The sequence below is a fragment of the Humulus lupulus genome, chromosome 2, assembly GCF_963169125.1.
Source record: "Humulus lupulus chromosome 2, drHumLupu1.1, whole genome shotgun sequence".
NCBI lineage: Eukaryota > Viridiplantae > Streptophyta > Magnoliopsida > Rosales > Cannabaceae > Humulus > Humulus lupulus.
This window is the reverse complement of record NC_084794.1, coordinates 227360861-227432949: the sequence shown is the minus strand read 5'-3', so window position 1 is coordinate 227432949 and position 72089 is coordinate 227360861. Positions and strand designations below refer to the sequence as shown.

At 40.4% G+C, this 72089-nt stretch overlaps 1 protein-coding gene and 2 non-coding genes across 3 annotated transcripts; 2 read left to right on the top strand and 1 right to left on the bottom strand.

The window, feature by feature from the left end:
• The first annotated feature begins 21046 nt into the window (after positions 1 to 21046).
• Positions 21047 to 21153, top strand: LOC133820514 (small nucleolar RNA R71). Its single transcript, XR_009886922.1, has one exon. It is a non-coding gene; the product is annotated as a small nucleolar RNA R71 (small nucleolar RNA).
• A 10386-nt stretch (positions 21154 to 31539) lies between these two features.
• LOC133815230 (uncharacterized) lies at positions 31540 to 32736 on the bottom strand. Its single transcript, XM_062248086.1, has one exon. The coding sequence runs from the start codon at positions 32734 to 32736 to the stop codon at positions 31540 to 31542; it is 1197 nt and encodes a 398-aa protein (XP_062104070.1).
• Positions 32737 to 33253: 517 nt separating this feature from the next.
• LOC133820263 (small nucleolar RNA R71) lies at positions 33254 to 33360 on the top strand. Its single transcript, XR_009886687.1, has one exon. It is a non-coding gene; the product is annotated as a small nucleolar RNA R71 (small nucleolar RNA).
• Positions 33361 to 72089: the final 38729 nt, after the last annotated feature.

Sequence of the window (72089 nt, the reverse complement as noted above, 5' to 3'; positions counted from 1 at the left end):
ATCCCCTCCTTACAGAAATTTCGTCCTCGGAATTTACCTGAACAGCTTGGGATACTGACTCTGCATATCTGACTCCAGCTCCCAGGTCATTTCCTCAACCTTGCTGTTCCTCCACAACACCTTAACCAAAGGTATCGTCTTATTCCTGAGGACCTTCTCTTTTCTGTCCAGAATCTGGACTGGCTGCTCCTCAAAGGAGAGATCTGGCTCAAGCTCCAGATCCTCATAACTCAATATATGACTCACATCAGATACATACCTCCGAAGAGCTGAAACATGAAATACATTATGCACGGCTGAAAACGCCGGAGGCAAGGCCAATTTGTAAGCCACCTGACCAACCCTCTCCAGGATCTCAAATGGACCTACAAATCTAGGGCTCAGCTTGCCTTTCTTCCTAAACCTTCTTACCCCTTTCCATGGCGAGACTCTAAGGAAGACATAGTTTCCCACTTGGAACTCTACGTTCCTACGTTTGGGATCTGCATAGCTCTTCTGTCTACTTTGAGAAGCGAACATCCGAGCTCTAATCTTCTCCATGGCCTCACTGGTCCTCTGAACTGCCTCAGGACCTAAGTATCTCCTTTCACCTGTCTCATCCCAATGAATGGGAGATCTGCACTTCCTACCATATAGCATCTCATAAGGTGCAACTCTGATGGTAGATTGATAACTATTGTTGTAGGAGAATTCTATCAAAGGTAGATACTTACTCCAAGATCCACCAAAGTTCAGCACACATGCCCGCAACATGTCTTCCAATATTTGGATTGTCCTCTCATATTTCCCATCTGTCTGAGGATGATAAGCGATACTGAACTTCAGTTGTGTACCCATGGCCTTCTGCAAACTCCCCCAGAACTTGGAAGTAAAAGTAGGGTCCCGATCTGACACGATCGACCTAGGTGCTCCATGGAGGCGCACGATTTCTCTCACATAGAGATTTGCATACTGGTCAACTGTATATGTAGTCCTCACTGGTAGAAAGTGAGCTGACTTTGTGTAGCGATCCACTATCTCCCAAATAGAATCATGCTGACCAACAGTCCTGGGTAAGCCCACCACGAAATCCATCATGATGTCTTCCCACTTCCACTCTGGGATATCCAGAGGCTGCAATAACCCTGCCGGCCTCTGATGCTCAGCCTTGACCTGCTGACATGTCAAGCACTTAGCCACATACTCTACTACATCTCTCTTCATCCCCGGCCACCAATACAATGATCTCACATCCTGATACATCTTCGTGGTGCCTGGATGCAAAGAGTAAGGTGTAGTATGAGATTCATCCAGAATCTCTCGCCTCAAAGCAGTGTCTAGCAGAACACATATCCACCCCTTGTATCTTAACAAGCCTATCTCAGACACTGTATAATCTCTAGATGCTCCAGCCAGAACATCCTCTCTGATCTTGATCAGTTGTTGATCACTCAGCTGACCCTCCTTAATTCTCTCCAACAGCGTAGACTGTAGCGTAATATTAGCCAACTGGCCCACCAGCAACTCTATACCAGCTCTAGTCATATCATCTGCTAACTCCCTGGCTATCAGCCTCATACCATGAATCTGTCTCGAACCCTTTTGGCTTAAAGCATCAGCTACCACATTGGCTTTTCCTAGATGATACAAAATCTCACAGTCATAATCTTTTACTAACTCTAGCCAACGCCTTTGCCTCATATTCAAGTATTTCTGGGTGAAGAAGCACTTCAGGCTCTTGTGGTCTGTATAGATCTCACACTTTTATCCATAAAGATAATGTCTCCATATCTTAAAAGAAAAAACCACAGCCACCAAATCTAAATCATGAGTGGGATATCTCTTTCCATACTTCTTCAGCTGACGAGAAGCATAAGCAATTACCATTTCTGACTGCATCAGCACACAGTCCAAACCCTGATGAATGGCATCACAATAAATCACAAACTTTTCCTAATCTGTCGGAAGACTCAGAATCGGAGCTGTAATCAATCTCTGCTTCAGTTCCTGGAAGTTGTTCTCACATTTATCTGACCACACAAATTTTTTACTCTTGCGTGTGTCAGTTCAGTCAATGCAGTAGCAATCTTTGAGAACCCTTCCACAAAACGCCTATAATACCTGCTAATCCAAGGAAACTTCTAACTTCAGAAGCATTCGTTGGCCTTGGACAATCTCTGACCGCTTCAATCTTCGCTGGATCTACCTTAATCCCCTCCTTACTGACAATGTGTCCAAGAAAGGATACCTGAGATAACCAAAACTCACATTTCTTGAACTTAGCAAACAATCTGTGTTCCCTCAGTCTCTGCAGAACCAACCTCAAATGCTGCTCATGCTCTGACTCAAACTGAGAATATACTAGAATATCATCGATGAAGACGATCACAAACTGGTCCAGATAATCCTTGAACACTCTGTTCATCAGATCCATAACAGCAGCAGGGGCATTAGTCAATCCAAATGACATGACTAAAAACTCATAATGCCCATACCTGGTACGAAAAGCAGTCTTTGGTATATCTCCTTCCTTGACCCTCAACTGATGATAACCAGAACAAAGGTCAATCTTTGAGAATACCTTCTTACCTTACAACTGATCAAACAGATCATCTATCCTTGGCAAAGGATACTTGTTCTTAATTTTCAGCTTATTCAGTTCTCTGTAATCAATACACATCCTCAGAGAACTGTCCTTCTTCTTTACAAACAGAACTGGCGCACCCCAAGGTGAGAAGCTAGGTCTGATAAAACTCAAATCTAACAGTTCTTGCAACTGTACTTTTAACTCTTTTAACTCAGCTGGGGCCATTCTGTAAGGCGCTCTAGACACTGGCTCCGTCCCTGGTGCCAGTTCTATAACGAACTCAATTTCTCTGTGCGGTGACAACCCTGGCAAATCTTCTGGAAACACATCCAGGAATTCACAAACAAGTCTGGTATCTTCTGGTCTCACTGGCATGACCTGAGTGGTATCAACCACACTGGCTAAGAATCCAATGCAACCCCTTTGCAATAGATCCCTAGCCCTCAATATAGAAATCATAGGAATGCGAGGTCCATGCACAGTACTAACAAACACAAAAGGATCCTCACCTTTAGGCTCAAAGGTGACCATCTTCCTCCTGCAATCAATGGTTGCCCCATACTTTACCAACCAATCCATAGCCAATATCATATCGAAGTCAGTCTTAACCAACTCTATCAAATCCACTGATAACTTTCTGCCCTCTACTGTCACTGGCAAAGATCTGACCCATCTCCTGGATACCACTAACTCTCCAGTGGGTAGCAAAGTTCCAAACCCCACAGCATAGAAATCACAAGGTCTACACAGTCTATCAATAATACTACTAGCAACAAAAGAATGTGTAGCACCAGAATCAATCAGTACATTATAAGGGGTTACAGCACTAAGAAGCTGACCTGTAACAACTGAGGGAGACGCCTCAACTTCTTCTTGAGTCAACGCGAACACTCGAGCTGGGGCCGAGTTGTCCGCTTTCCTGGGTTCTTCTTTTCTTGCTTGAGGGCAATCTTTCTTAAAATGACCCATTGCTCATCACAAGTAGTAGGCCTTTGCCCTACACACACCCAAATGACGCCTCTTGCATCTAAGGCATTTAGGACGAGTCTTCTAGGCTTCACTACCCCTAGACAACCCATTACAATACCACGGGGCCGCCTGTCAGGACCTGGAACTGGGAAGGTGTCAGGAACCTTCCTCTTCTGCTCACTAGGGCCTACACCCCTACCAGAACCCACAAATGGAGGAACTGTCCTCCTAAAATCCTTTCTGGCTACACTGTCACGCCAGATCTTGTTCTCTGCACTCTCAGCTATGAGTGCCTTCTCAACCACTTGGGCATAGGTAATGACCCCAGCCACAGTGGTGATAAATACATCACAGGCTAATCTAGGCTGTAGCCCTTGTAAGAATCTCTCTCTCCTGGTCCCATCAGTGGGCACCAGCTCCATGGAAAACTTTGCCAAATGATCAAATTTCAAGGCATACTCAGTGACTGACAAACTTCCCTGAAGTAGCCTAATAAACTCCTCGGCCTTCGCCGCCCTGATGGCATCATTATAATATTTCTCATTAAACAGAGTTTGAAACTCCTCCCAACTCAGGGCATTTACATTCTTGGTCTGGGTAATCACTTCCCACCAAATCCGGGCATCCTCCCGAAACATATAAGTGGCACAGGCCACCCTCTCATTACCAGTTACCCTCATAAAGTCAAGGATAGTGGTAATCATACTCATCCACTGCTCTTCCTTGGCAGGATCTGCACTGCCCTCAAATACTGGAGGTTGTTGCTTCCTGGACCTTTCATATAGAGGTTCCCATTTATTTCCAACCTCAGGCAGTTGTTCTGCCGCTAGCACCGATACAGGAGGTGCCTCTGATACACTGGCCACTGCAGGCACTTGCTGCTGTCTCAGGAGACAAAGCTCTTCTCCATGTCTCAACACTGTTTCCTGCAAATCACTGATTATCTGCTGCAAGTTTATAGGAGCTGGCTGTGGAATATGTGACTGGTCATTTTCTTGACCCTGACTGTTATTATTCTGGCCTTGATCACTTTGGCCAGCTGAAGTATCTGTCTACCTTGGATTCATTCTTATCTACTATACCTTGCTGAAACATTGATCAATACGGCCAGTTAGGTAGTAATAACTAAACCTCTTGCCACCTTACGGTCTAAGAACAAGCAGACAATAATCATATTCCACAGTCATAAAATTATACAAGCAAATACATGTTTATAGCATTTAGCACTTAGCATGTATCACATAATAATTCATAAACAACCATACTAATAAGTGTGTTCTAGCAATCTTAGTATTAATTAGCACACATTTCCTGAGGATATAATATTCCAGGGCACAATTTTAACATGGTGTCTCATGCATACAGGTAAAGCATATATACTATATTTAAGCAGATATACATATAACTACATAAACAGTTACCAAATCATGAGTCGATCTTGACTTTAGTGATGTGTGTACATGCCCAGCCAGTCTACAGGAACCTTAACCTTGGCACTCTCTGATACCAAGTTGTAACGCCCTGGTTACCCCAGAATAGTTACGGTGAATGGTGAACAAGAAATTTGACTCACCCTGGTTAAAAACGTGCTTCTAAGTGTTATTAACAGGCTAAGGTGGAAAACCAACAAAAACGAAAGGATATATTTTATTATATACATAAAACTGTTCATGGGCCCATAAAAACCTTTACAAGTTGTTTACAACTCAAAATGGTCATTACTGTTTCAAATTTACAAACCCGCCGACCTAAGCGGCAAAAATAGGGTAAACCCCCTAGTTCCTCTGAGAACTCCTTGACCTTGGTGGTCAAGCAGCCGCATATGTACACATCACCACCTAAGCTCTCCACTCAAGTCTGGGTGAGCTTTTCTTTTCCTTTACATGCACCACATAGCACCCATGAGCCAAGGCCCAGCAAGAAAACACAGTATTGCATATAAACATTATCAATTGATTATCATTATAATCACACAAAGCTTATAGCTCTTTAAATAGATGAGTGAATATCACTTGAGGTTCTGGTAAACCATAATGAGTGACTGACAAACAAGCCACTAATTTAAACAGATGAGTGACTGCTGGGTAAGTCACTAGCTTAAACAGATGAGTGACTGCTAGGTAAGTCACTAGCTTAAACAAATGAGAGACTGATGGGTAAGTCTCTAACTCAACAAATGAGTGACTGATGGGTAAGTCACACAGGCGCTTATAGTATTCATCGAACTTGAGGTCGGTCCGGCATTAACGCTCTTCTGAGTCATTTAATGCAGATGTCGATTAGATCTAATCTTTATTGGCTTGCGTTGAACACACTAAGGTCGTCCTGACTTATAAGTTAGCACTGTGTGACCAGTGCCTAGTACCCCTGCCGAACTTGACTAATAAGTCCCAGCTTCACAGTTGATACTGACACCTTTGCCAAATCTGACTAATTAGTCAGTACCATGCACAAGTGAGCAAGATTTGCTAAGCTTTCAATAATCAATTCATGTCCACATTTACACAATCAACATGCCTCAAGAATAACCATGCATGTCACATATGGGGTGCAGTTTTCTTACCTCAGATTCGAGCTAGAATGAATAAAAAAATGACCCTTGAGAACGATCAACTTTTAGTCCTTTAGCGGTCACCTAGTCATAACCAAATACAGGACATCATTAATAAAAAAAAAATTGATCAGCATAGGTTTCCAAACCAATATCTAGCCTCCGGGATATCAATCCAAACTAATCCATGTAGTAGGAACAATCCTGAGGCCTAAAACTATGTTCCCGGAGTCAAAACACACAAACGGGCTCAAACCTGCCCAAGGGCTACGGCCCTGGCACCTTGTGCCGCGGCCCCCAGCCATTCTTGAAGGAAGGGTCGTGGTGCCCAGCAAGCACAAATCCTCCCACCTGCTTCTTCGAGCTAGGGTCGCGGCACCCCAAGAACAGGGTCGCGGCCCCCAACCCAGAACCTGCCCAAACTCATTTTCCAACATCCCAAAGCCTCCAAAATCATGCCTAAACATTGCCAAATCATCAAATCAAAGTTCCCAAGCTTCCCAATGGTCCAAAACCATCAAAACCCAAGGCTCAATCGAACCAAAAACTCAACGATTCACAAAATTCAATTCAAAGCTTAGAAACTCTAAAAACTCAAAACTTAAACTTAGATTACCTTCGATTGGGTTGTTTTCCGTCAAATCCTTCAGTCAAGAAGCTTCTAATCTTTCCTAGGATCGCTATGCCTCAATCCTCGCTTGATTCTGACTCCTAGAACTCGAGATATCTTCGAAAATACTTCGAACGGTAAAATGAGCTAACGAAGGAGAGAGTAAATGTTTTCTAACGTACGTTCTATCTGACAAGCTACTTCAAGCTTAAGTAACCTCAGATAAAACCTAGTGCTCGGGGTCCCAAAAACACTCCCGGGGGTATTATAGTCAAAACTTCCAGAATTTCCTCCTGATCTCAAATACTCCCAATTTATCATCAAATAAACATTCTTATTACCCAATAATTGACCCCGTTATGACAAAACCGCTAATCCATTATATAGGACTGTCTCATGCCGAATAGCTCGAATATATCTCCATAAGAATGGGATCTCATTCACAAATCACAATAGGCACCCAAATACACAAATATACCCTTAACGGGCCAAATTATCAAAACACCCTAATATTCAAATGTGGACCCACATGCATGCATATAACATCATATTATAATATAATTCACATAAACTTGCATATATTCATTTAATGGCATAATTAAACAGTTATGGCCCTCCCGACCTACTAATCTAGCCATTAAACCGCATTAGGGATTTCAGGGCATTACATTTATACTATCACACGCTCAATCATTTGAGCTAACCATTCTTAAGCTTCATGGATTAAGGGGTATAAAATGGTGCAATTCATCCTTAGTTTATTTTTGTTCGATAAGGATGAAGGGAAACAAATGAAGGAAATAACTATGGATTGATAATCCTTCGAGCCCATAGAAAATAATTTCTCGATACATGAATAGATTGATGACAAAAAATGAGAATCTTTTTTAAAATAATTAAAATGACTAGATTTTTTAATAATGTTATTTATTTTATATTATAAAAAAAACCATTTTCTTTCCTTCTAATTATACCAAACAACTCTAAGAAAATATCAAATCTATCATCTTCTACTGCCTTTCCTTACCTTATACTCAATATATTCTTATCTCTTTCCTTTCTTCTTACCAAACAAAGCGTAACTCTTGAAAGTGAGTAAGATATAAAACTTTGTGAGAATATTAGCGAGTTGATTGTGATTGGACACATGAAGAGTCTTGATACTTTCTTGGCTAATTTTTTCTCTAACAAGATGGCAATCAATTTCGATGTGTATAGTACACTCATGGAAGACTAGATTGGAGGAGATACGCAAGGTTGTTTGACTTGATGGTCATAGTATATAAGGGTTGATTTTGTTTGAGGAAAACTAAGTTCCTTCATTAAAGAGATAAGCCCAACAATCTCAGTGGTTACATTTGCCATGGAATGACATTTATCTTCAGCTAAAGAATGAGAAATGATTTGTTGCTTCTTGGACTTCTATGAGATGATGAAATTGTTGAGAAAGACACAGAAGCAAGTTATAGATCTTCTTGTATCTAGGCATGTTCCCCAGTCAAAAATTTGGAAAGTATAATCAGTAAACCAAGTTGGAGAGTCACTCGAAAACTAAGCATTGATATTGGAATAAAGTAGACCATGGCTAGAGGTTTTTATGATGAAGTTTTGGTATTATTTTCTTTTTAAAAAAATGAATTGGTAATTAAATGCAACCATTATCAAAGATTTGATATTAATTGTAACACCCTAATTTAACTAGGACATGTTCTTTGAATAAATATTTCAAATGCTATAGAAAGTAAACTTTATAAATAATTCGAATTCCATTTTCTAAAAAGATAATGCTAAAACATGAAATTTAATAAAATATGTCCCAGCATAAATATCATAAAATGTGCTATGGTGTTTTTAGGAACATCGTCGTCCATGCAGTCCTCTCACAGAGTACATACACCTTCTTGGAAGGGTCCCCACTCGCCATGCCATCACATAATCAATTCTTGCTTGTGGAGATGAAAAAAAGGGGTGAGCTAAAGCCCAATGAGGAGAATCAAACCAAATAATCAACATATAAGCAAACCTTACAAGCAAACCTTATACTCATCATAACATAGAATCATCATATAGAAAACCTATGTCCGCACTACATATGTAAATTGGAGAGATACTATGAGGAAGCACTTATGGTCCTCTCTTGGACCACTATGGTCAAAATTGTAGCTACCTTTGTCCACCTTTTACCTTCCCAAGTACATGCCTCAAAACATTTAGCATACAACATGCATTCCATCAACATTAGCATTCAAGCAAACATGTTGAAAGAAAATTTGGGGCCTTGGAAGGTATGTAGAAAAGTATGGTAGGTTGTGGTTTACTGATGAACTAAACCTACGCTATATATGTGTTGTGACTAGGGGTTTCCGCAAGGCTTGGGGGGAAAGGATTGTGTTCAGGGTCACCTTGCTTTATTATTCAGGACTCGAGTTAAGAAAATGACACCTGTGTTGAGAATAGGGTTCGAGCCCTGGTTATTGAACGTGGTTATAACCATACTTATAATGTTTGTTTAAACATGAACGAACGTATTATGCATAGTTGTGTTATGTGTGAAATGCATATTTGTTTGTATCTGGTTGGAAAGCTCGACTTATAAGTCGTGGTTGGCATTAGCATGCGGAATGCAGGCTGTTATGGCTGGGAGCCAATATTGGAGTGTGATATGCGCTTGTACGACTCTATAGCCGCTTGAAAGAAAGGAGTGCGGTATACGCTCGTGTGGCTCTATGACCACATTGACAGATTGAATGCCTTCTTGAGTGTTGGTTATAACTACTAAGGATGCTATTCATGAATTATAACGTGTTGACTACCTAATGCTATAAATGATTTATAACATTGTGATTATCTGTTTTGTTGATTTTGAGTTTTCTTGTTGAGTCTTGGCTCACAGGTGCTACGTGGTGCAGATAAGGGCAAGGAGAAGTTAGACCAGCCAAGAGTTGGAGAGCTTTAGGGGCAATGTGTACGTATGCGGCCTGCTCGATCACCATGGTCGAGACTTCTTTTGAGGATCTAGGACCGTAGTTCATTTTGTTGCTTAGACAGCTATTTTGTGTTCTATTTACCCTGTACATGTTTATAAACTCTTTTCTAGGATTCCATGTAAATAGTGAACTCTTTTAATGAAAAGTAATACTCTTTTGGCCAAAAAAATTAGTACCTAACTTATTTATTAACTTTTATTACATGTTTAAGTCTAAATTACTCGCTTATTGAGTTTAGCACCATTTTAAACACATAGTGTAATAGTCCTGCATTATTAGGGCATTACAACTCTGGATAGATCTAAGAAGAAAAATAGTGTGCTCGACTAGATAGTTTCTTGACCGCGCAGATAAATTTATTAAGCTAGAAGAGGCAATTAGGAAGGCATGCCAAACTGTAGTAGGAACGAGCATTACCACGATCAATGATCAAGGTACTAGTTCTAACCACAACCAGGTTGGTAATGTTGGTGTAATAAGAACAATCAGAGTGGTAAATGTAACAACAACTTGAACAGCCGCACAAATAACGATAATGGAAAAAGAGCTAAAACCAATGATAAGCCTCCCAAATATGTGCCTTTATTTACCACTTACTCTACTCTTCTTGGGTCACGAGCAAATGTATTTCAAGCCACATAAGTTGAAGTCCCATTTATAGGAAACTGACACCCATCCGAAGGACACCAGCAGAAGAGACATGACCAAATTTTATAGATTCCATATTGATTATGGTCATGATACTAATGAGTGTAACCAGCTGAAAGACTAGATTGAGTTTCTGAGTTGGCTAAATCAACAAGCAATGAAAAGATAAGTTCATCGACAAAATGAAAAGCAGCCACCTGCTAATAATAATCCAGATGCACCAGCTCAGTTGTTGTTGCCTGCCCCCATAGCAGGATGGCTGGATACAATCTGTGGGGGACCACATCTGGAAGATGAAAGTAGGAATGCCCTCGAAAAATATGCCCAAACACTCCTCTACGATCCAAGTAATGATGTATTGGCCACCGAGGAGTGAACTCCCAAAATTTCTCACTATGAGTGTGAACCTATTACCTTCACTAAGGAAGACGCCAATCATGTAAAGTTCCCACATAATGATCCATTGGTCATAGAAGAACAAATTTCCAACATGATAGTCGCACGAACAATGATCGACAATGGTTCTTCTATGAACATATTGTTCAAGTCAACCCTTGAAAGAATGAAACTCTCTATCTAAGATCTCAAGCCTTACACTCAAAACCTTTATGGGTTTACAGACAAAGAAATGTCCCCAGTAGGAGTAAACAAGCTTGCAATCACTGTTGGAAGTGCACCAACAAATAGCATAGTTATGGCAACATTTGTTGTGGTGGACCTTTCATCCGCATTCAATGCCTTGCTTGGAAGACAAATTCTTGTTCACTTCTGAGCAATAACTTTGACATTTCATCTCACAATGAAGTTTCTAACCAATGTTGTCATAGGTTGTGTTAAAGGAAATAATGTAAACACTCACCGAGATGCCACTCAACAAGAGTTACATTCATCCCACCCTCTCTTATTGTGCAACAATAAAAGTATAATATAGAAAGACCAAGGTGCTCAAGGTTATGGTGAAATGATGTGTATATAGCTATGCTAAATTGTGGCAAAGAAAGAAAATGATCAATTAAGCTCAAAGGGGTGACTAGGGATAAAAAGTATAAGGTCGATATGCTCCTCTTCGAGAGAGTGCATGCTGATCTAATTATACCCAGAGCAGGCATCCATAAAAGTAAGGATTTCATTGCTGCAGTTGCATCAACCAGTTGGTCAATTCTAGGTAACGGAAAACAATCTTTCAGCCAGGCCTTGTTTAGATCTGTGAAGTCAACACAAGTTCTCCATTTTTTGTTGGGTTTTGGTACCAGGATTGGGTTTGTGACCCATTTAGGGAAAAGGCTTCTCGTATGAACCCATTTTCCTTTAATCTCTCAAATTCTTCCTTTAAGGCCTTCAATTTTTCTTTATCGAGCAACCTTCTCTTTGCTAGACTTGTTTGAAGTTGTCTTTATCAATGTTAAGAGCATGGTTGATTATAGTAGGGCTAATTCCTATCATATGTTCGTGCGACCAAGCAAACACATTTTGGTTATGTTTTAAAAAAATTATTAGTTCATTTGTGACTTCTCCTGCTAAGTTTTTCCCAATTTTGACTGTCTTGGTCGGTTCATCTTCATCGAGCAGGGCTTCCTCAAGATCTTCAACTGGTCCTACCCCAGTGTCATAATCCCCAAAGCGAGGATCAAAATCCATTTCCTTGCTTTGGGGAGTGCCCTATTTGGAGGTTTCATTATCATTGGTGGTAGCGTGCTCGGGGCCTGCCACATTATTGACCTCCATTGTAAAAGCTTGCTCGTTTATTGTGGGACTAGCAAAGATCATGCTGGTTGTAACTGGACCCTTTTTGGAAGTGATTATGGAAGAATTGTACCACTCTCTGGCCTCTCTCTGATTTCCTTTAACACGTCATATTCCAACATTGGTTGGGAAATTCACAGTGAGATGGAAAATGGAGGTTATTGCCCGCAAATCAATGAGTATGAGCCTACCAAGCAATGCATTGAATGCGGACGGAAGAACGACCACTACAAATGTAGCAATTACTGTACAATTTGTTGGTGCATTTCCAACAGTGACTACCAGCTTAATTACTCCTGCTGGAGACATTCCCCCTCCAGTGAAACCATAGAGGGTATGTGTGCAAGGTTCAAGATCTTGAACAGAAAGCTTCATTCTCTTTAAGGTTGATTTGAACAGTATATTAATCAAATAGCCATGGTCAACAATTCTTCAAGCAACTATCATATTAGCAATTTGTGCTTCAATGACCAGTGGATCATTATGCGGGAACTTAACATGATTGTCGTCTTCCTTAGTGAATGTAATAGTTTTACATTCATAGCAAGGCATTTTGGGAGTACGCTCCTCGACAGCCAATAAATCTTCACTAGGCTCATGACGTAGTGTTCGGGCATATCTCTCTAGGGCCTTTCTACTGTCACCAGCTAAAAGTTGTCCTCCACAAATCATGTCTAATCACCTTGCTACTGGGGCAGGTAGCAATGGTTGGGCTGGTGCATCAAGAGTACAGTAGGTGGTTGTTGGTCGAATGGTCAACAAAAATATCTCCTCATCGCTTGATGGTTTTGACGAATAAGAAACTCAATCTCGTCTTTGAGTTGATGACACTCATTAGTGTCATGTCCATAATTGTTATGAAATCTATAGAAATTATTGGTATTCTATTGACTAATATCCTTTCGGATAGGTGTTGGTTTTGTATTCAGAAATTTATCCTCTATGGCTTGAAAAACATCTGCTTGTGACTCTAATAGTGTTAAATAAGTAGTGAAATGTGGCACATATTCTTGGGGCTTATCATTAGTCTTTGCCCTTTTGTTGTTGTCATTATTGGTGCCACTGTTGCATGATTTTTTCTCTTCCCACTACTCTGGTTGTTCTTATTTCCATTACCATTGTTTGTCTGGTTTTGGTTGGAGTTGAACCTTGATTTTTTTTATGTGCATTGCTGGTTCCCACCTGGTTGGCTTGGTCGGCCTTTCGAATAGCCTATTCTAATTTAATAAACTCATCTGCACGGACAAGGAATTCCCTGGTTGAGAAGACAGTCTTTCTCCTCAAATCAAACCATAATGGCCCTTTAACTTTTATTCCAGCCATACTGGCCATTAGCTTGCCATCACTGCTAACTATTTTGGAACAAGAAAATTCTTGCATAAATCATTGCACGTAATCTTTGAAAGGCCCATTAGGTTCTTGTTTTATATCTACAAGGTCATTGAGTTCAGCAGGAAAAGTTTGAGCAGCAAAGAACTGTCAGTAAAAGAGTCTCAAAAATGCACCACATGAATTAATGGTACCAGGTTCCAACTTAAAAAACCATTGTTGGGTAGCGTAAGCCAGGGTAGTAGGAAAGATCCTGCATTAGACATCACACCTAATGCCCTGAAGATTTGTTTGTATCTCGAAGTTTTTACATAAGAAATTCGATCTTCTTTTCCTGTATACATCTTCCAAGTTGGCATTTTGAACTTAGAAGGAATTGTTAAGGAATTTAGTCGATCAGAGAAGGAAAAATTTTTCCTTCTCTCTAGATCAATGTCAGTTGGTGTCAGGGATGTTAGTCCCCGAACCATCTAAGTCAAACCATCTAGTTGTGCCTGAATGGTTGGAGCACCCATGGGGGTAGCTATTTGTACAACAATTGGGATTTCTACAGCCTCATTGCACGGTGCAGGATGGACTACTGGTGCAACAATTTCTACATCATTTGACCCATTACCTTCCCTGAGCTTGTTGAGGACATTGCGCAGATGACATCCCCTATTTCCAAGTCTATTAAAGACATTATTTCCTCTAGGTTGCCCCCAATATTTTGGCCACCTGCTTAAGGGGCAACAAACTGCTCTTGCATTTGCCCCATGACGTATTTCAACTGTCCGATGTCGGGGTTAAGATCTTCTCCCAAATCCACATGGGGCTCATCGTGACCAAGTACTCCCCGCGGAGGCAGATTCCCAATCAAAGGAACTTGATGGCCAGGATGCAAATGAGGGAATTGACTACTCGAAGGGCGGTCATGTGGTCTAGTGGTTTGGTTTCCCCCTTGGGGTTCCTGGCTCTGGCTTCTGGTGGCTATAGCCATTGGTTTTCGAATTGTCAAGGAAATATACTCTTGTTCAGCTCTCAATGAAAGCACCAAAATGTTAATCGTTGATTTGGTCAACAACATTGAGTCTGTTGGGGTTTTATGCCCTAATTAAAACTCAATTTCTTTGTAATCTCATTTATTATCAATAAAAGGATAGAAATCATATTTTGACTTGGTCAATCACTTTGCTCACATGTTTTATGTAGTGTCTTGGATTTTTACTTATCTAGATAATAGCCTGTAGTATGTTAGTTTCCATGGATTTTGGTTTAAGCCGAGATTTAGTTGGAAACTCATAGCAACAATTATGGATTTTATAAGTTTAACCTATAGTTTAGAAATATTAATTATAACATAAGGTTTGATTAATATTGCTGGTCCTAGAAATATTATTTATTATAACCTAAGGTTTAGATAGAATTAATAAGAACATGGCACTTGTCACAAGCATGTTTATTAAGGATTTAAGTATTTTTTTTATGAATAGTATAATTAAAAGAAAGATCTAGAAGCTCTAGAACCTTCCAACAGCTATTAGGATCACATTTTTACTCAGTCAAAGCTGTATAATCAATTCAAAATATGCTGAAAGAGTGCAAATATGTGTTTGATATATCAATGTATGCCGATATATCACAGCTATAGGGGTCGATATATCACCTACGGGAGATATAGGAAATACATTGACTTCGCACAAACGAAAGCACGAAGGCTTAGGGTATAGCTCCAAGCAATATATGGGAGACATTTTTTAAACTTGAGGATTTAAATTTAAAAACAGTCTTAACCACTTGGACTTGCTCTTGAACGATTTTGACCGAGTTCTGGGCATCTGTTGAACAAAAATTCAAATCTTTTTCATTTTATATTTATTTATTTATTCATTTTAAAAGGGGTTAGTTTCACTCCTTGAACTCTATAAATAGGACCTAGTACTCAACCATTTCACTCATCATTCAAGCATCAAAGTCTCCAAGCAACTAAGGTTACTATGGAGAGAAACACTTGGGTTTTGGGTTAAAAGCTTTTCCAAACACTTGGGTAGTAAGATAGAGTGTTATTTCAATATCGAGGTGTAGATCAAAGTCATTGTTCATCCAAGGTATTCTTATCCTTAAGTTCAGTTCTTCATGGCTCTTTAGTTTTCTTCCATTTTCTTTCAGATCCTAACTTATTGTTATGATTCTTGGTTAGGTGTTTAAGTTCTTTGAAACTTAAGGTTTTTCGGTAAGTTTCTATCTTGATGGTTTCGTTCTCTTTTTCAGCTCCATTTCATTAGAAAACTTATGATTTTTACTGTTGGTTTTAGGAGTGTCCAATCCCGTTCTTGTCTCCATATCCCAGTTTTTGGTAAGGAAAATATGTTAGATTATATGTGTTTATATGTTTATGTTTATGTTATGATATATTTTATGCTATGACATGATATGTGATATGATATACGTTTTGCAGTCACTTGGGCATATGACTTTCTTAGATAGTAAGCCCCAAGAATTTTTATCATTTTCGTGGTTTAGAGTTATGATTTACCCTACCTCGATTAGTAGACAGAGGACCTAGATGGGTTATCATATACTATAGTTGTGATCTAACCTACCTTGATTAGTAGACTACCTAGATGGTTTTATCACCATACCATGTTAATAAGTTAATGGCCATTAATATTGTAGTCCTATATTATATATGTTTTTATAGTCATATGTTTTATAGTATATGCTGTATGATATAGTCTTATGTTTTATGATTTATGATATATATTTTTTTAGTAGATTTTCCTTGCTGGGCATTAGGCTCATTCCTTTCTTTTTAGATGATGTAGGAAAATGAGCATGGAAGGTGGGAAGGATTCATGGGAGCTTGGCATGTGTGTTGAGGAAGAATGGAATGAATAGACGGTTGGAAGATCGAGGATAATGTTGTTTTTAAGCCTTTTGATTTATATTTTTATGTGTTTCCGCACTTAGTTTTTTTAATAATTTATTAAAGTTATGTTTTTATGTTTTATGTACTAAACAATGGGTACCCATAACGTATTTTGTATGTCGTACAATATTTTGGGTTTTAAATAAAGTTATGTTATTTCTTATGTATGTATCCCAAACTAGTAGTATGTATAGTAGTTTTTAATGGTCCGAGGTCTAGAATTATTCGGGGCATTACATTTTCTTTTCATGATTATTTGTTTAATATAAACTTCTATTAAATCCTGAGCATATAGCTAATCGTATTTATAGTGACATAATCACAGTGGAATATAAATATGATTATATGTTCAAAATAAGTTAGTCCTAAGATTAGTCAGTGCACAGGATTTACACTGACTTGCCAATCTACGATATGATCTACTTACACATCGCAGTGTTATGCTCTTTCCAGAACACTAGTAAAGTAGATAAGATCGGATGTATTGTTACATCGGACTGGACCAATATTGATAGTAGATAGGATAAGTAAACATACTGGTATTATCTATTCTAGTCATATTATATACTTGACCATAGGTCAATTCAATCTCAATTCTGAGTGGTTAGTGTTCTAACTGATTGTATTATTTGAGTTCTTTGACTTGTTCATTACCAGCTTATCCTACGGATTAACCCATACTTACATCTTGGGAACTCGGTAGTATAATTGAGTGGGAGTATTGATCATAGATATGAACATCTATAGCTTCTGATGAAGAAGTGAAACAATGGTTTCTTTTTATTTTGGTTCAAGGTGCTAAATGATAGAGATCTCATCTTAGTAATTAATATTAGTTTACTGAAATATCATTTACAAGGAATTAAGTGTTTTAAGGATAAAATAAAATAAGGGGTAAAATGGTATTTTAGTCCAATCTCATTGTAGACCGTCTATAGAGGATTGAGTGACAATAATGGTTGTAAAAATGGATAATTAATAACATGTCTATATATGTTATAGAGCGTTCTATGAATTCAAGAGTGCAATTCTAAGTCTTTAGTGGAGTCACGAGGAATTAATAAGTTAGTAAATATATTTGTTAGAATTATGATAACTTATTGGAGCTTGATTCCATAGGCCCATAGTCCCCACTGTACCTTGGATAAAATCATCTAGAAATTCTCAGTTAATTGATTTAATTATCAGTTAGAATTATCAAAGTTGACTAGGTCAATTTTGGATAGTTTCATAGAGTTATGAAATTTAGAGAAAAAAAGAGAAATTATGGCAGATTTATTAATTAAGATAAATTGGTATCTAAATTAATAAATATGTTTAAATTATAAATATTTAATTTGATAAAGGATTTGAATAATTATTTAATTAATTAATCAATAGAAAATAATACAAGCATTGATTTTAAGTCCAAGGAGCTTATAATTAAATGAGAAATTTCACAGGCTTAAAGCCCGTGATAATTTCAACTTAAGGCTGATATTATATATTATTTTATTGATTTTTTTAATTAAATTAAATGGCCTTATTGAGTCTAGAAAAGGAGTGCTAAGTGAGACATGATAGAGACAAGTTTCTGAGGATATCAGAAGATCTAGTAGGTTTTAGATTCTCTCTACAAACATAAGTCTTTTTCTAAGCCTCATTATTATTTTATCTTCTTCTCTCTATATCTATCTCAAATATTAAGAATTGCCCACCCTAGTCTAGGTGATTCTAAGGGTACTTTGGAAGGTTGTGAAGAAATTTGAAGAACGGTTCTGTTTCTTGGTGATACTCTGCGACAGAAAGGATACAAGGGTTAGAGAAACTGAAGGAATGACTCAATCATTTTGCTGCACAATAATGTAAGTGTTCTTATCATTATCTCTATATGAATTCAATTTTAGAAACATGTTCTAGGTTTTCTTATATTAATTTATTTTATATAAGATCTACATGAAAATAAATAAGATCCTGAATAAATTTTCCCAACAGAGTCAAGTTAAACGACAGTAATAAATAATGAAGAGCTGAACTTAGATAAACTACACAATATTTTTATAGTGGTTCGACCCCAAAAGTTGGTAATGACCTACGTCCACTAAAACTTTGATCAATTACAAAGAACTCAGACTTAAGATCAGAAGAACAAGATTAATTACCTAATTTGATTCTTTTTGTTTGACACTTATTTTTAGCTTATTTGAAACTTTGTTATTTTCCTTCCCTATGATACACCATGAGCATATGAAAAGTAATTGGGGGATGGTTTGTGATGAGGTTTATACTTAGAAATTTGTGTCAATAGAAGAAGAAAAATTAAGAGAAACAAAAAGTATATTGAATATGAACTACACTCCAATTGAAAATACAAAGAAATAAGTTTGGGGGAGTGTAGTATCATTAGAAGAAGAAAAAAAATCAGTTTATGAATTCTCTCTCAAAGTAAGAAGATTTGGGAAATTATGAATTGTTTATGGGGTTTGCAAGTTGATACAAGAATGGTTTGTTTAGTTTCTGTGCTTATGGTATATTTGAGCCTAAATTACTATTTCATCTACCTTTACCTAAGCCATTCAATTTTAAGCCGTGTAAGTCCTATTGATTTCTGAGCATGTGTTGTCGACAATAATGGAGATTAGCAAGTATAGCAAGCTTATGGGATAACGAGTGATTGATTAGCTGTAGTGAAAAATTTTGGTGAGCATGAACTTGGTGATTACATTTTATTTATTAATCATGATTAGGAGAGCTTTTATTTTTTTTGTTAGGCTTAGGTGAATTGGAAAAATGTTCTTACTGAAATTTTGGATTATTGGTTGACATTCTTGAAGATTATATAAGTGTGTTATTCATAATATCTTGAGGCTTGAGTTATTGTTGTCGGCTTGATTCAGATGTGTTGGTTATTTAGGTTTTTAGTTGAGTCTAATTATTGTTGTGTTCTTTACTCGAGGCGAGTAAATGGTAAGTTTGGGGGAATTTATTAGGTATATTTTAGTATGATTTTATAGTGTTTTAGGGTTTGTTTTTAATCTTTACGGTGGTTTGGTGCATAATTATGCTTGTGTTGGTGTGTATTTTCAGGACTTAGCAATTAATCAAGGGATGGAGTGGATGTGGTGTGAAGTGTGCTAAATTGATGATGATTTTGGTGGGTTTTGCATATAATTTGATAATTGGTTGTTCTTTGATGCCTAGAGATACCACAACAGTAAAAATGGCGCTCAAAATGTGAGTAAAAAATATTGGACAATAGGGTTGCAGCGCTTGTAAGTAAAGTCGTGACACATGCAAATTCAGAGAGGCTGCTTTATCCTGGAAACGGAAGGGCTGCAACTTCTCCAATTTCAAAGTAGATTCGATCCACTAATTGCAAAGTTATTGTGGTTAGCCTTGCTTCTCCAATACCCAACTTCTTGAAAATCGACATAGGCATCAAATTGATACTAGCCCCCAAGTCACAAAGTGCTCTACCAACATCTTTACCACCAATAGAACAAGGAATTGTAAAGTTTCCCGGGTCTTTCAATTTAGGAGGAATTTTATTCTTCCATATAGCACTACAACCTTCAGTCAAAGCCACCATTTCAAATTCTCAAAGTCTCCTCTTCTTGATTAAAATATCCTTCAAAAACTTCACATAGTTGGGCATTTGTTCCAAAGCTTCCACCAACGGTACATTGATGTGAAGCTGTTTCACAACATCTAAAAATCTTCGGAATTGACCATCTTGTCGCTGCTTTTGAAATCGCTGAGGAAATGGTGGAGGTGGCTTTCTCATAGGCTTCTCTGTTGCATTTTGATGAGAAATTGCTGCAGCAATTGCTTCAAGATCAACATTTGATATTTTTGAACTCACAACTCTGTCTTCCTTTTCCACACTACTTTTGATTGAAGTGGGCTCGCTGTTGCTCTTAGGATTATCCTCAGTCAACCCCAGAATTTTACCACTCCTCAAGGTAACCACCTTGCAATGCTCCTTACCATCTCTCCTTGGATTCTTGGTATCACTAGACAAGGTGCCTTGAGGTCTAGTCCTTAGCTCATTAGCTAGCTGCCCCACTTGAATCTCTAGGTTCGTCAAGGATGATGCTTGGCTCTGAATCACAACGTCATTCTTGGCCATATATTCTTTCATTAAACTCTCCAACGAGCTTGATTGAGACACTTAAGGAGGAGGTGGTTGAGCTCTTGGGGGTTTTTGAGAAAACCCTAGTGGATATGTAGGCTTGTTTTGCATTGGTGCCTCCACCTGAACTAGCTCCTTGACCCCCCCCCCCCCCCAATGAGAAATTAGGAAGTTGCCTCCACCCCAGATTATAAGAGTTCAAATATGGGTTATTACGGTTGGCATTTTGATTCCCCACATAACAAACCGAAGCGAGATTCAAAGGACAACCCACAAATGTGTGCCCATCTCCACAATAAACACAAGATACATCAGCAACTTGTCCCATAGCAGTTGGTTGTACCATTTCCCCCAAACTCATGTTCTTGAGAAGGTTAGTCATTGAAGAAACTTGAGCAGTCAAAGCTATCAATGCATCCACTTCAAGTATACTAGCTACTTTTCGACTTGTTGAGGCTCTAGCATTGGACCATTGGTAATTTTTGCTAGCAATCATTTCCAAAAATCTCATAGGCTTCATTGTAGGACTTAGAGAGAATAGCCCCATTAGCTAAAGCATCCTAAACTATGCAAGTGGAAGAATTGAGCCCATTATAGAATGTTTCCATTTGTATACAATGCAGAATCCCATGGTGTGGGCACTTTCTCAATAAATCCTTAAATCCCTCCCAAGCTTCACAAAAGGATTCATCTTCCAGCTGCTAAAAAGACATGATTTCATTGCAGAACTTAGCATTTTTGGTAGGAGGTACTTCATCAAGAATTTTTCAGCCAACTCATTCCATGTAGTCATCGAGTCGGGAGGAAGTGTGTTGAGCCAAGCTCTAGCTCGATCCCTCAAAGAGAAAGGGAACAACTTCAACCTTAGGGCCTCGTCACTCACTCCTTGTAGATTGAAAGAATCTCTTACCTCCAAAAATGAACAAAGATGAAGATGAGGATCCTCAGTAGGCAGCCCACTAAATTGACCCATTGTTTGCAGCATTTGGAACATTATGGCTTTTAACTCTAATTGGGGTGCTTGAATTTCAGGCCTAATAATGCCTGGATTGAACTCATTTAACATGGGGGTAGCATACTCCCTTATGGCTCTCTCTATCATCAGCCATAGCAATCGCGTTAGCGACATTATTAGCACCCTCAACTCCTTCAACCTCTTTAGCCATATTAAGGCGATTTTGAGCCCGTTGTTCCCTTAGTCTTCTTCTAACTGTTCATTCAAACGCAGGATCAATAGAAGCTAGTTTAATGTCTTCTTGGTCGTTCATACAGTAGATCACATGAGAAAACACAAGAGCAATCAAACAAGGTCAGCTCAACAAAGAAAAAAAAAATTGCAAGTAATTGATATTACACAAATTTCTAATTCCAATCCCCAGCAACAGAGCCAAAAACTTGTTGTGATAAATTTCAATTGATTTAAATACGCAAGTGCAGACAATCACACAAGTAATACAGTGATAAGTAGATCGTCTCCACAGGGATTGCAAAATAAAAAAAATAGGCAAAATAATTACTAAACAACTTAAAAGTATTAACAATCAAATGGGTTGTTTATATGCTAAATGAAATATTAAATAGATGGAAATACTTAAATTAAAACTGAACTAAACAAAGAAATTTGAAAGAAATATATGGATTGTAAAATGGACTTGAATTATTGATTCCCCCTATGTTAGTTATCCTGAACAGATTGCGGAAGCAATATTTTAGCAAAACTCCCAGGTTAACAAAAATTCACTAAATATTCATAAAACTTTCCCAAATTTTACAATGCCAAATCAAATTTAAGAATACAAATTCAAGGTTCAATTCTCAAAAGTTACACAAGGAAAATAACACATCCCTATGTTACTTACTAACATAATCTGACCTAGAATATGACTTATGTCATCCAAGTTCTCTCCATTATATTTAATCCATCCAGCATCAAACATAATTAAACAACCTTGCCATTGTTGGCCAAACAACAACAAGAAATTACAATAAGCACACTTGAATGAACAAGAGAGATTTCACTAAAATAAGGCACAAGAAATTACTACACTATAACATACAGTTCATCAACAATTCAAGCCACACAAAAATTAGTTCATGGCTGAGTTAAAGAGCATTAACCAAAATTCAATGCAGCCCATAAATATTCAGAGCATAAATCAAAGTAGAAAATATAAAATAAAGTTTAGAAATAGGAGAAAAGAACAAATCCAAATGATGCTTGAGCTCCTGTATGCGTCCCCCTCCTTTTCTTGTGTGATTTCTAGTTTTTCTTCCTTTCTTTCTTGTGTTTTTCTTTCTGGAAAATGGCAGACTCCCTCAATATGCAGCTTATGCTTCTCATTGTACCTCTAGGTTTCCCAATTTGGCCATACTAGTACAATATTGCCCCCCCCCCCCCTTTTGGTATATACGCGGGTCTCCTCTTTCTCTCCTTTGACATTTACTTCCAATTTTTGACTCATGCTTTTTGTACTTGCCACCTTAGCAACTATTCCAGCTCACCCACTGAATTTCCAAGTACGCTTAGGTGTCCAAAAACAACCTGATCAAAATGCTTCATCAAAATCTACTTTGCTTCTGCAAACCTGCTAATTCAGCAATCAAAATTTAACTTAGATAGTTTCACATGTTAGGTCATTCCTTGTACAAAAATTTATTCGTGAAACTATTGTCTTGAACCCATTAGCTATTAAACACTACAAAAATAACTAAACTTAACTAAGATCATAAAAACACAAAAGTTAGTTACAAAAGCTAATAATAAACTATCATCACCAAAAAAAATTCACATTTATAAGTTCAAAAGCACATGAAATAACTCTTTATTCAAGATTTATCACACCCCCAAAACTTAAGACATTACTCGTCCTCGAGTGGTGAAACTAAAATGATAACAAAAAGACACAAAGTAAACAACAAAAGAACAAGGAAACAACAAAAATAAGACACAACAAAAGAGGATAAACTTTGCTTTGATGCAATGGTAAAAAGGGGAAGGCTCTCGGGAATTTTATTTTTGAATAAGATAAGATGAGTTTCAAACTTACACAAGCTTTAAACCAAATTCTTCAAGCATTAATGTTGCTGTCAAAATATGATTCAAGTGTTTCACCCTTTAGTGCTTGTATAACTTTTCCTAAACATCTTCAATCACCAAAAATCAAGCTAGACCTTGGTCCTAAAGCTTAAATAATGCATCCATAAGTTACTTAGTGATTCCCTCTCCACTAATGTAGACAAACACCACACCAAAGATCAATAGGACTTTATCAAGCTTGTAATGATAGGCTATGGTGACAGTAGGATAAGAGAGATTAATTTTGGCTCAAATCACCCTAAGCACGTCAATCTTTCTAGGACCTAAATCAACGCACACATTAATTTCCCCAAAGAACACCCCACAACAAAATATAACTCTTGCCACTAGCCTTTATTACTAACATACAAAGACAAAAACTAAAACAAACTTTTCTTTTATTTGAAGAGTTACACCCCTAAACTTATTTACATACTTATTTTTTTTTGTTTTCTGGTTTTTTTTTTTTTTTACTTTGATGCAAGGGAATGCACTCTTTAATTTTTACTTTTGAATTTTCTATATATATACATATATATTTAGAATGAAAATAAACAGCTAGATGGCAAGAGAACAAGAAAAATGAGAATACACTCTCCCCCCCCCCCCCCCAAACTTAAAATCAACATTGTCCCCAATGGTGAAAACAAGTAAAAGAAGAAAATGAAAAATCTCACCCCAAATGCCTCTCGCACTCCTCTCAACCCCCCCAAATTGCGACAATAAATCAATCCTATCAAGATCAAGGTGCTAAAGGGGTATGGTGAAGGGAAGTTATTATATCTAGCTAGGTTAATGAGCGGCTTCTCACAAGAAACTAGCTTTTTCTAGTGTCTCAAAAATGTTTAATCAAGCTATGCACACACTAAAAAGAAAAACGCTCTCATCAATCAATTGCTAGCAACATTCACACCCAAAGAATTTAGTTTAAAACTTAAGTAAGAAAGATATTCAATGTCAACTTAGATTTATTATATTTTTGTAGTTTTGCAAAGTCGTCATCGATCCCTCTAGTTAAACACTAACAAAAATAAAAAGTGTCCACAAAAGATCAACCAAACAACAAGACGAGGACACTAAACACAGTAGGAAAAAACATAACAAAAACTAGACAATAGACTAATAAAAGAAAACAATAAGACAAACCCAACAGAAATGAAGTACAGAATATTAAGTACAGAACAAAAGCTTGGTTAAAGATACTCCCCGCGCCTATTCCTCAGAATTGGTATCCAAAGGAATAGGGTCGTCTTGAACAACTGGAGCTGCCCACTTCTCCAAAATGGAGCTGGGGAATGTAGGAAAGGTAGCAGTTGGCCTAGTGAAGTTCCACTTAAGGGACTTGATTAATGCCACACCCGCTGGTTGGCATATTTCTACTAGGCTTGCTACTGAATTTCAAGAGATACCATCCGCCCAAGAATTTCTCGCTGCTGAGTAAGAAGGTTTGCGAGAGTAGGAGCAAGGGGGAACTGGTGGAGGTGCGGAGGATGGCCCAGCTTCAGATACAGGCTCTTTGCTCTGAATAGGAGTGAGGACGTCAATGTCTCAGCGCTCAAAGAGTACATCCTCAGTGGACTCATAAGGCACGCCAGCTCGAAGGCATAACTGTGTGATGAGCGATGGAAAGAATAACTTGTCCTTTTTCTTTTTGGCACAACTAACAATCTGCCTGGTAATTAGCTTGCCCACATTGATACTAAAACCAGCCAACATACAATATAGTAGAAGTACCCACTCTTTGGACACGATAGTGTCATGTGTGGTAGGTAGCAGACGGCATTTGAGAAAATGCAACCACGCTCCAGCTTCAGGTAAAACAGAAGTGTGCAATAAAGTATGCACACCACTGGAAGAGACACATTATTGAGCGCCTGGAGATGTGACAAGCTGTAGGCCTTGTCAAAATTTTCTGGTGCAGGGGCCACTACCATATCATTATAAACAGTGCACTCAAAGCTGTCCAGCCCAAATACCGAGTTAATAGCATCACTAGAAAAAGAAATAGCCTTGCCTCAAACAATTACTTTAGAATTTGCAGAGGACACCATGTTAGCATTAAACTCACGCACCAATGGAATGATATAATGCTCTGGTTTTTGACAAAAATTTCCCAATTGTGTTGCTCAATGACGTCACTGATGAAGGCTGGCACCTCAACAGTGGTAGGCAAAATCCTTTTTCGGGGAGCAACTTCTTTGTCTTAATGGACTCATATTTCTCCCTGGCTTAAGCAGAAACAAATTTCTGAGAGGGTACTAAAGGGAAGATATTTTTCTTGGTCTTTGGGGTCGGTACAGTAGTGGGTTTTGGCTTAGGCACAGCTTTTGTGGTAGTGGTGGTCTTTTGTGTCTTGGGTGGAGGTGCGGCTGATGCGGGTTGGGCAGGCCTTTTGGATTTTGGGATGGTTGGTGTTGTCTTAGTTGCTAGTTTGGTAGTGATGTGGGTAGGGTCATTTACAGTGGTTGGTGAAGGCAATGGTGGTTGGGTAGTGTGTGGGACAGTGGGAATTTGTTTAGCTGGTGGCGGTATAGAGCTTGGGGCAATAGATCTCTTTTTGACTAGTGGTGGGTAGAACTTGGGGCAGTAGATTTCTTTTTGGCTGGTGGTGGGGTAAAGGGTGGTTTGGATTTCCTTCGCTGAGCTCTTGTTCTAGTGGCCATATTTGGCAAAAAGGGATTGGATATATCACAAGTCAGCAACACAGCAAAATGAGCACCCACACAACAAATACACTGCTTATTAATGAAGAGAGTAGCAACAAAGCAATAGAGCAATATAACAAGCACCAAGAATAATACTTCCAACAAGCTAATCAATTTCAAATGACTGCCCCCAAGATCAACAGTTTTCTAGCAAAGAATCCAACAAAATTCACAATAATAGCACAGGAACAAGGAAAATAATACCCAAAATGGAACTGCTAGACCGAGAGAGTATTGCCCTTACTAACACTCGGAGCATGCTGATGTGTGAATGGGCTTGGTCTAATTTTTTCTAGACTCTGGCTTGGAGACGCTCTTGAGCTCGGGCTAAGATGAAAATAGGCACAGGCACGGGCTAAATCCCCTCTCACGCGTACGGAATCTCGCCTGGGAGTCGAGGTGATTGGGTGCATCTGACCAAACCGACAAGTGGGCTCTCGGAGGATAGGGGTTGGTGGCTTAGGGAGGCAAGGGGAAATCGCACATGGGTACCGAGCGAATGGCTCCTGGGTGCTTTGGAGTTATGGCGCCTTGAGTGCGCGAGTGGGCTGGACGGTGCAGGCAGAATTGCACCTTGGCAGTGGCACTCGAATGCAACCGCACCTGGGTCCAATGGTGATGGGTCGCGTTGTCCATGTCTGGCACATGGGCCCGAGGCTTGGGGTCGTTCGGCTGGATGGTGCAGAGGGAATCTCACCTAATTTCCATGAGAATGGCAAACGTGCCTGGGTGCTTAGGATTATGGTGCCGAGAGTGCGCAAGAGGGGCTAGTGAGGTTAAGGGAAATGGGTGATGGATGGTGGTGTTTTGCTCAGGTGCTTCTCAAAGATGGGTCTAGGTAGAGACGATTTGGTGATGAGAGCCTCTTGCTCTTGGATGGTTGTTGGCTGAAAGGGACGAAGAACAGTGTTGTTGATGGAAGGAAATGGGGAATAAGGGTTAGGGGAAATAGGGCAGTTGGGTTATTTGTATATATATATAGATATTTAGTTTTGTATTTTTTTTTTTTAACTAACCCACGCCCCAGGATTGTGCCTGCCCAAATTGCCATCATTTTTCCTCAGCAAAATTTTTGACAAAACCCTCTGTTTTTTTCGAAAATTTTTGCTCTCTGCTTGCTGAAGTAAAATGTGCGCAAAACCATCAGACCCAGAACTTACTTCCAGAATACCAATTTTTTCACCTTTTAACCCCTGAAACACAAGAACAAACATAACACCACTTCCAAAAATAACATAATCACATGAAATTAAACTAACAAAACTAAAGAACTAAAAGAAATTAGAAGAGCAACAACTACATATATATTTATTTATATATTATATTTTAGATATATATATGTAGTTATTTTTATATATGTACATATTATTTTACACTTCTTCCTTTTTTTGGGTTATCTTACAATTAGTGCTTGAATCACTTGACAACCCAAAACAACGACTTTAAGGATCCTCCAAAGTGATGAAGGTCTTCTCCCAGTCGACCTCACCTCCTCAATAATGTTTCAAGCGCTGCCCATTCACTTTAAATTCCCTTCCGGGTTGATCTTCCCGAACTTCAACTGCTCCAAAGGGATAAACTTTCACCACGGTGAATGGGCCTGACCAGTGGGATTCAATTTTCCAGGAAACAGTTTCAAGCGCGAGTTAAAGAGTAACACTTTCTGCCGCTTCTCAAAAACTCGAGCTTGAATTTTCTAGTCGTTCCACCTCTTCGTTTTCTCCTTATACATCTTAGAATTTTCATAGGAGAAAAACCTCATCTCTTCCAGCACATTTAATTGTAATTTACGAGCTTCACTAGCAGCTTGGAGATCCATATTCAAATTCTTAGTGGCCCAATATGCCTTTTACTCCAACTCAACGGGCAAATGGCAAGTTTTCCCAAAAACCAAATTATACGGTGACATTCCCAAAGGGGTTTTGAAAGTCGTTCTATAGGCCCAAAGAGCATCATCCAATCGCCGAGACCAATCTTTTCTACTACGATTCACCACTTTCTCTAGAATTCCTTTGATCTCTCTCTATTGGATATTTTTGCTTGACCATTTGTTTGGGGGTGGTAGGGTGTAGCAATCTTGTGTTTCACACTATATTTGGCTAACAAAGCCGCCAAAATCTTGTTCACAAAGTGGGTGCCCTCATCACTTATAAGCGCCCTTGGAGTGCCAAAGCGAGTGAATACTTGCTTATGTAAGAACTTCATGACCACCTTAGTTCATTGGTAGGACTTTCCACTACTTTAACCCACTTAGAGACATAGTCAACCACCACCAAGATATATAAATTTCCAAATGACGGTGGAAATGGCCCCATGAAGTCGATTCCCCAAACATCGAACAATTCTACTTCAAGGATGCAATTCAAAGGCATTTCGTTCCTTGCTGAAATATTTCCAACATGTTGGCAACGATCACATCTTTTAGCAAATTCACGAGCATCCTTGAAAATAGAAGGCCAATAGTACCCCGATTGAAAAACCTTAGCTTTTGTCCTTTGCCCACAAAAATGTTCACCATAAGGAGCTGAATGACAATGCTCTAGTATATTTGAAACTTCATCCTCAGGCACACAACGCCTCATGATTCAATCTGGACATTGCTTGTACAAATAGGGCTCATCCCAATAATAAAATCTCACATCATGAAAGAATTTCTTGAGCTGCTGCCTATTCAAATCAGGTGGTTGTAACCCACTCACCAAATAGATGACAAAATCAGCGTACCATGGTGTAGTGACTTGGTTCACAACACACAATTGCTCATCGGGTAATGTCTCTTTAATAGGCCTTTCACCTTGCTTTTCACTACCAGTGTGATAGTCAGAATCTCGTGATTCGTAAGGGGAAAGACCTGGTAAAGCTGTGCAATCTCACACCGCCTGGGGAAGGTCAAGTGTGATGATTCTAAGACTATGTAGGTATGGGACTACACAGTTGAAGATGGCTTAAATGGATTGATGGGTACTACCTATGCCAACATGATGCATCTTCTTTTCAGTAGCCCATCACTTAAGAACTCCAAAGATAAGCGTGCTTGACCTGGAGCAATCTGATGATGGGTGACATCCTGGGAAGTTTTCCCAGGAAGCGTGCGAGTGAGGACAAAGCACGCTGGAAAGACTCGTGTTGGTTTGTAGCACTAGTCGCCATTCCAGGAAGCAGCCATAGTGACGTGGGGCATTACAAATGGTATCAGAGCCTTAACCTTACCAGAAGTGTGGCTGACGGGGACGTCAGGCCCATAAGGGGGGTGATTGTGACAGTCAGAATCCCGTGATCCGTAAGGGGAAAGACCAAGTAAAGCAGTGTAATCCCACTGGGGAAGGTCAAGTGTGATGATTCCAAGACTGTGTAGGTATGGGACTACACAGTTGAAGAGGGCTTAAATGGATTTATGGGTACTACCTATGCCAACAAGATGCATCTTCTTTTCAGTACCCCATCACTTGAGAACTCCAAAGTTAAGCATGCTTGACTTGGAGCAATCTGATGATGGGTGACCTCCTGGGAAGTTTTCCCAGGAAGCGTGCGAGTGAGGACAAAGCACGCTGGAAAGACTCATGTTGGTTTGTAGAGCCAGTCGTCATTCTAGGAAGCAACCACAGTGACGTGGGCCATTACAACCAGCTTCAAGTCTAGATAAATGGTCAGCCACTTGGTTCTCCGTTCCTTTTCTATTCTGAATTTCCAAGTCAAATTCTTGAAGAAGAAGCACCCATCAAATAAATCTTGGCTTAGCATCCTTCTTGGCTATTAGATACTTGATCGCTGAATGATCTATGTAAACCACCACTTTAGTCCCCACAAGATAAGCTCTAAACTTGTCAAAAGCCAACACCACTGCCAAAAGTTCTTTCTTGGTGGTGGTATAATTCAATTGAGCATCGGCTAATGTCTTGCTTGCATAATAAATGGAATGAAACACCTTATCTTTTCGCTGCCCAAGCACTGTACCAATAGCAAAGTCGCTAGCATTGCACATCAATTCAAAGGGAAGAGACCAATCCGGAGCTACAATGATGGGTGTGGTGATAAGAGCTTTCTTCAAAGTGACAAATGTTTCTTGACACTCCTTAGTGAACTCAAATGCTCAATTTTTCTCAAGTAAGGAACAAAAGGGCTTGGAGATCATTGAAAAATCTTTTATAAATCTCCTATAGAAACTCGCATGCCCCAAAAAGCTTCTAATTCCCTTGTCTGAAGTAAGTGGTGGTAACTTCTCAATGACTTCAATCTTAGATTTATCTACCTCAATGCCCTTGTTAGAAATCTGATGACCCAAGACAATGCCTTCTTACACAATAAAATGGCATTTTTCCCAATTGACCACCAAGTTTGTTTCTTCACATCTCTCTAACACTTTCTCAAGATTAGCCAAACAAGCAGTAAAAGATTCAACAAACACTGAAAAATCATCCATGAATACCTCTAGAGTTTTCTCCACCATAGCTGAAAAAATAGCCGTCATGCAACGTTGAAATGTAGCGGGTGCATTGCATAAACCAAAGGGCATCCTCCTGAATGCAAATGTCCCATATAGGCAGGTGAACGTAGTTTTTCCTTGATCTTCAGGAGCAATAGAAATTTGATTGTAGCCTGAATACCCATCCAAAAAGCAATAATACTCCTTTCACGCTAGTCTGTCAAGCATGTGGTCAATAAAAGGCAGCGGAAAATGATATTTTCTTGTTGCTTTATTTAGCTTCCGATAATCCATACAAACATGCCAACCCATCACCGCCCTTGTAGGAATCAACTCATTGTTGTCATTAGCTACCACCATGACTCCCCCTTTCTTGGGAACACATTGAACTGGGCTGACCCACGAACTATCAGAGATTGGGTATATAATACCAATATCAAGCCACTTAATCACTTCATTTTTAACCATTTCCTTCATAATGGGATTCAGCCTTCTTTGTTGTTCAACAGAATTGCTACAGGAATCTTCCAGCGAAATCTTATGCATACAAAGTGAGAGACTTATACCCTTTATATCAACCATAGTCCAACAAATAGCCTTCTTGTACTTCTTCAACACATCCAGCAACATATTCTCTTTTTCAACCCCCAACATCGCAGAAATAATCACCAGTAAAGTCTCTTCACACCCCAAATAAACATACTTCAAATGACTAGGCAAAGGTTTCAATTCCAATTTTGGTGGTTCTTGAAAGATGGCTTAGAAGGCTTGAAATTTCTTTCCGATAACTCTAAGGACTCAAAATCCTTCCAACTTTAGTAAAAGGCTGCTTGGATTCCATCCATGTAACTTGGGTTTCTTCCTCTTCACTCATTTCTTAAAGCTCATCAAATGAAATCACTCCCAATCCATCTTAACAAGTTTCTTTTAGCAACTTTTTAGCCACTATAGTATCAATCACACTCAAAGAAGAGCATTCCTCAAGCTCATCCGAAAACTTCATAGAGTTGAACACATTAAAGGTCACTTGTTGGTCATTCACCCTCATAGTAAGCTTTCCTTTTTGAACGTCAATCAAAGTCCTTCCGGTGGCAAGATATGGTCTTCCCAAAACTATAGGAACATCTATATCCGCTTCATAATCAAGAATAATGGAGTCCGCTAGAAAAATGAATTTATCAACTTGCACAAGTACATCTTCAATCTTGCCTTCCGAATGTGCCATATATTGATCCATTAATTGCAAAGTAACTATGGTTGGCCTTGCTTCTCCAGTTTCCAACTTCTTGAAAATCGACATAGGCATCAAATTGATACTAGCCGCAAAGTCACAAAGTGCTCTACCAACATCTCTAACACCAATAGAACAAGGAATTGTAAAGTTGTCTAGGTCTTTCAATTTAGGAGGAATTTTATTCTTCAATATAACACTACAACCTTCAGTCAAAGCCACCGTTTCAAATTCTCCAATTCTCCTCTTCTTGGTTAAAATATCCTTCAAAAACTTCACATAGTTAGGTATTTGTTCTAAAGCTTCCACCAACAGTATATTGATGTGAAGTTGTTTCAAAACATCGAAAAATCTTTGGAATTTACCATCTTGTTGTTGCTTTTGAAATCGTTGAGGAAATGGTGGAGGTGGCTTGCTCATAGGAATCTTTGTTGCATTTTGCTGAGGAATTGCTGCAGCAATTGCTTCAGGATCAGCATTTGACATTTTCGAACTCACAACTCTGTCCTCCTTTTCCACATTACTTTGGATTGAAGTGAGCTCATTGTTGCTCTTAGTATTATCCTCAGTCAACCCCATATTTTTACCACTCCTCAAGGTAATCGCCTTGCAATGCTCCTTGCCATCTCTCCTTGGATTCTCGGTATCACTAGGCAAGGTGCCTTGAGGTCTAGTCCTTAGTTCATTAGCTAGCTGCCCCACTTGAATCTCTAGGATCCTCAAGGATGTCGCTTGGCTCTGAATCAAAGCATCATTCTTGGCCATAAATTTGTTCATTAAACTCTTCGACGAGCTTGATTGAGACACTTGAGGAGGAGGTGGTTGAGCTCTTGGTGGTTGTTGAGAAAACCCCAGTGGATATGTAGGCTTGTTTTGCATTGATGCTTCGCCTGAACTAGCTCCTTGACCCCCCCACCCCCCCCCCCCCCATAAGAAATTTGGATGATGCCTCCACCCCGAATTATAAGAGTTCGAATATCGATTATTACGGTTGGCATTTTGATTCCCCACATAACAAACTGAAGCGGGATTCAAAGGAAAAATATCAAATATGTGCCCATCTCCATAATAAACACAAGACACATCAGCAACTTGTCCCATAGCAGGTGGTTGTACCATTCCCCCCAAACTCATGTTCTTGAGAAGGTTAGTCATTGAAGAAACTTGAGCGGTCATAGTTGTCAATGCATCCACTTCAAGTATACCAGCTACTTTTTGACTTTTTGAGGCTCTAGCTTTGGGCCATTGGTAATTGCTGCTAGCAATCCTTTCCAAAATCTCATAAGCTTCATTGTATGACTTAGAGAGAATAGCCCCATTAGTTGAAGCATCCAACACCATGCGAGTGGAAGAATTGAGCCCATTATAGAATGTTTCCATTTGTATACAATGCAGAATCCCATGGTGTGGGCGCTTTCTCAATAACTTATTAAATCTCTCACAAGCTTCACAAAAGGATTCATCTTCCAGCTGCTGAAAAGACATGATTTCATTACAAAACTTGGCATTTTTGGTAGGAGGTACTTCATCAAGAATTTTTCAGCCAACTCATTCCATGTAGTCATCGAGTCGGGAGGAAGTGTGTTGAGCCAAGCTCTAACTCAATCCCTCAAAGAGAAAGGGAACAACTTCAACCTTAGGGCCTCGTCACTCACTCCTTGTAGCTTGAAAGAATCGCTCACCTCCAAAAATGAACAAAGATGAAGATGAGGATCCTCAGTAGGCAGCCCACTAAATTGACCCACTGTTTGCAGCATTTGGAACATCACGGGCTTTAACTCGAATTGGGGTTCTTGAATTTCAGGCCTAATAATGCCCAGATTGAGCTCATTGAACATGGGGGCAGCATACTCCCTTATGGCTATATCTCTCTATCATCAGCCATAGCAATCACGTTAGCGACATTATTAGCACCCTTAACTCCTTCAACCTCTTCAGCCATATTAAGGCGATTTTGAGCCCGTTGTTCCCTTAGTCTTCTTCTAACTGTTCGTTCAATCTTAGGGTCAATAGGAGCTATTTCAAAGTCTTCTTGCTCGTTCATACAGTAAATCACCTAAGAAAACACAAGAGCAAGCAAACAAGGTTAGCTCAACAAAGGAAAAAATAAATTGCAAGTAATTGATATTACACAAATTTCTAATTCCAATCCCCGGCAACGGCGCCAAAAACTTGTTGTGATAAATTTTAATTGATTTAAATACACAAGTGCATGTAATCACACAAGTAATACAGTGATAAGTAAATCGTCTCCATAGGGATTGGAAAATAGAAAAAATAGGCAAAATAATTACTAAACAACTTAAAAGTATTAACAATCAAATGGGTTGTTTATAAGCTAAACGAAATATTAAATAGATGGAAATACTGAAATTAAAACTGAACTAAACAAAGAAATATGTGGATTGTAAAATAGACTTGAATTACTGATTCCCCATATGTTAGTTATCTTGAACAGATTACGGCAGCAATATTTTAGCAAAACTCCCAAGTTAACAAGAATTCACTAAACATTCATAAAACTTTCCCAAATTTTATGATATTAATTCTTTTACCTAAGTAAACATATTCCTATGCCAAATCAGATTTAAGAATGCAAATTCAAGGTTCAATTCTCAAAAGTTACCCAAGCCAAATAACACATCCTTATGTTACTTACTAACATAATCCAACCTAGATTTTGACTTATGTAATCCAAGTTCTCTCCATTATATTTAATCCTTCCAGCATCAAACATAATTAAACAATCTTGCCATTGTTGGCCAAACAACAACAAGAAATTACAATGAGCACACTTGAATGAATAAGAGAGATTTCACTAAAATAAGGCACAAGAAATTACTACACTATAACATAGGGTTCATCAACAATTTAAGCCACACAAAAATTAGTTCATAGCTGAGTTAAAGAGCATTAACCAAAATTCAATGCAGCCCATAAATATTCAAAGTAGAAATCAAACTAGAAAATATAAAATGAAGTTTACAAATACGAGAAAAGAACAAATCCAAATGATGCTTGAGCTCCTTTATGTGTCCCCTTCCTTTTCTTGTGTGATTTCTGGTTTTTCTTCCTTTCTCTCTTGCTTTTTCTTTCCCAAAAACGGCAGACTCCCTCAATATGTTGCTGATGCTCTTTGTACCTCTAGGTTTCCCAATTTGGCCATACAAGTACCATATTGTCCCTCCTTTTGGTATATACGTGGGTCTCCTCTTTCTCTCCTTTGACATTTACTTCCAATTTTTTACTCATGTTTTATGTACTAGCCAAATCAGCCACTATTCAAGCTCACCCACTAAATTTCCAAGTACGCTTAGGTGTCCAAAAACAGCCTGATCAAAATGCTTCAGCAAAATCTGCTTTGCTGCTACAAACCTACTAATTCAGCAATCAGAATTTAAATTAGATAGTTTCACATGTTAGGTCATTCTTTGTACAAATATCTATTCATGAAACTATTGTCTTGAACCCATTAGCTATTAACAACTACAAAAATAAATAAACTGAACTAAGATCATAAAAACACAAAAGTTAGTTACAAAAGCTAATAATAAACTATCATCACCAACGATTTTTTTTTCACATGTATAAGTTCAAAAGCACATGAAATAACTCTTTATTCAAGAGTTATCAGTAATTATTCTATAATTTCAAAAGAAATGAAATATCAATTAATATGTCAATCGAACATAGTCCATTACAAAAAGATAATGCTCATAGAGCAAAATCAACCTACATAAGCATATCAAGATGTTTACAATAATCAATAGAATGAAAACTCTAACAGAAACTTCAACTAAATGTCTAATTAACCACAAACAATCAAGCTTCCAATGAGTACGAAGTAAACTAAGTTTTCTTTCCAAATGTGCATGTTGATGCGATTTTTCGACAATAGTGAATTAAGAAAATAGCAAGGTTGAATTAGTGCTTGATGATAAACCGAAATAAGAAAATAACTCTCAAGAACACCGATATTTTTACGTGGTTCAGTGGTTAAAATCCACCTAGTCCACGAGTTTATATTATTACTGCTTTTCTCTCTCTATTTTGACAGAGTTTCGGTATTACAGAATAATCGTCCCTCTTCCTATCCAATATTCTAAATATTTATAGAGAAATTCCTTGGACAGGTTTGGGTAACCGCGTGAGCCAATCACGGATTTAGATATTTATTACATTTAATATGAAATATTCCCATTTATACTAGGATATGATCTGATAATGAAATAAATAGTCTCCTAATATCTGGGACATTAAATATCACAGGTTGGCCATAAACGATCATATACAGTATCCAGGTCTTCGAGGATTCGCGGACACACCATATCTCCAAATTACCATTAGCTGGATATACCGTCGAGCTCGTACTGTAGAGTTCATGCCTTATAAATATTATAAGCTTGCGCTTATCAGGTTATGCATCCCTAGCTCGTACAACCATCTCGAAAACCGTGTTGTCTACGTGGAGAATACATGGACTCCTTGGCAATTTTCTTCCATCCATTTATTTGCCAGCTGTACACGATCTGAGTGAAAGACTCCTACTGAAATTAGGATACACATTTGCCCCCCAAGTCCCTGCTCGTGGTTTATGACGTCACTGTTGATGCTCATAATCTCATCAAGAGAAAATGTAAGGCCGAGGCAGAGCCCTAAGGCCGCCCTCGTCTGGGCAAGCCATCGCACCATCCCGACACGAGTCTGGGTACGCTCCTCGTAGAGTCGATGCCAGGTGGCCCACATTGGCAAGGCACGGGTGCCAAGACTCAATAGCCTCGTGAACCCCCACCTCGCGAGGCCACCATCTCGCGAGGCCAACCATGGGCGAAGCCCCCCGTCTCGCGAGGCCACCATCTCGCGAGGCCACCACATGGGCGAGGCCAATCATGGGCGAAGCCACCCCGTCTCGCGAGGCCACCATTCCGCAAGGCCACCACATGGGCGAGGCCAACTATGGGCGAAGCCACCCCGTCTCGCGAGGCCACCATCTCGCGAGGCCATCACATGGGCAAGGCCAACCATGGGCAAAGCCACCCCGTCTCGCGAGGCCACCATCTCGCGAGGCCACCACATGGGCGAGGCCAATCATGGGCGAAGCCACCCCATCTCGCGAGGCCCTTGGGCCACTCCCACCATGCGAGGCCGAGGGAGGCTGCGAGGCCCTTGGGCCACTCCCACCATGCGAGGCCGAGGGAGGCTGCGAGGCCATCAACGACGCCCCATTCGCGAGGCCGCGCAAGGTCCCACGCGCGCGCTCCCCGGGAGGTCCATCAGCCCACCATCTCCTCAGGAGGCCGACACCCCGTCACTTGACACGTATGGGCCCAAACCACACCAGTAGGGGCCATGTAGGGGAAGTCACACGAAGGGGAAGGCTTGTAGAGGAGGCATCTTGCCTCGCACAGTAAGATGTAGAGCGAGGCCACGCGCTTACCGCTCGCGCCTGTGGGTGACCTTAGGGTGCTTCGGACATCTCGTGCTAAGGACCCAAGATTCCTACTCAACGCCATGGCCGGTACAAACGCCAAGGGTCCCATTCCTTACACCTCGAGATCCCTATGCTTAGGAGATCCAGTACGAGTCGAATGAGACATATTTGTACGACCAAGTACTAAGTACGGATACCAGTGCCAGTGGGATTGCTGGGGTAAGGATCATGGTCCGTACATCTACGGCCATAGGTCAAAGCCGACACCACAACCTCCTGCGCCAATACGCCTGCCACCACGCATCAGACATGGGTACAGACAAGTAGTGGAGACATCCTCCTGACACCTGCTCCTGTACAGGATGTACAACCACAACCTCTGAAGCCACTCCCATAGTGCAGTACGTATGTACCACTTGGTCCCCTGGACCACTATGTACCTAAGGCCATTAGAGCCTACTATAAAATGAACTCCAAGGCCACCTGAGGGGGGGTTGGAAATTTGACTGTAGCAGAGCCTTAAGTGTGAATGAAAGATTGATTTCTCCATTATTGTGCCATCATTGTTCTCGAGTTTTTGTTCAAGTTTTTACTGCTTTCTAATTAGCAATCTTGATTTGATAATTTTTCCAACATAACTTCGTTGACGAGTTCTTACCGTCAACAGTCACCTTCTGACCTACACAGTAGGGCCTTTTAAACTTCTATTGCAATAAACCATGCATGCCCACTACTCAAGTACTGGACATGTGGAACACTACAATTGGCGCATGTTCGGGTTTCGAGGACTGTAATAATTGTCTTGTCAACTTTTTACCATCGTTTTGTCCTTTGAAACATAGCCCTTGGATCTTGTACTAGCCAAATCGGATGGCTTAAATTGATCTATGTTGTTTACATATAAATAGGATAGACAATTTCCACAGTTCACCACCTTTTATTCGAAATCTTTCTTCATCTTTTATCTTCTGCGTTTTCAAACCCTTCTTCTTTCTCAGAGAAAAACCCAAAAACCATATGTTGCAAAAACTCTCCGAAACCCAATTACTCAGGAGTCCTCCGAGAACCCTCCCTTTCGAACTATACTTCTTCTATCGACGAACACATTGTAAGTCTTATTGCTTCGAAGAAACTTTTTCTTTACTGATTTCTGTGTTTTATTTACCATGCTCACCCATACTTCACCGTAGTCAATATTAGGTTGTTTTCTCAATGTTTTTGGCATATAGGCTTCAACTTAGGTTTACTGAGAAGGTCTTAGAATAACTCTTAAAACTTTGATATTCATAGAATTGGGTAATTTATGGGTAAGTTTTGGTAGCTTATGGAAATTTAGGAAATACCCATTCGGGTTATAGAAGATGAAAGGTTAGGGTTTGAAACCAGATTACTTAAGGAACACGCTTCTTGGGTGGTTTTGGTCAAACTGCCCCCCAAGGACAGTAGTGGCCGGATTTTCTGACACACAGATCCCTAAACATCAGGGGTCTGTTGGGAAACCGAGGCGCGTAGCATAGGGTAGTGCGTGGGATCACGCAACGAGCTAAGACTAACTCAGCTCGTATATTAGAGATATCATTCTCACTAGTACATCCGTGTCATAACCTTTACAAAATCTTAGATCGCCTACGAAGTAACTCACCATTCTTGTTCGTTAGGCGATCTAATGGCACCCAAGAAGAACGCACCAAAGAAGAATACATCTGGCTCGTCTGTGCAATAAGCAAACAAGGGAAAATAGATCACCTCCGAATCTCCTCTTCCTCACTTTGGCCTGGTGGTGGAGAGGGAGGTTATGGTTGATTCCAATGCGTTCTTCAAGGCAGAGACAATCGCCTCCAAGATTACGACCCAAGGAAGGGTCAACAAAATTATGTTGAGCCATAATATAGAGGTCCGATCCAGAGTCCTTATTGCCCGACCTCTGTTCGAAGAGGAACGGAGTTGCATGCCTCTCCAGGAAGACTTCACGGCCTGGAGTGACGAGCATTTAAAGGCGGGGGCCTTCCTTCCCCTAGATCAATACTTTGCTGACTTCTTGAACTACGTGAAGTTGGCACCTTTTCAGCTCCCCCCAAATTCATATAGACTTTTGACGGGGCTGAAATATCTCTTTTTGAAGAACGAATGAGAGGTCCCCACTCCAGTAGATATTCTATACTTCTTCTGCCTTAAGGCCAACCTAGAGCAAAAAGGGCGAGGTGACGGATTCTACTACCTCACCAGATTCCCGAACTCCGCTTCGGTCATCGAGCTCCCAAGCCACCCCAACAACTACAAGGATCAGTTCTTTATGTCGAATGGGTTCCGAAACTGTGAGCGTCGATACTTCAACTTGTAATGGCCCAACTACTCTAGACTTTTGGACCATTAACGAAAACTATACATACTAATCCTTAATAAAACTTACAAGTGAAAATACCATAACTTTATTAAGAAACTTGTAAAAATAAAAGTTAAACCTTACATAAAATATTAAGTAGGATATGGGATCCCATTGTTTTAAAAAGAAAACATATCTTAATTAAAATGAAAAGAGATTACATAAATAGTTGCGGAAAAATACACATAAACCATAAATAAAAGACTACATCCTCGAAATCGAACTCTCGACTCCTTGAATCCATTCATCACCGATACACATTCCCCAAGCATTCACGAATCTTACCCGCCACAATAGCTATTGTCCTGCACATATAAACAAAAAGGAATGAGCCTAATGCCCAGCAAGGAAAATCTACCACATAGTTCATATACATAAATTTCATAAGAAACATAACATAACATTTATATCATACACATACTATAATGGCCATTATTACTTGGGGTCCCATAGACTAAACAAGTCATATGCCCATTAGATTAGTGGGGTCCTACTAGCTAAGTAGGTCATATGCCCATAATCTGTTTGGGGCTTGTTAGTCATATGGGTCATATGCCCAAGCCTACATACATACATATCATAACACATTACATAACATAAAAAAACATAAGATAACATATAAAACATATAACATATGAATTCTATCCTATTTTCCTTACCAAAATACCGGGATAAGAGGACAGAGGTGGGACTTTGGAACACTCCTAAGAACCATTTGAAAAAGAGTGAGTATAGTGAAGAAGAGAAATGAATGGAATGGAAGGACTAAACCATTGAGAAAATACTTACCAAAAACTTATGTGCAAGTTCTTAGATTTCCTAACCAAAATAAAGATTAAGGTTAGAATAAGTAGAAGACTATGAGAACTTTTAAAGAAAAAGTACAGAAACAAATAAGAGTTTGGGTTACCTTGAAGACTTGTAAGACCAATCTAAACCTCGAACCGAAATACTATGAAACCTTACTTCCCCAAGTGTTTGATAAACTTATGATGATCAAGCTTATGATTCCCAACCCAAGTGTTTACACTCTCACACTCACCTAGCAACTTGCAGCCTCTGAACTTAGAGCAAAAGATGAATAATGGCTGGGTACTAGGTCCTATTTATAGAGTTTAGGAATGAAAGGATCTTAATTTTACTTGAATAAAAATAATGGCTTTTTAGGTGAAAATAATTTGAATTGTTGTTCAGCAGAGGCTGAAGACTCGTTCAGAAGGGTGCTGGACTTATCAAGAGGTTGAAGGTTTAAATGGAAAATGACTTCAAAAACATTCAAAATATGCTGAAGGAGGCGATATATCGCCCCCCTATAGGCAATATATCGCCTGGACCATTATGCCCGAGGCAAACGTGCATCGTTTCGTGTTTTCCGTATCTACGTGCTGCGATATATCGGCATACGCTGATTATTTAAACACGAAATTACACATTTTTAGCTTAATTCAAATTGAGTAAACAGGCTTGACTAAGCCCTCAAACGTATTCAAAGCTGCTGACTGACCTTAGAGCATTCAAATTTTACCCTTATTAAATTTAATCCTCTAAATACTTAATCCTTAATCACCCATACATAACATGTGCTTAAAATCCTATTGGTTCTTGTCTAAACCTTATAGTATAATAATATTATCCTCAATATCAGCCATATTAATCAAACCTTAGGTTAACAATTAATATTCTTAAACTATAGATTAAACTTAGAAAATCTACAAGTACTACTATGAGTGTCCAAATAAATCCCGATCTGAACCAAAAATCCACAGTTATAAAGATAATACTACTATTACTATAATACTACTATCTAACTTAGCTAAGTAAAGCTCTTGGACTCTACAAAACTGTCCTCGTAAGTCTTCTTTCCCTCCTTAGCTCGTAAAGTCATTCTTTTTTTTTAAGACATACTCCTTGTGCATATGTTAATTGAGTTTATTTTTTGTGCAGCCATTTTTGCGAGGACGGGGAAATCAGTGACCCTCGGTGTCAATATGAAACACTGTCTGGGATCCCACCTAGCGAAAAGGACTATCGATAGCTTGTGAATGATGTCACGATGCTGGCATGTAAGTTGATCGGCAAAGGCCAGACGCTGGCCTTAAGAAGGACCCGGGCTACCCTTCCTGTAGTCCTCAAGCTCCCGCCTTCTCGAGAAGAAGACTCAGAAGCTACTGAAGGCAAGGAGCAAGAGGAGGATGAACTGCCTCTTGTGTGGAAGAGGCGGGTTCATGAGGCTGCTCGGGAACCTAATTTAGAACGAGCTGCATCGGGGGCAGCAGTCGGCCCCTCCTGTAATGACCCAACTAATTCTAAGACCTTGGACCATTAAAACTACTAGACATATCCACTATTTTTTAGAAAACATACATAAGAAATAATCATAATTTTATTAAAAACTCCAAAGTAAATGTTGAAATACATAAATGCGGGGTATGGGATCCCATTGTTTTAAAATAAAACATAACTTTAAACTAAAGGAAATAGTTTACAAAACTAAATGCGGAAAATACATAAAAACATAATTTAAAGAGACTAAAAATAATGTCCTCCTCGAATCATTCATGCAGTCCATCAAATCCCTTCATCCTTAATACACAAACCAAGCTACTACGAATCCTTCCGCCCATATCTATTTTCCTGCATACATAAAAATAAAAGAATGAGCCTAATGCCCAGCAAGGAAAATCTACTAGCACATACAACATAAAACATAACACAAGACTACAAAACATATACTATAAAACATGCATTATAATGGCCATCATACTTCTTGGGGCTTGCTATCTAGGCAATCATATGCCCATAAATTTACGGTGCTTAGTTATCTAAACAAGGAATATATTATTGGGACTTGTTATCTAAACAAGTTATATGTTTGTTATCTAAACAAATTATGTGCTTGTTATCTAAACAAAACATATACTTAAAACTAAAAACATATCATACATATATCATAGCATAAACATATCAAAACATAAAAGCATACAAAATCTATCCTATTTTCCTTACCAACACCGGGATATTTGAGAACAAGGACGGGATTTGGAACACTCCTAAAACCAACAATAAGAATGTGAGTATTTCTAAAGAAAGAGATGATAAAGAAATGAACTAAACCACCAAGAAGAAGCTTACCAAAAAGAAACCTTAAGTTCAAAGAACTTAAATACCTAACCGAGAATTGAAAACATCGAGTTAGGATTTGAATAAAGAAAACTAAAGGAAACTAAAGAACCATACAGAAATGAACTTAAGATTAGGAATACCTTTGAATGTACTAGAACCGAACTACACCTTGATATTGAAAACACACTTCCCAAGTGTTTATAAAGCTTAAGATGATAAAGCTTTTATCCCAACCCAAGTGTTTATCACTCTATAGTAACCCTAGTTGCTTGAAGGCTCTGAACACAGCTTGAAGAATGAGAAAAATGGTTGGGTACTAGGTCCTATTTATAGAGTTCAAGGAGTGAACTATCTCCTTTTAGCTTGAATAAAAATAATGAGTATTAATTGAAAAATATTTTAATATTCGTTCAACAGGTGTTGAAGACTCGGTCAAAACGTTCAGAGGCTAGTCAAGAGGTTAAGGAATGAATCAAGCTCGGTTTCAAAAACATTTGAAATTATGGCCCTAAGGCCGATATATCGCCCATCATAGGCGATATATCGTCTGGCCCTATGTCCCGAGTGCTCGTCGTTTCGTTTGTGCGAAGTTGATGTATTTTTCGTATTCCCCATGTGGTGATACATCGGCTCCTATGCTGCGATATATTGGCATAGGTGAATATATTAAACACATAATTGTACTTTTTCAGCATAATTTGAATTGATTAACCAGGTTTGACTGAGTAATACGAGATTCCAGCAAGTTCTGGAAGGGTCTAGAGCTTCTAGAAACTTTTATTTTTGAATTATCCACTTAAAATGCTTAAATCCTCAAATAAACAAGGTTATGACAAGTGTCATGCTATTAATGGTCTTGGAAGATTCTAGAGCTTTCTTGAACTTTCTTTTATTTAAACTATAATTAAATTCTTAAATAAACATGCACATGACAAGTGTCATGATCTTATTAATTCTATCTAGACCTTATTGTATAATAAAAGACATCTTTATAATCAACTATATAATCAAACCTTATGCTATAATTAATATTCTTAAACTATAGGTTAATCTTATAAAATCTATAAGTGTTGCTACGAGTGTTCAACTAAGTCCCGGCTTGAACCAAAATCCACAGTCATACTACTACTACTACTACTGTTGCTGCTGCTACTGGACCGTAACTACTTCATCCCTATATCTAGGATGCTAACCGGTCGTTCCTCATAACTCAAGTCTTTCTGGAGTGCTATTGTATCATACTTGAGGACATGAGATGGGCCTGACACATACTTTCGTAGCATTGAGATGTGGAACACATTGTGGCTATCTGCTAGAGTTGGCAGTAGGACTAATCTATATGCAACTGCTCCCACTTTGTCCAATATCTCAAAAGGACCTATAAACCGGGGACTAAGCTTGCCTTTATTCCTAAACTGCTTTACACCTTTCATAGGAGATATCTTTAGAAAGACTTGATCTCTGACTTTGAATTCCACATCACACTGCTTGGCATCTGCATAACTTTTCTAATGGCTTTGAGCATCGAGCATACGCTTTCTAATCAGTGCTACTTCTTCTTGAGCTTTTCTAATAGCTTTGGGACCAAGAAGTTGCCTTTCTCCTACCTCGTCCCTATGCAACAGTGATCGACACCTTCTTCCATAAAGTAACTCATAGGGTGCCATCCCGATCATTGACTGGTAGCTATTATTGTAGGAGAATTCTATCAGCGACAAGTACTTAGTCCATGATCCTCTGAAATCAAGTACACAAGCACGCAACATATCTTCTAAAATCTGTATGGTACGCTCGGACTGACCATCTGTCTGAGGATGAAATGTCATACTAAGACTTAACTTGGTACCCATGGCTTGCTGCAAACTTCCCCAAAATCTCGATGTAAACATCAATCCTCTATCGGATACTATAGTCTTAGGGATTCCATGTAGTCTAACTATTTCTCGGACATAATTGTCTGCGTATTGATCTATTGTATATGAAGTCCTAACAGGCAGGAAATGAGCTGACTTGGTTAGTCTATCTATTACTACCCAAGCCGAATCATGTTGCTTACTTGTTCGTGGCACACCCATCACAAAATCAATGGCTATATCATCCCATTTCCATTCTGGAATGCTAAGCGGTTGCAATAAACCTGCAGGTCGCTGATGTTCTGCTTTCACTTGCTGGCATACTAAACATTTAGACACAAATTCCGCTATATCTTTCTTCATTCCTGGCCACCAATATATTGCCCTAATGTCGTGAGTCATCTTGGTTGACCCTGGGTGAACTGAGTATGGGGTATTGTGCGCTTCTTCTAAGATCTTCATCTTAATCCCTTGATCATTCGGCACGCATACCCGATCCTTATATCTCAATAACCCTTGTCCTGATATCAAGAAATTTGTGGCCTTACCTTCTTTGAATGCATCCATATGTTCTACTAATGTGTCATCATGCCCTTGCCCAATCCGTATTTCTTCTAACAGACTTGACTGGATGGACAAGTTAGCCAGCTTACCGATGACTACTTCTATTCCAGCACTAATCAGCTCATGTTGTAGCGGCTTTTCTATTCCATCTAGTGCTGGTAGACTTCCATAACTCTTCCTACTTAGCGCATCAGCAACTACGTTTGCCTTTCCTGGGTGGTACCGGATTTCACAGTCATAATCCTTCACTAGTTCTAACCACCTGCGCTGCCTCATGTTGAGCTCCTTCTGAGTGAAGAAATACTTTAAGCTTTTGTGGTCTGTATAAATCTCATACTGTTCTCCATAAAGATAATGGCGCCAGATTTTCAACGCAAAGACCACCGCTGCTAACTCCATATTGTGCGTTGGATAGCGTTGCTCGTACTCCTTCAGCTGCCTTGAGGCGTAGGCTATCACCTTGTCATTTTGCATCAGCACACATCCCAACCCTTGCTTCAACGCATCAAAGTAGACTACAAATTTTTCGTTGGGTGTCGGTACACAAAGTACTGGTGCTGAGCACAGCTTATCTTTAAGCAAGTGGAAGCTCTCTTCACACTTATTCGTCTAGTTGAACCCTTGTTGCTTCTAGGTCAGGTTGGTGAGCAGAGTGACTATCTTAGAAAAGCCCTCTACAAACCTCTGATAATAACCTGCTAATCCCAGAAAGCTTCTTACCTCTGATGCATTCTTTGGTCTTGGCCAATCCTTCACAGCTTCTACCATAGATGGCTCTACCTCAACTCTATCCTTGGATACAATGTGCCCGAGGAATGCTACTTGCGAAAGCCAAAATTCGCACTTCTTGAACTTAACATAGAATTGATGCTCCTTTAGTCGTAACAAAATCAACCTTAAGTGTTCCTCGTGCTCAACTTTGTCCTTTGAGTATACCAAGATATCGTCGATGAACACTACGACGAATTTGTCCAAGTAGTCCTTAAAGACCCTATTTATTAAATCCATAAACGCAATTAGAGTGTTGGTAAGATCGAAAGACATAACTAAAAACTTGTAATGCCCATACCGAGTTCTAAAAGATTTTTTGGGAATATCATATTCCCGTACCTTGAGCTGATGGTACCCAGACCGTAAATCAATCTTTGAGAACACGGTGGCACCTTGGAGTTGATCAAACAAGTCGTTAATCCGGGGTAGTGGGTACTTATTCTTAATCGTCAACTTATTCAGCTCACGGTAATCTATGCACATCCACATACTTCCGTCCTTCTTCTTCACAAATAGAACAGATGCTCCCAATGGCAAATGGCTTGGTCTAATGAAACCCAAGTCTAAGAGTTCTTGTAGCTACATCTTTAACTCCTTGAGTTCGATAGGTGCCATCCGGTATGGTGCCTTTGAGATAGGCTCGGTGCCCGGTACTAGTTCGATTGTGAAGTCAATTTCCTGAGTTGGCGATAACCCTGGTAAGTCGTTAGGAAATACTTCTGGAATTTCCTTTACAATGTGAACGTCTCCAACTTTTAGTGGTGTTTCCTTTACCACATCCGTGACGCTGGCTAGAATGCTTGACATCCTTTTTCTATCATCCTCTGAGCTTTGAGAGATGATATAAGTGGTGTGTGTAGTCTTGAAACTTGTCCCATAAAGCACAGTTTATGGCCGTCAAGAGTCTCGAACGTCACTTTCTTACATTTGCAGTCGATGGTTGCACCATGCCTTGCTAGCCAGTCCATGCCTAGTATCATTTCGAAGTCTTTGATTTCTAATTCTCTCAGGTCTCCTTCTAGTTCTACTTCCTCAATCTTGATTGGTACGCCTCGTACTATCCGTGATGATAGGACTACTTCACCCGAAGGAAATTATGTCACAAACCTAGTTCTACAAGGTTTGTCTAATTTCTCTATCATTCCTAACGAGATATACGAGTATGTTGTTTCTGAATCAAACAATACTAGAACAGATACTATCGAGGATAAGAATCTGACCTGTAGTGCTTTGTTACTAGCATGGGTTCCTCCCTGGGTCAAGGCAAAGACTTTGGTCTGGAACCATCGTATTATCCCTCTTCTCCTTTTGCTTGAGGTGGGGACACTCCCTCTTTCAATGACTTTCCTAGCCACAAATGTAGCATTCCTTGGTATTTGCGTGACATTTCCCAAGATGTTTCTTTTGGCATTTGGAGCACTGCGGGTATTCTACATAACCCGGCCTATCACTTGCTCGTAACCTTTTGTCACCATTGGCCTGCTTGCTATCAGGGTGCTTTCTCTTCTGCCTATTATTGTTGCTATGCTGCAGTTGCGGTTGCGGCTGAGTCTGTTGTCATTGTTGTTGTTGCAGCTCTTCCACTTGTTGTCGTAGCCAGACAATTTCTGCGGTGATGTCAACCGGCAGCGGTGCACTTTGAGTAGCAGCAGTAGTGGTAGCACGTGCTTCTCTTCTACGAGCTGGAAGGGCTTCATTAGTCTCATGAGCGGCGCTGGAGTCATCGGCATTGGTATTGGTGCGAGCAGACCTTCTTAGCGACATCTTTCACAAAGTTCTAATAGTCGATGAAACATATTAGAACTTACCCTAATAGGCTCTAAGGCAAAAACTTAATCTAAGCAAACATATCTCGGACCTATTAATTATGATTTCTAATGTAAAAAAATTATATAAGCCTTCTTTATTATTAGAGTGGGTTTCTATACTTAGAAAAATAAGCCATCTTTATTATTTTCCAAGTCTGTTTCTAATTATCCTATATGACTTAATTCTCAGGCTCGAAACTCGTCGTTGTTCCAAAGTTAACCATATTGAGGGAGGGCTGGGATCAATAAAATCGTTCCCACTACTATGGCCCCCTAACTCTCAATATGGAACCTGGTCCATTGACTTGTATCCACCCTCACCAAACTTGGTCATTATTTATTAAATTTATTATTTATTATGATTACAAAAGAAAAATCAAACTCATACATGTCATCAAAATAACATTTATATTTATTTGGAAAAACAATTTTAACTAAGTACAATAATAAAAGAAAACAAATAATAAATAAAATAAATAATGAAACTAAAATATTCTAAAAATTAGGATCTTCTACTTCTAATCCTTCATCTAACATATCATCATCTATCTCTTCATAGTCATCATTATCTTGAGCCTGAAAATGCCCTCGAGGAAGATTCGTAAAAATACTATGTTTTTGCTCGTTTGTGAATTGGAATTCCATCTTAAAGGTAAACCTAAGTATGAGAAAATAATATCTCATAGCTACCGGTAACTCATCTTCATCATCTATCGTCTCCCATATATCTTCTAAGGTTGCAATTACAGTAGGACAATCTTTAAGAAGTCTAATCACTAAAACATATTGCTCCGCAGCTCTCATCATGATTTGCTTAGTTGCATGGAGGTGACCTATCTCCCTGTGGAATAAAAGTAATCTTCGAGTGATTCTTTCTAACACTCCTACGGTATTTCTTGGTTCTCTAATTCTTTTCAAGGCCTTAATGGCTCGGATATCCTCATAAGCTAATGCTCCGTTCATTCTTAACTGAAAACATAAGGCTAAAACGTTAGCTAAACAGATAAACATAATAACTATCACATAAAACTTACATTGGCGGTTAGATTCGAAGCTTGAGCGTGTGTATTAAGGAGAACTTCATGCGAATGAATCGTTTCTCTGATACCAACTGTAATGACCTAACTAATTCTAAGACCTTTGACCATTAAAACTACTAGACATAGCCACTTTTTTAGAGAAAACATACATAGGAAATAATCATAATTTTATTAAAAACTCCAAAGTAAATATTGAAATACATATTGCGGGGTATGGGATCCCATTGTTTTAAAATAAAACATAACTTTAAACTAAAGGAAATTGTTTACAAAGCTAAATGCGGAAAATACATAAAAACATAATTTAAAGAGACTAAAAATAATGTCGTCCTCGAATCGTTCACGCAGTCCATCGAATCCCTTCATCCTTAATACACAAACTAAGTTACTACGAATCCTTCCGCCCATATCTATTTTCCTACACACATAAAAATAATGGAATGAGCTTAATGCCCAGCAAGGAAAATCTACTAGCACATACAACATAAAACATAACATAAGACTACAAAACATATACTATAAAACATGCATTATAATGGCCATCATACTTCTTGGGGCGTGCTAGCTAGGCAATCATATGCCCATAAATTTACGGTGCTTAGTTATCTAAACAAGTCATATAAATTTATGGGGCTCGTTATCTAAACAATCATATGCCCAAGGAATATATTATTGAGACTTGTTATCTAAACAAGTTATATGTTTGTTATCTAAACAAATTATATGCTTTTTATCTAAACAAAACATAATTAAAACTAAAAACATATCATACATATATCATAGCATAAACATATCAAAACATAAAAGCATACAAAATCTATCCTATTTTCCTTACCAACACCGGGATATTTGAGAACAAGGACGGGATTTGGAACACTCCTAAAACCAACAATAAGAATGTGAGTATTTCTAAAGAAAGAGATGATAAAGAAATGAACTAAACCACCAAGAAGAAGCTTACCGAAAAGAAACCTTAAGTTCAAAGAACTTAAATACCTAACTGAGAATTGAAAACATCGAGTTAGGATTTGAATAAAGAAAACTAAAGGAAACTAAAGAACCATACAGAAATGAACTTAAGATTAGGAATACCTTTGAATGTACTAGAACTGAACCACACCTTGATATTGAAAACACACTATTTATCTCACTTCCCAAGTGTTTATAAAGCTTAAGATGATAAAGCTTTTATCCTAACCCAAGTGTTTATCACTTTATAGTAACCCTAGTAGCTTGAAGGCTCTGAACACAGCTTGAAGAATGAGAAAAATGGTTGGGTACTAGGTCCTACTTATAGAGTTCAAGGAGTGAACTATCTCCTTTTAGCTTGAATAAAAATAATGAGTATTAATTGAAAAATATTTGAATATTCGTTCAACAGGTGTTGAAGACTCGATCAAAATGTTCAGAGGCTAGGCAAGATGTTAAGGAATGAATCAAGCTCAGTCTCAACAACATTTGAAATTATGGCACTAGGGCTGATATATCACCCATCATAGGCGATATATCGCCTGGCCCTATGTCCCAAGTACTCGTCGTTTCGTTTGTGCGAAGTTGACGTGTTTTTCGTATTCCCCGTGTGGCGATACATTGACTCCTATGCTGCGATATATCGACATACGTGAATATATTAAACACGTAATTACACTTTTTCAGTATAATTTGAATTGATTAACCAGGTTTGACTGAGTAATACGAGATTCCAACAAGTTCTAGAAGGGTCTAGAGCTTCTAGAAACTTCTATTTTTGAATTATCCACTTAAAATGCTTAAATCCTCAAATAAACAAGATTATGACAAGTGTCATACTCTAAATGGTCTTGGAAGATTCTAGAGCTTTCTTGAACTTTCTTTTATTTAAACTATAATTAAATCCTTAAATAAACATGCACACGACAAGTGTCATGATCTTATTAATTCTATCTAAACCTTATAGTATAATAAATGACATTTTTACAATCAGCTATATAATCAAACCTTATGTTATAATTTATATTCTTAAACAAAATTCACAATAACTATCATGCTACTACTACTACTGCTGCTGCTGCTGCTACGTAAAGTTCTGGGACTCTACACCTCCGGCCAAGGTAACCCATACCCTTATAGGAAATTAGATAGGGTTGTTGCCGACTTTAGGCTAGTTAGATTTAACCCAAATTAGCTCGTCCACCGTCACCCTGACAATCCAGACCGTAATGTAGCGACCCAAATTTGCTAATAAGGCTTAGGGCCTTGATTAGCGTGCATGGAGGGCAATAAGTGATTTATTATTATAATACATGAATTTTTGTGAGTATGTGATTAGAAATGCATGTTTAGATGAATTAAATATGCATGTGGGCCCCGTTTGGTTATTAGGGGCATGTTTGTAATTTTAGCCTGTTGAGGGCATAAATGTGATATATCTGTGTTGGACGATCCGAGACAGTCCTAGAAAGTCACAACGGAGTCGAAAACCTGACTCGGGGCGAGTCGAGGGGTATTTCGGGCATTGGATGTTTTATGGGGTTATCGGGTTATGAAAATAAATATTTGAAGATATATTTGAGGTTAGAACGTTTAAGAGGGAATATCGGGGAAATTTACCATTTTTCCCTCGGGGACGTTTTTGGTACCCCGAGCCTTGAGGTAACCTTAGAGACTAAGTTAAATAAAACAAAACATAAGAAACATTCAGAATTCTCTAAACCGACCCTTTCTCTCTCTATCTCTCGGTTCTCTTTTTTCTCTTGGGAGTTTGGTGAATTTTGGTGAAAACTAACCAGGAGCTAAGAATTTTAAGTTGGGATTTTGGGGGCTAGGAGCTTGGAGCTTAGGGAAGTAAACAAGGGATTCAATTAATCAAAGGTAAGCTTTTAAATTTGTTGAATTATGTTTGATTTCTGCTGATATTTTGGAGTTTGCATGTGAGTTAAGTTGAGAATTGCTCTTGATTATTTGGGTGAGTTTTGCTGCTAGGATTACCCTGGAAATGTTGTGATGATTGAGTTGGATTATTATGTTGATTTTGGGGTAAATCGGCTGGGTTTTTGTGGTAAAAATGGAGGATTTTTCTGGGTTCGAAGGGTCGGGCCGCGGCATTTTTCTTGCTGAGCTGCGGCCCTCTAGAGCATTTTGGTGGCCAGGAAGAAGGGCGGGTCGAGGCATGGGTTCATGGGGCTGCGGCGCTTAGTGTGCTTTTGGGCTTTAAAGAAGTTTTAGGCTCGGGAATCCAAAAGTTAAGTCTCAGGATGGATTTTATCACCCAGATTGATAGAATTCAAGGTCCCGAAGACTAGAACTATGATCCAAAGCTATTTAGTGGATTAGAACTTAATGGATGGATATTGTTAATGCGTTATGGCTAGGGTTTTAGCGAGGCTCGGACTAGGGGACTGTGCTCGGGACACAAGTAAGAAAACTGTTGTACTCATAGAGCAGGGCGAGCCCCTATAGCTTGTGTTGCAGGGCATGGACCTATATGATTGTGTTGCAGGGCTTAGCCCCATTGATTGTGCTTATACATGTTTAAGTATTTGTTTAATTATGCTATGTGTGCATATATGTGAATGAACAGCAAGAGCCGAGAATGGCGAGGGCCGAGAACGGCGAAGGCCGAGTACAGCAAGGGGCCAGGAGCAGTGTTTAGCACGCGGAGTGCGAGTTGCCAGGGCGAGACCCTAAAGGATACCTGGGATATCCTCACATTGCAGACCGCAAACCCAGGGCCTAGTAAAGTTCCTGGGACGGCATGGTCGTACATGTTTATCCTATTGGTGACTTGATTACATGTTGAATGCTAAATATGCATATGTTATCTACTTGTGTGATTTTTCTTGCTGGGCTTCGGCTCAAGGGTGCTTTATGGTGCAGGTAAGGGCAAGGGGAAAGTCAACCAACCATGAGTACGGAGAGCGTGAAGCGGCGCGTACATGTTTGGCCTGCTTGGCTGCCACGGCCAGGGGTATTTTTGGGTGATGATTGTACTAAACCTAGATTTTGTCGTTTAGTCGACTTTAGTTATATTTTTGAGTTGTAAATATTTCTAAACCGTATTTTGGGATCCCAAATGTTAAACGCTTTATGATTTTCAATGAATGGAATTATTTTAAAAAGTATATGACTCTGTTTATGGTTTAATTACAATTTTGTCTTAAAATCTCGATTAGCGAGTTAATTGCACGTTTTAAACTCACTTAGTAATCGCTCTAAGGAAGTAGGGCATTACAACTTGGTATCAGAGCGAGCCAAGGTTTATAGTTCCTGGAGATTGACCAAACATGTACGCTTGCTGTCAGTGACAAGCTCGACTCAGGGTTGGTTGGTAATGATTGACGTATATGCCTAATTATGTGCTTAAAATGCCATGTTGCCTACTCATTTTATATAGAGCATGATGAATGAGTTAACATATGCATGATGCCAGGGCATGGCCCGTTGAGTGTTATATGTTATTTGTATGTTATGTGGATTGTTGTTTTTGGTTGACTGATATGACTTGTGAGGTGGTTTTGGATGTTGTTATCTTGCCTGATGAGTGGCGTCCTTGATTGCAGACATATTATTGTGATGCCTCGACAATCATCTAGACTCTGCGACAGGAGGGATGAGGATGACAATCAGGGTAAGGACCCTCCACCTGCCCCACAGAATTGGCAACATATGTTTTCCGAAATGGAAGAAAGACTACAATGAACAGAGGAAGAACTTCGACAGTTGAGGCAGCAGGCCCCTTCTCAGGTCACTGGGTTGTCAGTTCAGCATGCTGTGGTGCCAGTGCCAGTTCAGCCTGTTATGGAGAACAGGTGGGAACCTTTGTATGAAAGTTTTAGGAAACAACATCCTCCCACCTTTGAGGGTGGACCAGACCCACTGCGGGCAGAGTAGTGGATGAATATGATTTCCCCCATCCTGTATTTTATGACGGTGGAAGGGAACAAGAGGCTAGCTTGTGTCAGGTACATGTTCAGAGAGGATGCCCGCATCTAGTGGGATGAAGTGATTTAGAGGAGGAATGTGGTAGTTATGACTTGGGAAGAATTCAGGAACATCTTTAACGAGAAATACTATAGTGTAGCAGTCCGAGCTGCAAAGGTTGACGAGTTCATCAACCTGACTCAAAACCGGTTAACCGTTACAGAGTATGCCTTGAAATTTGACCAGTTGGCGAAGTTCGCGCTGGATTTGATGCCGACTGATGCGGCAAGAAGAGATAGATTTGTACGGAGGTTGAATGTTAGGATCGCCCGTGATGTGAAGATTACCTTAGATCTAGAGACTACTACTTATGCTCAGGTTGTGGACAAGGCCCTTACAGCTGAGGGGCCGAGGATCAGATTTGGAGAGAGAGTACTGTTAGTCGCGATGCCATGAGGACGGTGCCTCCTTTTATTGGATCCAATCGGGGTAGTGGCTCTAGTGAGCAGAAGAGCAAGGCCCCATATTCTTTTGTTCCTCCTAGCTTGGATAGGAGGGCACGGGGTGCTTTTAGTGGCCGTCAAGGCGGAGGTGACAACTGGAGGAGTTTTCTAGTATGTCCTCGGTGCAGACGATGACATCAGGGGGAGTACAGGATCAAGGCCTACTTTATTTGTGGGAGTGCCAATCATTTGAAGAAGGACTACCCACAAGCCAGGAAAGAGGAGCCAAAGCAGGGCGATAGTCTCTCTCCTGCCAGGGTGTTCACCTTGACTCAAACTGAGGTAGAGGTTAGCCCCTCAGTTGTGACAGATCAGATTTCTAGTGCCGAGCTTTCTTATACTGCATTGCTTAATTCGGGAGCTACTCATTCGTTTGTGTCTACTAGAGAGATAGATCAGCTGTGTAGACCTAGTGTTTTGTATGCTAGGGGTTTTTAGACTTTGTTGCCAATTGGGGAATTGGTAGTCTCTAGGAAATGGATTAGAGCTTTGCCAGTAGAGGTAGATGGCAGGGAGTTATCTGTTGATCTGATTGAGCTTGTGATGGATGACTTCAATATGATCCTAGGGATGGATTGGCTATCAAAGTATGGGGCAACGATTGACTGCAAGCGCAGGATGGTGACTTTTGAACTAGAAGGGGAGGTACCCTTTGTATTTGTGGGGAAAGTTAGTGGACCGCGAGTACCTATGATTTCAGCACTGAAGGCTAGAGACATGATGCAGGAAGGTTACAAGGATTTCTAACGAATGTTTTGGATACCTCTATGGTTGTGTCGGTTGGATCGGGGGAGACCAGATTGGTATGTGAGTTTCCAGATTTATTTCCAGCAGATCTGTCAGGGTTACCGTCACAACGAGAGATTGAGTTTGTCATTGAGTTGGTGCCAGGGGCAGAACCAGTATCTAGGACACCTTATAGAATGGCTCCAGCGAAGTTGGAGGAGTTGAAGATTTAGTTGCAGGAGTTATTGGATTTGGGGTTCATCAGACCGAGTTTCTCACCTTGGGCTGCTCCATTGTTGTTTGTCAAGAAGAAGGGTGGATCTCTTAGGATGTGTATTGACTACAGGGAGTTGAACAAGTTAACCATTAAGAATAAGTATCCACTGCCTAGGATCGATGATTTGTTTGACCAGCTACAGGGAAGGACAGTATTTTCCAAGATTGATCTCCGGTTAGGTTACCACCAGTTAAGAATCAAAGAAGAGGACATACCAAAGACCGCTTTCCACGCGAGGTATGGACACTATGAATTCCTGGTTATGTCCTTTAGATTAACCAATGCCCCAGCAGCTTTTATGGACATGATGAATAGGGTTTTCAAGGACTATCTGGATAAGTTTGTGATTGTGTTCATCGATGACATTTTGGTGTATTCTCAGTCAGAGACAGAGCATGAGCAGCATCTACGTCTGGTATTGCATCAATTGAGGGAGCTTAGGTTATATGCTAAGTTCAGCAAGTGTGAGTTTTGGCTACCACAAGTCACATTCCGGGCCATATTGTCAGTAAGGAGGGGTTACTAGTTGACCCAAGTAAGATTGAGGCAGTGAGAGATTGGCCTAGACCGAGCAATGTTCCTGAAGTTAGGAGTTTTCTAGGATTGGCAGGGTATTATCTGCGATTTGTTGAGGGGTTCTCCAGGATAGCTACGCCATTGACATAATTGACAAAGAAGAAGACAAAGTATGTTTGGACAAACAGATGTGAGAACAGTTTTAAGGAGTTGAAACGGCGACTGATCATCGCGCCAGTGTTGAGTCTGCCAACAGATAATGAGAAGTTTGTGGTTTATTGTGATGCTTCCAGATAGGGTTTAGGGTGTGTGCTGATGCAAGCTGGTAAGGTGATAGCCTATGCATCGAGACAGCTAAAGGAGTATGAGCAGAGATATCCCACGCATGATCTGGAGTTGGCAGCAGTGGTATTCACACTTAAGATTTGGAGACATTATCTATATGGTGAGAAGTGCGAGATATACACCGACCATAAGAGTTTGAAGTACTTCTTTACTCAGAAGGATCTAAACATGCGCCAGAGACGGTGGCTGGAGTTGGTTAAAGATTATGATTATGATATCCTATACCATCCTGGGAAGGCTAATGTAATGGCTGATGCATTGAGTCGAAAGGGCCCAGGACATTTGTTCAGTTCAAGGTACATGTCTGATAAGCTAGCTGAGGAGATGACTAGAGCGGGTATAGAGTTGGTGGTTGGTCGGTTAGCCAACATCACTCTTCAGTCTACACCTCTTGAGAGGATCAGGGAGGTGCAGGGAAAGGATTCTCAGTTGAGAGGTCACAGAGATAATGTCTTAGTCGGAGCGGCTAAGGACTTTTCTATCTCGGAGATGGGATTACTGAAGTACAGGGTTCGGATCTGTGTTCCAATGGATTCTGATATCCGGCAGGATATCTTGGATGAATCGCATACCACTCCATATTCCTTACATCCAGGTAGGACAAAGATGTACCAAGATCTGAGAGCTTTGTATTGGTGGTCGGGCATGAAGAGGGATGTGGTGGATTATGTGGCCAAGTGCTTAACTTGTCAGCAAGTCAAGGCTGAACATCAGAGGCCAGCAGGGTTGTTGCAGCCTCTAGGGATTCCAGAGTGGAAGTGGGAAGATATTACCATGGACTTCGTGGTTGGTTTTCCGAAGACCGTGGGACAGCATGACTCGGTGTGGGTGATTGTGGATAGGTATACCAAGTCCGCCCACTTTTTACCTGTCAGGACAACTTATACTGTGGAGTAGTATACCGAGTTATATGTGAAGGAAATTATTCAACTTCATAGGGCTCCGAGGTAGATAGTATTCGACAGGGACCCCACCTTCACCTCCAAGTTTTGGGATAGTCTGCAGAAGGCTATGGGCACGCAGTTACAGTTTCATACCGCTTATCATCCTTAGACAGATGGGCAGTCTGAGAGGACAATTCAGATACTGAAGGACATGCTACGAGCCTGTGTGCTAGATTTTGGGGGATCTTGGAGCAAGTATCTCCCCTTGATTGAGTTCTCTTACAATAACAATTATCAGGCAACTATCGGAGTGGCTCCGTATGAGATGTTGTACGGAAGGAAGTGCAGATCACCTATCCATTGGGATGAGACGGGTGAGAGAAGATATTTGGGTCCTGAGATGGTTCAGAGGACCAATGAGGCGATTGAGAAGATTAGAGCACGAATGCTCGCCTCCCAAAGTCTCCAGAAGAGTTACTCGGACTTGAGACGTAGGAGCGTAAAGTTTCAGGTCGGTGACCATGTGTTCCTTAGGGTTTCACCTTTGAGGGGAGTGAGATGGTTTGGTGTTCGGGAAAGCTGAGCCCTAGGTTTGTTGGACCCTTCAAGATTCTGGAACGGGTTGGAGAGGTAGCTTACAGGTTGGCGATGCCTCCAGCCTTATTAGGGGTTCATGATGTTTTTCACGTGTCTATGCTCTGGAAGTATGCATCAGATTCGACGCATGTCTTGAGTTATGAGAATTTGGAGCTGGACCAGGATTTGTCTTATGAGGAGAAGCCGGTTAAGATTCTCGACCAGAAGGATAAAGTCTTGCGGAGCAAGACCATCGCCTTGGTGAAAGTGCTGTGGAGGAACAGCAAAGTTGAGGAGGCGACATGGGAACTTGAATCAGAGATGTGGGAGCGGTATCCCGAGTTGTTCAGGTAATTTTGAGGACGAAATTTCTGTAAGGAGGGGATAGTTGTAGCGACCCAAATTTGCTAATAAGGCTTAGGGCCTTGATTAGCATGCCTAGAGGGCAATAAGTGATTTATTATTATAATATGTGAATTTTTGTGAGTATGTGATTGGAAATGCATGTTTAGGTGAATTAAATATGCATGTGGGCCCCGTTTGGTTATTAGGGGCATGTTTGTAATTTTAGCCCGTTGAGGGCATAAATGTGATAAATGTGATATATCTTTGTTGCACGATCCGAGACAGTCCTAGGGAGCGGTTAGCTAGAAAGTCACAACGAGGTTGAAACCCGACTCGGGGCGAGTCGAGGGGTATTTTGGGCATTGGACGTTTTATGGGGTTATCGGGTTATGAAAATAAATATTTGAAGATATATTTGAGGTTAGAACGTTTAGGAGGGAATATCGGGAAAATTTACCATTTTGCCCTCGGGGACGTTTTTGGTACCCCGAGCCTTGAGGTACCCTTAGAGACTAAGTTAAATAAAACAAAACATAAGAAACATTCAGAATTCTCTAAACCGACCATTTCTCTCTCTATCTTTCGATTCCCTCCTTTCTCTTGGGAGTTTGGTGAATTTTGGTGAAAACTAACTAGGAGCTAAGGATTTTAAGCTGGGATTTTGGGGGCTTGGAGCTTAGAGCTTAGGGAAGTAAACCAGGGATTCAATTAAGCAAAGGTAAGCTTTTAAATTTGTTGAATTTTGTTTGATTTCTGCTGATATTTCAAAGTTTTCATGTGAGTTAAGTTGAGAATTGCTCTTGATTATTTGGGTGAGTTTTGGGGTTAGTTTCTGTTGGGTTTTGCTACTAGGATTACCCTGGAAATGTTGTGATGATTGAGTTGGATTGTTAGGTTGATTTTGGGGTAAATTGGTTGGGTTTTCGTGGTAAAAATGGAGGATTTTTCTGAGTTTGAAGGGTCGGGTCGTGGCACTGTTCTTGTTGAGCCATGGCCCTCTAGAGCATTTTGGTGGCCAGGAAGAAGGGCAGGCCGTGACATGGGTTCATGGGGCCGCGACGCTTAGTGTGCTTTTTGGCTTTAAAGAAGTTTTAGGCTCGGGAATCCAAAATTTAAGTCTCGGGATGGATTTTATCACCCGGATTGATAGAATTCAAGGTCTCGGAGACTAGAACTTGATGGATGGATATTGTTGATGCATTGTGGCTAGGGTTTCAGCAAGGCTCGGACTAGGAGACTGTGCTCGGGACATCTGTGCTTGGAAAGCTCGGGACACAGGTAAGAAAACTGTTGTACCTGTAGAACAAGGCGAGGCCCTATAGCTTGTGTTGCTGGACACGACCCTATATGATTTTGTTGCAGGGCATAGCCCCATTGATTATGCTTATACATGTTTAAGTATTTGTTTAATTATGCTATGTGTGCATATATGTGAATGAACGGCAAGAGCCGGGAATGGCGAGGGCCGGGAATGGCGAAGGTCGGGAACGACAAGGGGCTGGGAGCAGCGTTTAGCACACGGAGTGCGAGTTGCCAGGGCGAGACCCTAAAGGATACCTGGGATATCCTCATGGTGCAGACCGCGAACTCAGGGCCTGGAAGTACATGTTTAGCCTATTGGCAGCTTGATTACATGTTGAATGTTAAATATGCATATGTTATCTGCTTGTGTGAGTTTTCTTGCTGGGCTTCGGCTCACGGGTGTTCTATGGTTCAAGTAAGGGCAAGGGGAAAGTTGACCAACCATGAGTACGGGGAGCGTGGAGCAGCAAGTACATGTTTGGCCTGCCTGGCTGCCATGGCCAAGGGTATTTTTGGGAGATGATTGTACTTAACCTAGTTTTTGTTGTTTAGTCGACTTTAGTTATATTTTTTAGTTGTAAATATTTCTAAACCGTATTTTGGGATCCCAAATGTTAAACGCTTTATGATTTTCAATGAATGGAATTATTTTAAAAAGTATATGACTCTGTTTATGGTTTAATTACACTTTTGTCTTAAAATCTCGATTAGCAAGTTAATTGCACATTTTAAACTCACTTAGTAATGGCGCTAAAGAAGTAGTGCATTACACGTAACATCACCCTACTCCATTGCATGGATCATTTAGTGTTGCGCCATGATATGAGTTACCCTAGAGGCACTATTGTTGTAGATAACACCTCAACTTTTAGGTCAGCCATTTTTGAGGAGTATGGGACCAATCGTAGGTCGTGGCCTTCTCTGCTCCAGGGCACCTTTGCCCCTGGATTTAGGCAATATGTAGACGAGTCTAGCCCCGAGGTAGAACCTGAGCCCGAACCTCCTATAATCCAAGAAATTTTAGACTTAGATTCTCCTTCTCCTCTAGTAGTCCCAAGGCCGGAGGTCGTGATAATAGAATCATCCCCCAGCCCGGAGGTTAGGACCTTTATTTATTTCCTTTGTGTAAGTTTTCGACTTTACTTGTGAATTAATTCCCTTTTTGTTCTTTTCTGGCGAAGAGATGGAACGACTTGGAGCTCCTGATGTCTGTACAGCTTTCCAGGGCCGAATGTCCGGCTCGGATCATGTCATAAAGAAGCCCCGCTTTATAAAGAAAACCCCTCCTATGGTAGGAAACACCTCCAAATCCCCTGCTAAGGGGAAAGGCATGAGCTAAACAGCTCCGGCGTCTACCGTGACAGAGAAAAGGATTCCTCATCCTCCCCCTCCTCCTCGGTTCACGTTGCTCGGGATCAGGTAATACAAGTTGATCCCCCAGCTCCTCCTGTCTCAGCCGCAACTGTGCGCATCCCAGTCGATCCACAGGATCTGGAGAAGATCCCTGATTCCTTTCGAGGAATCCTCTACGAGACATCAAGCCACATGGTGGGGCACGTTTATAAAGCTAATCCAAGGGACCTAAGGACGATAGAAGAGCAGAGCCTTGAGAATGTTTTGGAGTCAGCCTTGGGGATGACCCTCACAGTAAAATATCATTCCTTAATGAAATTTTTCTCTTCATCTTACCAAAGTATACATCTAACTTGCCTTTTTATTTTTGCAATCTGCCTTGGCTCAGCACCATAGTATAGCCCGAGCTAGAGATAGAAATGACGAACTCCAAGCTGAGCTTAATGCCACCAAGACCGCCCTGATCGCTACTCAAGAAGGCGAGCAAGCTGCCAAAACTACCTTTGCAGCTGCTCAAAAGAGTGAGTACGATGCCAAGTTTTCCCTTGCATTGTCTCAAGAAAACGAGCAGGGCGCAAAGATTTCCCTGGCTGCTCTCTAGGTCGAGGTTGCTGAGGCCAAAGCAAAACAGCTAGAGGCCGAGGCTGCAGTTAAAGAAGAGAAGGCGGTCTCACTGTCCTCCATGGAAGACATGGTGTACCATTGCTGGGCTTTTAACCAGGATGGCAACTTTTCTTTCATGGCTCCCGAGCTGTGGGATCCATACCATGAAAAATTCAAGGCCCAGATCTTGCAAGAGTCGTCGAAAACAGGGGACGCTTCTACAGCGGGCGAGAAGGAGATCGAGGAGGTCACGTCCTCACAACCTCCTGGAGGGGCTCAATGAAGTCTTCGTTGTTTTGTTCTTTCTTTTTTTTTATTTGTTTGTAAACAATTGCCCTTGGGCTTAGTTCGAGGTTTTTCTCCTCGGGACAACTTGAATTTCAATTCATATATCTAACTTTTAATCTATTTATCTTTTCCTTGAGTATCTCTCATGCTTATGCTTTCTTAGACTTGCACATTCGATATTTTAGGAATCAATTTTTAGATCGGGATAGATATATTGAGTTTGGTTATATCCAAATTTAATGTGTTGATTTATATCATACCTGTTAAGCGTCAGGCCTTGGATCCGGTTATATCCAGGATTTTAAATATTTTAAACTTAGTTTGTGTTAGGTTTATTGACGTCTCAAGCTTCTAAAAAAGCCATCGAATATTCAATTTTGCTAACTTCCAAGTTTTGGACCTGGTTGTATCCAGGGTTTTAAGTGATTTGAACTTAGTTCGTGCTAGGTTTATTGACACCTCGAGCTCGTAAAAAGCCATCGGATAATCAATTTTCAAAGCTTCGAAGTTTCTGACCTGGTTGTATCCATGATAGTTTTATACCTGGTTGTATCCAGGATTTTTAGTAATTTAAACTTAATCGGCAACCTTGTTCTGATCCACCTCGGGTTATATGCCTCCCAAGTAACCAAAATGTAAAACTTTCTTGGTTGCTTTTACACGAGCTAATTTATAAAGAAAAATTATTTAAAAACATGCTAACAAGAAAATTTACATGATAATCCCTCGTTATTTAATTAAATGACTTTTATAACTAAGCCTTACATAGATGGTTGGTAACACTACTGGTAATACTTCTTTAAGGGCATGGCGTTCCAGGTTCGTGGGACTGTTTCTCCACTAAGCCGAGCTAACTTGAACGTTCCCTCACACAAAACTTCCACAATCTAATAAGGTCCTTCCTAGTTCGGGCCTAAAGCGTCGTCCTTAGGATCCTTGTTTGCCAAAAATACCCTTCAGAGAACTAGGTCGCCCAGTCCAAAGTTACATCTTTTGACCTTAGAATTAAAATAACGATTGGTTTTCTGTTGGTAATGAGCGAGCTGTAACTGTGAATCCTCTCATTTTTCATCAATCAGGTCTAGAGATGCGTTAAGTAACTCATCATTCCGCTCCTAGCTGAATTTCCTTAGTCTGTGCATGGCTACCTTTGCTTTGACAGGAAGGACGACCTCACTTCCGAAGGTCAAGGAGAAAGGAGTGTGTCCTGTGGAGGTCCTGTGGGAAGTTCGGTATGCCCAAAGTACTTGCGGTAGCTGCTCGGGCCATACTCCTTTGGCCTCATCTAACATTTTCTTAAGGCTCGCCTTTAGGGTCTTATTCACAACCTCGACCTGTCCATTGGCCTGTGGATATGCAACTGAAGAAAAACTTTTAATAACTCTGTGCTTTTCACAGAAATTGGTGAAGAGATCACTATCAAACTAGGTTCCATTATCTGACACGATCTTTTTAGGAAGCCTTAATCGGCATACAATGTTTTTCACCACAAAGTCCAGGACTCTTTTTGAAGTGATAGTTGCCAAAGGCTCGGCCTCTACCCACTTTGTGAAATAGTCAATTGCCACCACCGTGTAACGAACTCCTCCCTTTCCCATAGGTAAGGATCCTATTAAGTCAATTTCCCATACTACAAATGACCACGGGGATGAGATCATTGTTAGCTCGACTGGAGCAGCTCGGGCAACTGTGGCGAAGCGCTGGCATTTGTCGTATTTCTGAACATGGGAGATGGAATCTTTTGTTAAAGTGGGCCAAAATAACCCTGCCTTAATATTTTTTAAAGCTAGGTTTTGCCCCCCAGCATGATCTCCACAAAATCCTTCATGCATCTCTTGCAAAATGGTTTTAGCCTCCTCAGGCAGAACACACCATAGAAGAGATAATGAATGACAACGTCGATATAATGCTCCATCCACTATCACATACCTCGGAGCTTGATAGAGTATTTTTCTCGCGTCCTTTCTTTCCTCAGGTAACCTTCCTGTTATAAGATATTCCGCTATGGGGGTCATCCAGGTCGCCCTAGTGCAATCATCTCGACCTCTACCATTTTTTCGGCCACGCTGGGACTCTCCAAGAATTCCACTGGTACTAGATTCAAAGTCTCAGCTTCCTTGGTGGTGGCAAGCCTTGCCAAAGTGCCAGCATTAGAGTTCTGCTCATGAAGGATTTGTTCAACAGTATTGTATTCAAATTCTGATAGTTCTCCCTTCACCTTAGCTAGATAAGTTGTCATCTTGGTACCACGTGCTTGATATTCCCCCAACACCTGATTGACCACGAGCTGGGAATCACTATAACATTGGATGACCCTTGCTTTCAATTCCTTTGCCACTCTAAGTCCAGCTAACAAAGCTTCATATTCAAATTCATTGTTGGATGCTTCAAATATGAATCTCAGAGCTGTATGGAATCAATGCCCCTCCGGAGAGATCAATATGATCCCAGCTCTGGACCCATTCTCATTAGATGAGCCGTCCACGAATATTCTCCACAACTCTTGCACCGGTTCCTTCAAAAACTCCTCTTGAAATCTGGTACATTCAGCCACAAAATCAGCAAGGGTCTGACTTTTGATCGAGGTCCGTGGTACATATAGTATCTTGAACTGGATGAGTTCAACCGCCCATTTTAAAAGACGTCCCTATGTTTCAGGTTTTTGCAATACCTGCCTCAGAGGTTGGTCGGTCATGACGTGAATTGAATGGGACTGGAAGTATGGTCTAAGCTTCCTGGAAGCTAATATCAGGCAGAATGCTATCTTTTCTATCAGTGAATACCGTGATTCAGCCCCAAGAAGTCTTTTGCTTATATAGTACACCGGTTTTTTAGCACGGTCTTCTTCCTGAACTAACACGACGCTGGCTGCATTTTCTGTCACGGCCAAATAGAGGAATAGGGGCTCTCCAGATGCAGGCTTAGACAATACTGGGGGCTCGGCCAAATGCGTCTTTAGGTCGAGGAATTCCTGCTCGCACTCCTCAGTCCATTCAAATTTCTTGTTTCCTCTGAGCAAGTTGTAGAATGGCAAACACTTGTCAGTGGACTTTGAAATAAATCAGTTTAGCGCTGCCACCATTCCAGTCAGACTCTGAACTTCTTTACGTGAGCTAGGCGAAGGCATATCCAATAATGACCTGATTTTATCTAGGTTCTCCTCTATCCCCCTTGTATTGACTATGAATCCCAAAAACTTTCCTGACACCACTCCAAAAGTACTTTTCTGGGGATTCAGCCTCATATTATATTTCCTCAAGATTTCAAGACATTCATTTAGATCGGAAACATGGTTATCGGCAGTCTTGGATTTGACTAGCATGTCGTTGACATACACTTCCATATTTTTCCCAATCTGACCAATGAACAAATTGTTGATTAACCGTTGGTAGGTAGCCCTGGCGTTCTTCAGCCCAAAGGGCATAACTTTATAATAGTATACATTTGTTGGAGTCATAAAGCTAGTATGCTCTTGGTCTGCAGGATTCATCGCGATCTGGTTATATCCAGAGTACGCATCCATAAAGGACATGAGCTCGTGTCCCATGGTGGTGTCTACCAATTGATCAATTCTCGGCAATGGGAAGCAATCCTTAGGAGAAGCTTTATTCAGGTCGGAGAAATCAATGCAGGTCTGCCACTTTCTGTTTGGCTTTAGGACCAGGACAGGATTCGCGACCCATATCAGATATTTTGCTTCACGAAGGAACCCGCACTTTAATAACCGAACTACTTCTTCTTCCAATGCCTCAGCTCGGACTGTTCCCAAACGTCTCTATTTTTGGGATTTTGCAGGCACGCTTTTATCCAAGTTTAAGGTGTGCATGATCACACTCGGGCTTATTCCCACCATGTCTTCATGAGACCAGGCGAACACATCTAGATTCCTTTGTAAAAATTTAACCAGCTCCTTTTTCCTATCATCGCCAAGATTTTTCCCAATCTTAACGACTCTTGAAGCGTCTTTGGGATCTATATTTATCTCCTCGAGCTCCTCAATAGCTTAGAGCTCTGACCTTTCCTCGCCCATTCATGGGTCGATATCATCACTTGGGGCGACGTCTCTATCCTTTGTTTCTTGAGGTTCTTCCATCCCGGAAGTAACTTCCACTTCCTGGGACTCCTCACCTTCGTCACTTATGGACATTGCTTGCTGCCCAGGTTGTGATTTTCCCTTCATGGAAATGCTATAGCGTTCCCTGGCAGTGAGTTGATCGCCTCTGACAGTGCATATTCCCGCAAATGAGGGAAATTTGATTGCTAGGTGGCGGATAGAGGTTATGGCTTCAAATGCCATCAACGCATGTCGGCCCAAAATCGCATTGTATGCGGCTGGACAATCGATGACCACAAACTCAAGAAGCTTGGAGATAGTTCATGGACCTTCACCTAATGTTACCAATAATTCGATCATTTCGATAGCTACCGACCCTTCACCAGAAATCCCATATAGAATCATGGAAGTTCCCTTCAGCTCGGTTATAGACAATCTCATTTTTTCTAGGGTGGACCTAAAGAGTAGATTCAAAAAACTTCCATTATCTACTAGTGTCCTCCTAACTCTCCGATTGGCGAGCTAAACTGCTATGACCAGAGGATCGTTATGTGGGAAATGGACATGGCCGGTATCTTCCTCCATAAAAATGATTGGTTGTTTTTCCAATCGTTGTTGCTTTGATAACCGTTGTTCTAGGACAAACTCTACTTCGTTATGGGATTTTAGTTCGTTGATATATCTCTTCTGGGCACCTCTGCTGGGCACCTCTGCTGGGCACCTTTGCTCGTGCCTGCCAGATGAGGTCCTCCCGAAATTATGGCTATATCTCCTCCTGTTATCGGAGAAGGATTGTTTTGATTCACCTGAGCTCCGGCTTGATTCACTAGAGCTTCCAAAGGCAACGGAGTGTTTTGTCCAGCGGGCTGACTAGGAGTTGCTTGATTCCGGGCGTACTGAGCCAAAGGTCCTGCCCTGATGAGAGTCTCGATCTCATCCTTCAGGTGTCTGCAGTCATCAGTATTATGACCGATATCATTGTGGAATCGAAAAAACTTCAAAGATCTCTCTTTGCCCTTTGATTCTTTAACGGCTCTGGCTTCTTCCATGGAAGGCGAGTAGAATTTGCCAAGAAGATGCGTTCTCTAGTATCCGTGAGATCGGTATATGTTGTGTAGACCGATTTAAATTTCTCCACGGACTTGTTTTTCTTTGTTTCATTCTGGTCGCCCTCACCATTTCCCTTTCTCTTATTATTTCCCCCTTGGTTATTCTGGGCAACTGTTTGAGTCGTAGCTGCTATATCTGTTACTGTTCCAATGGACTGGATAAGGACTTGGCTAGTTCCTACGACAGAAGCTCGCGCCTCTTCTAGACTAACCCACCATTGAGCTCGGTTCAAGAACTCATCCACAGTATTAACTCCTTTCCTCTCTAGCTCTTGCCACAGGTCGCCTCCCACAAGGATTCCCGTTGTAATGCCCTGGATAGCCAAGACCGTTACACTGTGTATTTATAACAATGCAGGACTTGCTAATCAAGTCATTTAGTTGAAAACGTGTCACTAAAACCATTAATGAACTAGGGTTAAAAAGGTTTTGGTCATAAAAGATACATTTCATATAATTGACCGTTGAGTACATGGGATCCCAAAAGAAATAACATTTAAAAGTCAGTTTACAAAATTTCCAAAGTACAAACAACCACTAGCCACTCTAAGGGAAAAATAGATATTTATGGTCCTCCTATTCCTGTCCCACCCTTAACTGTGGCGGCTGAGCAGCTAGTCATGTACATTCCACCTCTAGAGTTCTCCAAGTCAGGGTTGATCAAGCTTACCCTTGCCTTTACCTACACCACGTAGCACCCGTGAGCCAAGGCCCATCAAGAAAATATAACATTATAGCACAAACAATGATAATAATTGAATAACTCATTAAGCATGTTCATACACTAACATCCCACATTAATCACATAGTCCATAGACATAACCAGAGAATCTACAAACCAATATTCAGCAAGACAAATTCATCAATCAACAATGATAACCAAATCACACAATAATCAGGGTCGACACCCTTAGGTCGCACCCTCTATTTATCCCACTGACTCCGGTCCGCTTAAACCGAGCTCAGTGAATATTAAGCTGTCCTCAGCAACCAGTGGCTGAGCTGCGCTCTGTGCACCAATGTAAACTCGGCACTCTTAGGTCGTTTGTTTATTATTCACATGGCATAATACCATCCTTCATAATGCATACAAAATAGGGAACACCCTTAGTCCCATTGTAAATTCACAACCGGGTGCAGTTTTCTTACCTTTAGTTTCCAAGTGTACTGATTATGAGAGATGCCTCTTGAGCAAGATCCATTTCCCGAGCCCTAGCTTATACCTAGTCACAACCAAGACAAGGGATACCATTAATAATTGTGAAAAGGTTTCCGGATAAAGTTCTAGCCTCGGGGACAATGAATTCCACCAAACACAGTAGTGGAATCAACCCCGAACACCCTAGGTTAGGTTCCCATGCTTAAGAACTCCAAAAGGACAAAAATTCCCTTAAGGATTGCGGCCCTATGAACCCATACCGCGGCCCGCCTCAAAATCAGAGGCTCGGCCTCCCTGGAAAACCACACACGCACCGCGTCGCTCCCTTGAGGTGTCGCGGCCTGCCTCTGCCTCCGAGCCCTCTTGGCTCCTCTTTGCTCCATAGGGTCGCAGCACACCAGGAACTGGGCCGCGGCCAAACCCTTCGAACCCAGAAAAACCACCATTTTTAACACTCAAATCCACCTTAAACCATCCCAATAACACAATTCAATTATCACAAACTTTCTAACATGCTTCCAGCAGCAAAACCCAACAAAAACCTAACTTAATAGCTCACTAAAATTATACTTTAATTTCTTAAACCCATAAGCTCAAGAACACCAAAACTAGCCCAGAAAACACAGAATTCAAACACTAAACTATCATTGCAAGCTTACCTTTACTGAAGAACCAATCCTCCAAGAAATTTCTGAGCTAATCCCCCAAGTCTTCTGTCTTAATTCAACCTTAAATTCAAAACCCAGGAACTCTTAGAATCTAGCCACAACTACAGAATTAAATAGCCAAAGATGTAACTCACAACTTTCCTCAATCCTTGATTAGATCCTCTTGCTAACCCTGAACTAATCTCCAAACTCCCAGCTCAAATTTCCTAAGTTCCAACCAAGCTTTTCCTTTGGTTCCACTAGCTCCGTTGAGAGAATAATAGAAATGATGGGAATAAGCTGAGAGAATGAAAAAGGGTCGGTTTAGGCCTTATTCTACTGTTTTCTTAATTTCATTTAGTCTATCCTCAATTAGTTAAGTCAATCCCGAGGCTCGGGGTACCAAAAACATCCCCGAGGGAAAAATGGTAAAATTCCCCAGTATTCCCACCTAAGCTTCCCAACCTCAAATATATCTCCAATTATTTATTTCCATAACTCGATAACCCAAATAACCATCCAATTCCCAAAATAACCCTTGACTTGCCCCAAGTTAAGTATTAGGTCCCGTTGTGACTTTCCCGCTAACTAGCTCCCTTGGACCGCCTTAAGTCGCATGCTACAAAAATACCCACATAATAATGTGGTCCTCACAATTATATCATATAATCACATTTACACCCTCAACTGGCTAAAATTACAAATATACCCCTTTAAGCTAAACGGGGTCTACATGCATACTAATACTCGTAGACATGCGTTTCATATATGTTCATATAATCATACAAGCATGCTTATCACAAAATCATGCATTAAACTACTTAATTCACACATAAACCAATCGTGCCCTCCCGGCACACTAATCAAGACTCTTAAGCCTTATTAGTGATTTTGGGTCGTTACATCTATCCCCTTCTACTGAAAATTTCGTCCTTGAAATTTACCTGAATAGCTCGGGATACTGATCCCGCATCACCAACTCAAGCTCCCAGGTCGCTTCCTCGACCCTGCTATTCCTCCACAACACTTTAACTAGTGGAATTGTCTTATTCCGTAGAACCTTGTCCTTCTGGTCTAAAATCTGAAAGGGTAGGACAAATCTGTCTGCAATTCCAAGTTTTCATACTTTAGCACATGCGTTGAATCTGAGACATACTTCCACAACATAGAAACATGGAATACGTCATGAACTCCCGACAACGACAGTGGCAAGGCCAGTCTGTAAGCCCCCTGTTTAATCCTTTCTAGAATCTCAAAAGGTCCAACAAATCGAGGGCTCAGCTTGCCCTTTACTCCAAATCTCCTCACCCCTCGCAATGGTGAAATTCGCAGAAACACGTGGTCCCCAACTTGGAACTCCACGTCTCTATGCTTAGGATCGGCGTAGCTTTTCTGTCTACTCTGCGAAGCAAGCATTCTAGCTCAGATCTTCTCGATAGCTTTGTTTGTCTTCTGAACCATGTCTAGCCCCAAATATTTCCTCTCACCCATCTCATCCCAATGAATGGGAGACCTACACTTCCTTCCATATAGCATCTCATAAGGAGCCACTCCAATCGTGGACTGATAACTGTTGTTATATGAAAACTCAATCAACAGGAGATATAACGGTGATATATCTGTGGTTCACGTTCCGAGACAGTCCTAGGGAGCTAATTAGTTTAAAAGGTTACAACGGGATTACATACCCGGCTCGGGAGGAGCCTAGGGGTATTTTGGGAATATTATAACTTGAGATTGGGGATTTGTAAGTATTGGTTAATGGTATTTTAGTGGTTTGAGTAACCATTGGTAACCAGTGAGGATAACTACCCTAAGTGATAAAATGGTATATTTGTAAGGGATGTGAAATGTCTAGGATGCCCTTGAGGTTTGGTTAGAAAAGGGAATTAGATGGAAGGGTAAAATGGTCTTTTGGCAAGGATTTAGATGACTTCAGCTGAGAAGAGAAGTCATTCACGTTTTACACCTAGATGCTCTTATTCCTGCTGGAAGTTTGAGGAAAACCTAGAAGGAAAGGAGGAAAAAGGAAGGGAGCTGGGATTTTGAAATCTAGGAGGAGAATTAAGTTGGTTTGAGGCAACCAAAACCAAGTGTAGGCCAAGATTTTCTCAGAGGTAAGAATTTATCTCTGTTTTGTTTAAGTTTCTAAGCTTGATTTCTAGAGTGTTAGCATGAAAATTGAAAGTTGGTGTGTGGCTGTTTGTTGGATTCTTGGGGATGAAGCTTGCCTAGGTTCAGTTTGGGAATAAGAGGGATTTGCTTGGAGTTGGACCTGGAGAAGGCTCGGGGGCGAATTTCTACTTGAGGTAAGGGTTTTATGCATCTTTGTTATGTATTAGCTGCTGTGGTTCAAGTCTCTGGTTTATTGGTTTAAGTTTTATAAAGTTTTGAGCCAATTTGTGAATTGGGGATTTGATTGTGTGTTTAGGCTTGTTGTTGGTGTTTCTGAGTTGTTAGAGGGTCTATGTGGGGTTTTGAATTGAATTTGGGACTTAGGTATGCTTTGGGGTTGATTTGGGAGTGTTTTGGCTCGGGGAAAATACAGGAGAAAACCCAGAATTCTGGGTTCGCGAAGGGGCGCCGCGACCATGTTCTTCTGCGCCGCGGTGCTAGGTTGCATCAGGGAAGGAGGCCACGCTGGGCGCCGCAACCCTTGAGGGCTAGTGTCGCGGCCCTAGGCCATTTTTAGGTAGGGGAAAAATTCAGTTTCTAGGTTTTTGCTCAAGGGGCTCGGGGGACGCTTCCGCCACCTTGTGTGGGGGTCCGAGAGGTCCCAAGAGCTCGGGATTGGTTCCAGGATATGTTTTCAAATCAGTTAGTAATGGGGATGCTATTTATGTGTTGTGACTAGGTTCTCAGAGAGGCTCGGATTAGAGGACCGTGCTCGAGGGTTCAGTGCTTAAGAAGCTCGGGACACGGGTAAGAAAACCACTGTCTTCCACAAAGCTTGTATGTAGGGCTGAGCCCTATATGATTGTGTTGCAGGGCATAGCCCTTTGATTGATTTGTTCATAATTAGTATTTGCTTTATTATGCTATGTATGCATATGTGTAAATGTTCGGCAAGAGCCAGAAATGGCGCAGGCCGAGTTCGGCAAGGCCGGAAACGGCGTTAGGCACGTGGAGTGCAAGGTCGAGAGCGGCAAGGGGCCGGGAGCAGTGTTTAGCACGTGGAGTGCGAGCTTCCAGGGCGAGACCCTAAAGGATACCTGGGATATCCTGACGGTGTGGACCGCGAACCCAGGGCATGGTAAAGCGCCTAGGACGGCATGGCCGTATATGTTTAGCCTATTGGTGGCCTGATTGTATGCTAAGTGTTTGTTATGCATATGTTATCTGCTTGTGAGGGTTTTCTTGCTGGGCTTCGGCTCATGGGTGCTTTGTGGTGCAGGTAAGGGCAAGGGGAAAGTCAACCAACCATGAGTACGGAGAGCGTGAAGCGGCGCGTACATGTTTGGCCTACTTGGCTGCCACGGCCAGTGGTTTTGGGAGATGGTTGTATTAAAACCTAGATTTTGTCGTCTAGTCGACTTAAATTTGTAAATCATATGTTGTAAATATTTCTAAACAGTATCTTGGGATCCCAAGTGTCAAACACTCAATGATTTATAGTAAATGGAATTATTTTCAAAGTTTATTTCACTGTTTATGATTTAATTACACTTTTGAC

Bases quoted from the DNA above. Each gene is read 5' to 3' on its own strand.
- LOC133815230 (XM_062248086.1), bottom strand. From the start codon at position 32,736: ATGCAAAACAAGCCTACATATCCACTGGGGTTTTCTCAACAACCACCA.